This window comes from Limanda limanda, chromosome 17 (genome assembly GCF_963576545.1).
Source record: "Limanda limanda chromosome 17, fLimLim1.1, whole genome shotgun sequence".
Classification (NCBI taxonomy): domain Eukaryota; kingdom Metazoa; phylum Chordata; class Actinopteri; order Pleuronectiformes; family Pleuronectidae; genus Limanda; species Limanda limanda.
In genome coordinates, this window is record NC_083652.1 from 3,944,210 (window position 1) to 4,016,298 (window position 72,089).

General features: G+C 41.1%; 4 protein-coding genes across 4 annotated transcripts in view; 2 read left to right on the plus strand and 2 right to left on the minus strand.

The window, feature by feature from the left end:
- Positions 1 to 5,774, minus strand: part of LOC133023270 (NACHT, LRR and PYD domains-containing protein 12-like) — an 8,976-nt gene extending 3,202 nt beyond the window's left edge. Inside the window, exons 1-4 of the mRNA XM_061090260.1 lie at positions 5,722 to 5,774; positions 3,957 to 4,268; positions 1,097 to 2,966; positions 752 to 925 (exon numbers count right to left, since the gene is read on the minus strand). Of these exons, the coding sequence (XP_060946243.1) occupies positions 752 to 925; positions 1,097 to 2,966; positions 3,957 to 4,236 (2,324 nt within the window). The 5' untranslated portion in view covers positions 4,237 to 4,268; positions 5,722 to 5,774. The remainder of the gene's footprint in view (positions 1 to 751; positions 926 to 1,096; positions 2,967 to 3,956; positions 4,269 to 5,721) is intronic.
- Positions 5,775 to 16,473: 10,699 nt separating this feature from the next.
- On the plus strand, positions 16,474 to 29,465 carry LOC133023277 (oxysterol-binding protein-related protein 7-like). The gene is made up of 22 exons (XM_061090270.1): positions 16,474 to 16,638; positions 17,335 to 17,478; positions 17,582 to 17,635; positions 17,783 to 17,896; positions 18,634 to 18,801; positions 19,852 to 19,993; positions 20,125 to 20,243; positions 20,541 to 20,630; positions 20,740 to 20,896; positions 21,476 to 21,609; positions 22,471 to 22,563; positions 23,004 to 23,184; positions 24,839 to 24,913; positions 25,498 to 25,712; positions 25,814 to 25,951; positions 26,038 to 26,101; positions 26,202 to 26,280; positions 26,377 to 26,521; positions 26,631 to 26,781; positions 27,547 to 27,673; positions 28,000 to 28,122; positions 29,357 to 29,465. Exons 1-22 carry the CDS (start codon positions 16,474 to 16,476, stop codon positions 29,463 to 29,465), a joined length of 2,787 nt encoding a protein of 928 aa, XP_060946253.1.
- A 4,262-nt stretch (positions 29,466 to 33,727) lies between these two features.
- LOC133022866 (TANK-binding kinase 1-binding protein 1-like) lies at positions 33,728 to 42,083 on the minus strand. The gene is made up of 12 exons (XM_061089775.1): positions 41,850 to 42,083; positions 41,570 to 41,701; positions 40,730 to 40,834; positions 40,458 to 40,608; positions 39,261 to 39,454; positions 38,749 to 38,816; positions 38,538 to 38,644; positions 37,249 to 37,442; positions 36,875 to 37,131; positions 35,107 to 35,185; positions 34,811 to 35,029; positions 33,728 to 33,856 (listed from the first exon to the last, which is right to left on the minus strand). Exons 1-12 carry the CDS (start codon positions 42,081 to 42,083, stop codon positions 33,728 to 33,730), a joined length of 1,869 nt encoding a protein of 622 aa, XP_060945758.1.
- A 29,490-nt stretch (positions 42,084 to 71,573) lies between these two features.
- Positions 71,574 to 72,089, plus strand: part of LOC133022885 (pyruvate dehydrogenase (acetyl-transferring) kinase isozyme 2, mitochondrial-like) — a 9,373-nt gene continuing 8,857 nt past the window's right edge. The window contains exon 1 of the mRNA XM_061089793.1: positions 71,574 to 71,836. Coding sequence (XP_060945776.1) covers positions 71,707 to 71,836 — 130 coding nt within the window. The 5' untranslated portion in view covers positions 71,574 to 71,706. The remainder of the gene's footprint in view (positions 71,837 to 72,089) is intronic.

A 72,089-nucleotide genomic window follows, 5' to 3' on the forward strand; every position in this document is an offset into this window, starting at 1 on the left:
AGACAAGTCACAAACAAGATTAGCTCACAAAAGTTGAACTTGACGTCCCTCTGAGCTGACAAAGAAATACACACTTTGTGTATCATTTTCTATGTTAAGATGAAAAGCATCAGAGGGGTGACACATTCTGTTTGTGCACACTGTTTACATACCCCAATCAGACTATGCTATTTTTTTATTGTAATAATGCTGTTTTATATAGTAATAATTGGGTAATCTATATAATTATTGGCTGTAAAAGTTAATGCAATACGGCATTATATGTATATTATATGTCATTTTCTGATTTCGCTCTGACATCATGATGATGTCCTTCCTATAATATCATAAATAATTTGTAATCTACAGTATATAAGCTTCAGGTTTTTTCTTTAGACTTACAATTACCTTGAAAAATATATTTTTTAATTATCTTAATTTTCTGTCTTTCTGGTGACTTATTCTTGTTGCTTATTATTTGACACCATTTGACGGTGAATCAAATTCTGATCAATATAATCTATTGTTTCGCTATTATTTGCAGGAATGTCTTGGAGAATCAGTTTTTTCAGACTGTATTTGTTAGAGCTTGACCTACAGTCAGTCCCACCAAGTGTGGTGAAAATTCATCCATTTGTTGTGGAGTTATTTTGTTCAGACACACACATATAGACAGACAGACAGTTATCCTCTGCTGGGGTTGGGTAACTAACTGTTTGGCTATTGCTGCAAAAGTGACATTCAAGTTGTTTTAAAATTTAAGTGAGCTGACCTGAGAGTTTCCAGTCTACAGTGTGGACCCTTCAGTCCACCAGAGAGCAGCTTCACTCCTGAATCCTGCAGGTTGTTGTTACTCAGGTCCAGCTCTCTCAGACAGGAGGAGAGGGAGTTGAGGACTAAGGACAGAGCTGCGCAGCTTCTCTCTGACAGGTTACAGCCACTCAGCCTGAAGAATAGTTTGTGAAAACATAACATAACCTCAACTGACAGAAGTAAGATGGCCAATATTGACCAATAATGATTGCGCAAAGAAATGACAGGTTAAAAAACAAATACAATTATTTTTGAAACATCACTCTATATAATCAGAAATTAAAATGTAAATCATTACACCTACAAGAACACAACAGAGTTCCTGACCACTGGCAGCAGCCTCAGGAGTCCTTCCTCTGAAGCAGAGTACTTCCTGAGGTCAAACTCATCTCTATCTTCTTCTGAGCACTGAAGGATGAAGACCAGAGCTGACCACTGAGCAGGAGATAGATTTTTGCTGGAGAGCCTTCCCGAGCTCAGGTACTGTTGGATCTCCTCCACTAGAGAACGGTCATGTAGTTCATTCAGACAGTGAAACAGGTTGATGCACCTCTCTGGAGAGGGATTCTCTCCGATCTTTTCCTTAATGTACTGCACTGTTTCCTGATTGGCCTCTGAAGTACTTATTGAGTGTTTCAGCAGCTCCTGTAGGTTATTCTGATTGGCCTCCATGAAGAGACCCAGAAGGAAGCGGAGGAACAAGTCCAGGTGTCCATCTGGACTCTCTAAAGCTTTGTCAACTGCCATTTTTTGGATTGAGGCAATGGACGGTTTGCTAAAAAGCATCTGCACGTTTTGGAACTTAAGCTGTTGCTGCACCATCACATTTTTCTTCCTGTTAATGAGTGACTGCACGACATAAACTGCCGCCAAAAACTCCTGAATACTCAGATGCACAAAGCTGAACATCTTATCCCCATCCTTGTCCCTCCTCCACCGCCGCTCTTTTTTAAAGATCTCTGTGAACACCCCAGAGTAAACTGATGCTTTTTCAAAATCAATGCCGCTCTCTTTAAGATCTTTTTCATAAAAGATGAGGTTCCCCTTCTCCAGCTGGTGAAAAGCCAGTTTTGCAAGTGAATGAATGTGTGCAATGCTCTGCTCTGTGCCATACTTCTGCTTTGTCTGTCTGATCTGAAACATCAAGAACTCTGTGTACAACTCCGTCAGGGTCTTGGGCAGCTCTCCTCCCCCACTGGTTTTCAACAAGTCCTCCAGAACTGTAGCAGTGATCCAGCAGAAGACTGGAATGTGACACATGATGTGGAGGCTGCGGGATGCTTTGACGTGGGAGATGATTCTGCCACACAGCTCCTCGTCCCTGAACCTTTTCCTAAAGTACTCCTCTTTCTGTGGGTCAGTGAATCCTCTCACCTCTGTCATGATGTCCACAAAGTCCGGAGGGATCTGATTGGCTGCTGCTGGGCGTGTGGTTATCCAAAGGCGAGCTGAAGGCAGCAGTTCCCCCTTGATGAGGCTTGCCACCAGGACTTCTACTTTCACTGACTGTGTCACATCAATGCAGGGGGTTTTGTCAGCAGTGAAGTCGAGCTCAAGTCGACTTTCGTCCAGACCATCGAGTACAAAGAGAAGTTTCAATTTGCTCTTGTCGTAGTTGGTGTTTCCTGAAGCCTGTAGGGTTGTGAAGATCTCACTAAGATCGTCCTTCCTCATGTCTTTGGTTTCCCTGATACACTTGTGAATAAGCTCAGCAAAAGAAATTATCCTCCCCTTTAGCAAATTCAGCTGGCGGAATGTGAGGGGGAACATGAGGTGCACATCTTGATTTGCTCTTCTTTCAGCCCAGTCAAGAATGAACTTGTGTACAAGGAATGTTTTGCCAATTCCTGCAATCCCATTGGTCAGCACTGTTCTTACAGGTGTGGATTTTCCAGAGGGGTGTTTGAAGATATTACTGAGTTTGACTGCTTCCTCTATTTGTCCTGGTTCTCTTAATGCCATCCCAATTATCCTGACTTCATGCTGCGTGTTGATGTTCACAACCCTCCCATATGTGATATAGAGCTCTATGTAGATGTCATCTAACTGTTTTTTATCCATTCTTTGAGTCCATCCTTCTTGTGCACACATAAATCTGTTCTGGAGGTGGGATTGGAGTGAGTGCTGGTACAATGCCATGTGTTGTGGAGGTTTAGGTCGTGGCTGCAGGAAATCTATTTAACATACAGAGAAAATAAATATCAAAACAAATATCTAATTAGCAGATCATATCTAATAGTATATAAAAAAACAATCATATTCCATTATATATATATATACAGTATACATATTTAACATATAAATTGGAAGCAAAACAGATGGCCTGTTCCTCTCCAAGACCATATTTTAGAGTACCAGCTGTGGTCTAGGAGGGAAAGTGGGTTGACCATTAATTGCAGTGTTTAGTCTTATCCAGATGTTAATGTATCCCTGAACAAGAACTCATGGTTTATTGATGTAAAAAAAATGTATTTATATGTATGTAGAGTCAACTTAGCACACCCTGGTACTTGTGAGTAGCATCTCTGGCAACAAAGTGGGATGCCCCCATACCGGTGTCACCACTTCCTGACATGACTGTTATTTCCTGTTTAATATTTGAATTTGTTTGTTATTCTACCTCCAGTTTTTGTGTGTTTTTCCTACCAATTGTCTGTACCATCTGTAGTAAGTCTGTTATTTAAAACCATGACTTTCTAACTTTCAGTGGCAAACATGTTATCTTCCTGGGTACTTCTCTTCTTTACCACCGCTGTATTAACTCTGCCTCAGCACCTATATTTGTGTCCCATCTCTTGTTGCTGCCCATGCTTGCACAAGGCCTTCGTCAGGGTGCAGGCCAAAAATAGTAAAACGCTGGTTTCACAATGAAGCTTTTCTTTACATATGAGTGTAACATACAAAGAATGTTATCGATGTTGCATTGTTAATTCCTCTTTCATATGTTTAAGAGCTAAAGAAGAGAGTAGCTTTACCTCCAGTCTGACTGCTGTTGGTGGGAGAGTGAGGAAGACATGCAGCCTGTGCTCGAATTGAGGACGTTTTGTTGCTTTCTGAAATCTCCCCAACATCATGCACATGTACTAAGAGATAAAGAGACAAATAAATGCCCTTAGACCTTCATTTAAATAAAAAAAATCCCCATGATATATTTTATTACTTACATTCGGATCCTGAGCTGATGCAGGACAACCTCTGCACAAGATCGTTCCTGCTGATCTTTGTCAACACTTTCATGGTCACCTCCATAGAGTGCTCGTGATACGTGTGCATGATGAGGTCCAGTGTGTCCAGCCTGTCTGCCTTCTCTAAATGGCTCTTTGGAATGGCTGGGAAGCGTTCCAGGATTTCAGCCTGCTGCAGGAACCATTTAAAGGTTTTGAGTTCTTCATCTGTCAGATCCTCCAGTGTTTCGAGGAGCGGCTCTGTAACTGCCGCCATCATTGGCTCCTAATAAATCAGAGGATATTTTACCCCTAACAAGGACATGATAAAAAAAAAAGCATTAGATGATCATGGTTCCCTGTACAGTGGGCGCTGTCTATTGTTTAATTATTTGTAATAATCATGATAATAATAGCCTTGAGAGAGAGAGAGAGAGAGAGAGAGAGCTTTTCCAATCTCTGATTACAAAGTGGTTGACAAGGCAAACAATCAAACAAGTCATCAGAATTGAAGACATTTTTTTGTTAAAATTTGAAGATAAGAAAATAAGAATACATTTTAATTTATAGTCCAGAAATGTCAGTCTATATGTGGATCCATATCTTGAGAACCCTTTATCTTATCAGCTTCACACTTAGCATGTGCATTGTTATGGTGCCGTGGAAGTGCAGTGTTAAATTTGGTATGATATGGTCTCAAGATAAGTTCAATAATAATAAACTTTGAGGCGACAAGTGCTCTGTATAAACGATGGCTGGGACTCAACCACCTAAGTGACATTGTGGACTACGACACCAGTGCTTTCATGACAAGGACCTCGTCCTCCATGAGAATAGATTCTCCAGTTCAAGGTGATGCGCACAAGGTGTGGCAAGCTTTCTGGAACTGCTTTACTTTACTTTTTACAGTTTCAGAGAGGACTGCAACCAGCTTCACCACAGGCCAAGCTAAAAGCCTGTTCCCAACTGGGAGTTCAAGTACAAGCAGGAAAGCCTCTCTGATAACAGTATAACTGACTGTAAAGGCTTTTTGCTCTTTAGTTTTCAGACCTGATTTATTTATAATTATTACCAGGCAGCACTATGTTCCTTAAAACTGTCAGGTCTTGGTGGGCAGTTAACACAGGGATTTGTAAGTGTTTCACATAACCTGTTTGTTACAGCCCAGTTTTACAGATTGTCAGTAGAAGTTACTTAAAAGGGAAGTAAAATAACAGGAACCAAAGCCTTTGGCGTCACTCCAAGCAGATTTCACAATATGAAACACAAGCTCAGACAAGGTTTTCAATTATTAAATAAAATATTCTTCTGTGACACTTAAACTATAAGGAGAATAGATAAGAGATAAATAAAATATTCTTTCAAATATTTGACTGTTAGCTCTGATCTTATGCATTTGCTGTTGTATGTACTTTTCTGTTATGACACTGTGGAAGTTTGTTGTAATTAGATTAACTCTAAACTTTGCATAGGAGAAATTAGTTCAACCATGATTGAAATATCAGTAATGATATCAAAAATATCCTTTAGTCAAAAGAACCTGACCTGGCAGACTAGTTCTGGTATTTTGTCAAATACCACACGTTGCAACTTAAGAGTAACAAAAAGGACATGTAAAATGTTGCTAAAGAAGCTCCATTTTGGTCCCAGGGTCACTGCATTTACCTAAAGTGGACACTCAGATAGAAAGCTACCCTGGCTCACATCCTCTACGTAACTGTAGAATAAAGGTCAATGATATACTTGTCAAACATGGATAACTTACATCCAAATGAAGAGATTGTCATTGTTCCTCTGTGTAAGAAGCACACAGTAAGTGTTGACGTTTGTGCCTCAGTCCTCTGTGCCTCATTGCTCTTGATGTTTGCTTTCACATATAAGAAGCCTCCCCCGTGACAGTGTGGAGCTACTGGTGTGATCTGCGCAAGTCTGAGGTGGAGGGATTGTCTTGAAGGTAATACTTCCCCGAACTCAGTCTCCCAGGCAAAATGCCTTTACATCCAAGGCTCTCTACATTCTGTGTGAAGGCAAGTGTTCTAACACTGTCGTTATCTGAACAATCTGATTCATTAATTAGTATGTAAGTGTATATATTTTCAATCACTATCTTACTAACTGCAGTACACAGAATGGAGGGAGTGTCCCCTGGTAGACTGAGCTCAGGCAAATTCGAATCCATAGACTGTATCACGGATATGATCTAGTTTTACATTTTGTCCACCAGGTGGGAACTATCATCTACTGAAAAAAACTTGGCTAACACGCAGCATCCTGCCCTCCCCTAGATTCCTGCTCCAGAAATGTAGGACCCTGACTATAGGCTGTCAGGCAGAGATTCATTTTAGTTCAGGATAATTCATTCCCATAGTAAAAGAAAAGAGGTCATTAAATTATTTGTACAGATAGTACTGTTTATTAATTATGTTAGTGGCATCAAATGCTGCATATTGAATTATTATGAGCTGGCTTTGCTAACAATGGCTAGCTGGTTAACGTAAAACATTTTTCCTGTGCAACTGGAATGCTATCAACTCGGAAACCATCATTGAGAACTTAGATTTCCTGAGTACTATGTCCCCTCCACTAACTTGAAGAGGAAATGGTTAATGACCTGTACTGCTGCCAGCCACTAGGGGGTGATTGTAACACTTAAAAGTCAGCAGCGAAATATGAGCTCACAAAGAACTCACCTTTAACTTCAATACCAGCACCTCTTTGTCTTCATTTTTAGTGCTGACTTGGTTCTGCTCATTAATGTCCACTGGTGGAGGAAGTTGAACTGTGTATGTTCAGCTACATATGCATATTGTTGAAGAGTTGTTACACATAACAGTGAATAAGAAACATTGACATTTTAACATAAAACTACATTTTAGTTCCACGAATACATAACAGCAAAGTGGGGTTTTTCATGGTTAAACAAAAGAGGACAGTGCTTCACACAGTCTTTGTTATATCATTTTTGATTAATCTAAAGATATGTTTTATTACTCTTTTAATATAATAGTGAATTATTTTGAACAAAATAATATGACAAAAAAACAAGTATGCATTGCAAGTCATTATTCCATAACAAAAAATAGCCCAGTCTGAACTGCTAATCTGCCTTTTACAGTCCCATTCAAAATCTCTCCTAAATAAAATTAGTGCAAGAGCTTCTTCCATTCATTCATAAGGAATATATCACATATCGACATTAAGCTACAACAACAAAATATATGAAAACCAAAGTGAAATTAAAGTAACTTTCTTGAGTTATATCAAACACTGTGTAAATACAAGTTTAGCAGTCTATTAAAACACTGAATAACACTGAAACTTTGAACGGAAGTTACACTGAACTTATTTAACAGGAATATTTAATCTTTCAGTAAAAAACACCACCAAGCACCCCCCCTCCTTCTCCCTCATCCCTCTCTCCTTCTCTCCTCCGCTCTCCTTAGACATTTCTGATTTGCAGAGCTTACAGAGCACCATGTTGTTCGGTCACTGACTAAAAACTCCCACACTTTAGATCAGAGGTAGTCAGAGAGAGAATTTCCTCAAGCAAAGGCCTGAGATATCATGAAGTAATTAAGTTTGCATTTAAAAAGAAAAATATAGAGCGTATGAAAAAGACATCTTAAAATAAAGTGCTTTATTTTAGAAATCATAAATAAAAATATGTAGAGTTTCCCCTTTTCTTCTTTTTTCTCTATATATATATTAATTTCACATATGAAAAATTTCGACAAATATCAACAATTATACAGCTTTAACACTTCTTTTCTTTTTGTTCCCCACTTTCTCTAAAAGTAAATTCTACATTGTGCTGTCAGGATTTACTACCGAAAAGACGAAAAAGCGGCGCAGGTTAAAATTAAATGTAAGAAAAGTTCAAATAGAAACGCTCCTTCAAAATCTATTAATAGGTCTGAGTACGTATAGAACGGCATCTGTGTCCGGTCCGGACCGCGGTCCATCTATTGGGACCTATTCTTTGGATGATCATGGGCGATTTATTTGGCTTCACCTCACTCTGCAGGTGAATCTATTCTTTGACTGTGCGCAGCCACTTTCCTCACGACGCGTCGACACACGTTGCGCAAATCGAGGTATTTTACGTAATCGATGACGTCAATTACCTCGACGCGTCGTCCCAGCCATAGATGGTCCAAGCCCTCTTGTACATCTAGATTATTTTCTATGTAGATCCTAATTTGTTGTTAGAGTTATAAAAGTTGGTTTGACCAAAACAACTCGTTTTAATCTTTGCAATGTACAATTTTATGAATACTTAAATTTGGGAAAAGTCGTCGAACTAACGATGTTCCCATGATGCACCTGGTGCACCTGCTGAACGGCCATGTGTGGCAGCGCACGCAGAGTTAGCAGTTAGCAGCTAGCAGAGGCTTCCGGAGTTTTCGCTCCTTCAGGTGTTTGCTCCTGCCGGCCTCACGCTGCTTCACATCGGGAGCCTCTCAGGTCAGTGCTCCGTCACTCCACCACTGTTGGGAAATGTTTGTTGTGTCTGAGGCCCGTGACTTCACAGTATGTTTGGGTGGGAGAATACGTTGTTCAATGGGCGCTTTTTATTCTTCAAAGTGAATATCTTGCAAATTACGTCTTTCAATTTGCCTTATGAATTAAGCCTTTGGCGACTATTTAATTGAGTGTCGGTTATTGACAACCCGACACATCTTTATTTTCTATTACATTGTGCGTTAGGTGGTGTTTGCTCTAATTGAATGATGCTACGAGGTGAATACAACGTAAAACACGCACTTGTTTGTTCTGTTCGAACCGTCCTGAGACTGAAGTCAGGTGATCAACGTTTGTGAACACCCGAGTGGTCTTTAGGAGCAGCTGCTTGAGCAGAAACAAATATTCTTTCAAAAAATCCATATGAGGTAACTAATATATTTAAGCACTGTCTTATTCATGGTGACCCGGTCAGTAGCCTATGTGGAGATTCAGAAGATTCTACTATAGAATTCATAAGAAAGTTACAGGGAAAGTTTGCTACTTTTTAATTTTATCACTCATAACATTCTCATATTGGATTTTTTTTTAAATCCTTATGAGGTGACAAAGAATTCTCACCTTACAATTGTTCAGGATGACTCCCAGTGTCTGTGTGGAGTTTCAGAGGATGTTACCATAGAAATCATGAGGAAATTAATATTTGATTTATTCAGTCCATCCCAACTCTGCTTACTCACTTTTCTCTCTCACACTATGTAACTTAAATTGACAGTGTGCGGGTGGGAACGATTCCCCATGAGAAGTGGCTGAGTTAATTATCGGCTTCAACTACACAATACAACCCGATTTGCCAGTCACTGATGAGTTTTGCAAGTCGCCAAGAAAAGCTACCGATTAAGGCTTGATCAACAGGCGACAATCGCTATGTGCATACTCAATTTCAGAGGCCCGCTGCCACATCGTAGACTCTGTTCAGATCTCCAACCTGCTGGAAATCTAGTCAGAGTAGGTGACAACTCCAGCCACCAAGTGAAAGAGGTTTGATCCACTGCATTGAGGTCATGTTCGGATCGAAAAATGTGGCCCATGCCGTACTATATTCTATGTTTATTCAACTTTATTGTCATTGCCCAGTACAAGTACTTATACAACGAAATGCAGTTTAGCATCTTACCAGAAGTGCGAAAAAAAGCAGTAAAAGTGCAGAGTATGTGCATATTTTAAGTGGAATATGTAAATAAATAAGATATGTACAGTAAGAAACAGATATGAATATGAACAGTATTAGGAGGTATGATATAAGTACGATGAATACACTGAGCAAGATAAATATACAATACACTATTAGTGAATACACTATTGGTCTGTGTGTGAGTGGGGGGGGGGGGGTGTGTGCTGCGCTGCTATCACAGTGGTGCAGAGTTCAGCAGGGTGACAGCCGCAGGGAAGAAGCTGGTCCTGAACCTGCTGGTCCGGGAACTGAGATTTTGTCTGAAGTGTTTGCCTGCTCCTCCACCCTGATGTGTCGTTCTGAGCAAGATGTCATGGATCACTGGATTCACCTTGTCTCTTCTCTCCTGTTTATGTGATTAGAAATAGTTTGATGACCAGTAGGGAGTTTCTGATGAAAGATCACATAGTCTGAGTGACCCTCCTGTGGTTCAGACTTCAGATCACAAGACAGCAAGTCCTATTGTGTGAAATGCAAAGTGATACAAGTCTTTTAGCCTAACAGCTGTAATCAGAGCCAGCAAGTTCAAAACAAATGAGGTCTACATAAGTTAAAGACTAATTTATAAAAGTTAATTTCTCTTCAAGCTTAAGGACCTTTGAAAATATGGACAATCCTTAACTGAGTTTGTTATGGAACTTCCAGATAAAGTACTAGACTTCCCGCTCCTATCTTGCAGGACAAAACTGCAACCAGAGCTCTTCTGTTTGGTTGTGAACCTTGTTGAGAGAATTTCTATCAGTCACCTGTGGACATGTTGCTCTAGCACATTCCTGGAAGAAGGGAGGCAGAGAGGTGAGAAAACCAGTCTGTTCAGGTCTCAGGCTTGTCTTTGACATCTCACAAAGGCATGTACATGATGGCACATATTGTTCTAGACAGGACTTCTCTTTAATAACAAATCTTTGATACAGTGTTTGCATCTGACATTCAGTTACTATAGCTACCATTGCGGGTTTCATACCCAAACCATTTAAATGGGACAGAAGCATCCCTGTTTTAGATATTAGCTTGTTTTATCTTGGCCGGTCTGAGTTCTGTTTCATGCTCATTTATAACACCATGAAACTGATTTTTAAGATAACCGTGGTTTCTAAACGTCACGGTTTCACAACCGTGAGAATTGTAAAAACTAATATCTAACTATGGTGTCCTGCCTCTCGTGAGTCATGTTTTGTGTGTGCGCTTGTTTGTGTGAGACACTTTATTGACACGTTAGTTGACAAGAGGGAACTGAAGAAACAGCCTAATCTCCACCACTGCTGGAGTTGCTGACCAGCTCAGAAGGAGCAGCGCTGAGACAGAAACACACACACACACACCCCTCTGCAGTTCACCTATACCAAGAGGTAATAGTAAAATATGGAAACAGATAATGTGAGCTTGAACCAGGACAGCATGACCGTTTACTTTGTCACAACTAGTCAACACTTTGTTCCCAAAACAGAACAACTTCCATTGCTGAGCTTTCACAATAAAAGTCCCATACAGATACACCGCTTATTATGAGAGGAAACACAAATTCACTGACCAACCTTCCACAAAAAGGCAACTAAATAACATAGCTTGCATAAATAGATTTTAAATAGCCAATTGTTGCACTATATAAACTAAATTGATATAGTCGATGATAATACATTTTTCGTTAATTTGCTTTATTATTAGCTATATATTGCTTGTCGTGTACTTTTCCTTCTACTGTAGAGTATCGATAATCGTGAAACCGTGATATTTCCTCTGACAATAATCGTGGCACCAAAATTTCATATCGTGACATCCCTAGTGGACACCAATAACATTAACCAGATTAAGACAAATATGTGTAAGAAACTGCCATATAAACAGCATTTTCTGATTACCTTAACCCAGAAAAGGTATTTTACCTTAAGTCAGCAATAATCAAATTAAGATGTGGAGTTTTCTGTCCTTGGTGGCATTATGTACCCATGTATAAGTCTTAATCACAGTATAACATCCTCTAGGATTATTCACAGCATTTTGCGACATTGACATACGGCAGTTGCCTACTGCGCATGCCCTGGTTGTAAACAAGAAGGACAATATGGCGAATACCCCTTTAACGTTTGAAGGTCTACAGCACAAATTAAGTCAGGCTGTATTTGAAATATATTTATCCAGGAAGAAAAAATTGATTCATGATAAGAAATATTTTGATACTTTAGTAATCAAAGAACCAATGATACCTGTTAGACAGTCAAACTTCACAATTCAGTACCACATAGTTCTGATTCTTTTCCCATGTTTTCAATATTCACTTTCTGACATGTAGAGGTGTAACGGTACATGTATCCTGACAGTGCAGTACAGGCCTTTCGGTTCGGTATGCACGTGTACCGAACAAATGTAGCCAGTATGCATGTTGAACTTAAAAGCAAGGATGTTACGTATGACAGCACATTTAAACCTACAGTGAGCAACGAGATGCCTCCAAGACTTCATAGAAATCTTGACTGAACTGTCACCAGATTCCTTGGAATGTTAAGGTTGTGTAAATGATTCTTTCAGGTATGAATCTCACCCCTGCTTATTATCTGGTTTTCTGGTGAAACCACATACCTCATGTTCTCTGTCATACCTGGGCTACAACAACAGCTGTAAGGTATTTTTAACCAAATTATTCAATTAGTGGGCAATGTTTATTAGTTACAGCTTAAGGGGATATGGGATCGCCGAGAGGTGATTTATGAAATACCTGCCAAATAGCAGATAAGATGATCACTTGTGAGATTTGAGTTGTAGATAGCAGCCTTGTAGTTGTCTTCTATATACTGCAGGTGCATCACAATAAATTCCTACAGTCTCCCCCTGCAATTGAAATTCCTTAAAGTGGTGCATCATGTTTATGCTTTAGCATCGTAGACTCCTGAGTTCCACAGTGCATTCGGTAAACTGACCCTTCACGTCTCAAAACAGACCCATGAGACACACCACTGGGTTGCTACGTCCACTAGCCTTAAGCCGTAAAACGCAGTGTAAATAACATTGTTTCGAGTCGAATATGAGCGCCTAAGTGTCCGCGGCTTGCGGACACTTAGGTGACACCCCAGGGGCAGTATGGAGGGATGTTGTGTTATTCTGTTTACTTGCATTTTTACTGGATTTGGCTTCCATGCTGTTTACCTCCTGAGATTCCAAGTGTTTTCTGAACTCAATCACTTCGACTACCCCTCCATCTGCATCGTAAACAACATGCTCTTATATCATGTTTTGTGGACATTATGCATCACACTGCCCTATAAGGTAATTTTTCAGTCAATGCGTACAACAATACTTATACTTCCATGTTACGAAAGTTTTACATATTGACTCGTATTGTAACAAAGCATGCAGGGAATGTTGTTTCCTACAGCTCGCAGCATCCCCAGGCTGTCATGATGCACAATAATACTGCTGGAAGGTCAATTTTGGTACAATCTATACACAGTTGGCCTTGTCAATCCATTCGATATTAAAGCAAACAGGATGCTCCTTAGCATAACAAAGGATGTGAGGATAATTATAGGTAGATGTAAAAATATCATCAATAGAGCCACTGTAGATTAAGATGTTTTATTTTTTCTGAATGCCTTGTATTTTGAAATGAAGCCCGTGAGGCAGCTTGTACACCTTATTTTCCCCTCCACCTGCAGCATTACAATACCTGAATACATGTTATTGGGATTGTACATGCAGAAACCCAATGCAGAACCATAAACCAAGTGCACTTAAAAAGAGGAGTCCTTTTATTCTCTAATTTCTCATTGTCATTACCTTACTTGGGTTCCTACTGAGGAGACATTTCTTTTTTTAAATGGGGAAAAAAACTAACGTTCATTTGGAAACTGTAGTATTGAACAAACTTTACTGTATTAAATTAAAGTGTTTTTTTTGTTGAACGCAGCAATATGCAATTAGTATTTATAACAAAATACAAATTTAAGCTAAAGTTTCTAATGTACATCCAGTGTGAGAACAGATCTGCTGTACACCTCGTGATGACAGAGCTGCCTGGCCTGTCTGGTTAGGTAGAGTGCTGCTCTACTTTCAGCCCCGCCCAGATACCTGCAGGGTTTGAAATGCTCTTGTCTGACGAGACAGGCTCAGTCAGGTGTGGCAGTGCTCTGTCTAACACGGAGAAGAGCTGAGCGGAGGTTTACAAAGGACACTAAGATTCTGAAGGAGACGTAAAAGGAGAAAACAATCCCACTGGAGTATTTTCTCTTACAAGGAACTTTGAGAGGAATTTTACAGCTTCACAATTATTCTTGAGCGAAGGCTGAAGAGATCTCATGGGAACCATTGGGGAAGTGGCGTGTTGAGACATCAGGCCATCAGAGGTGTGTTTCTTTTGTTACCGTGCTACAAAGACTTAACTGAATTCAACTGCTGATGCCTTATTGTTTTGTTTCATGTGCTAGTGGTTGACTACATTGTCTTCACTATTACTACTTGCTCTTGTGCACTTTTGAATTCATACTCCGTAAGGGTGGGTTACATGGCACATGATAAGGTTGACCAGAATGACATGATTTACTTGGACACTAAATTATTTATGATGTAGTAACATTTCTGAAGGTGGACAACTGTTTCTAATTGTATTTGTATATATTTGTAATGTACACATTTGTTCAATTGTAGCTCAGGGCTGCAGTTCAGTTTCTGCACACTGGAAGACATTTGATAATGAGAACATAAGCTTACCAATTATCATCAAGTAGGAAATGAAGAACCCAGTTGGTGTTTGGTTCAGGAGTAGCAGCTAAAGGGAAGTGGACCATAGCAGTTTTCTGTGAACACAACCTGTGATTGTGTGATAACTGCCTCCTGCCATCAATATCAAACTGCTTCCACAATCTGGTCAGGCTGCTCAAACCTTTTCACTGGATTGTCAACTGCAAACTCTTCCTCTTACAGGCCATCGTCACCTGCTGAAGACACGTGAATATACCAGCAGTTTGGCGGGGGGGGAGGGAGGCTGGTGGTGGTGTGTTGCTTATTTATTTTTCCAGTGGAGCAGGAAGAGCCACTAGATTTGCAATGAGCAATGCTTATCCTATTACATCATTGTGTTGTTTGTTTGGTGACTTCCTACATCACCACGAAGATTTTAGGTCGTTTTTTACTTTACTTTTACAAATGTGTCTTTTATATTTGAAGTTAGAAGCCTTATCTTGTATGCTCAATTATCCTTTCAGTTTAACGGACTTTGTTTAAATTATAAATCCCAATACAAGCTGAATAAGGTTTAAAAGTAAAAGGGTCTCAGTTGTCTGACAAATGGAATGGTTTAATACCTTCACATTTGCATCGATTGAAATATATATTTATTTAACAGAGTTGAGCTGGGTAGGACAAGATGCAAAACATCAATTTGTTTAAAACAGAGATATGAAGGGAATATAATAAAGGTGACATTTATGGAAGAGTGCAATATGTACCGGGAAATGACAAGAAAATCCATTCTAAAAATATTTTGACTGTTACTGTATCTCCCAGCAGTCATTGCATTCAAGTGTAGTACACTGTGTACTCATCAGCACACTGCCTGAATTCCGATGGGTTAATGCTGTTCAAAAACACTTGAGCCCTCAACGGAAATGACTATCGCAACTGTGGCCGCCATTGTTGAATATCTGCCGGCTGCTTGGCTCACTTGGCCCTGAAATTTCAAGACGTATGAATTGACGTTTTACTTTCACGTGCCATGCAACATAGAAATGATGATGTATTTTCCGTTCTCTCTCACCATTTTCACAGATTTTAAAGTGTTTGTAGGTCCCATGCTTCTGCATAGCTATGACGTTGATTGTTGAGACTCAAGTGTGCCATTGAGGTGCTCTTAGTCCCACGTGTTGCCATATCTGTCAGGATGAAGGCCCTCATGCGCTGAAACGGGCCTGTGAAAATGGAAGTACAAAAAAAAAACACAACACGTGACTGTACCAACAAATTGGAACACACCAAAAAGTATTCACAAGTTGAATCTTTTTTTTTCATTATTCATTATTTAGTTTACAGTGAATTGTCCTAAATAGTGCTGCTATCGATCATTTTTTTTTTAACGATAATTTTTTTCGATTAATCTATTTGTTTTACATTTCAGAAACTCCTTGTCAAAAAATGTTAAGCCAGGTACTAAGGATGAGGTTTTGAATTGCGAGGAAAAAAATATTAGAAAAGTGAAAAAAGCCAAAGGCACAAAAACTGAAAAGTTACATTTTTTTTCAAAACTACCTATCACAAACTATTGCCAACCCACAAGATTGCCCTCAGTAACACTACTCTCCAGTATACGACTTCTGATTTTCACCCCTTTGGACTCCGTCTCTAAAAACTACAGCACGGTTGTTCTTTGGTAAACGTTATGTAATGCTGATGATCCATACATGAGGCTTTTGGGTAGTGTTGTTCTTCTCTTTGACGAATACAACACCTTTTTGTTAGAACACAGTTGATATCGTACAACTTGTGGCTTCTACAGCACTATATAAAACTGTTGTACACAATTATGCAGCTTGTACTACATGGGATGGTTAAAGCTGATAGTTGATAGTTGTTAGCTGATAATTAAAATCTCTATTCAGAAAATGGACTACATTGAACCGTTGAGCTCAGTCGTATCTTCATCTATTTATTTTTAACTCTGTATATGTACTGTTGCCCATGATGGCTAATAACATTATCAGTATAGTCTCAATAGTTACAGGTCATTATTGGATTGTTTTACTTCATGATTGATTCATCACTGTTACTGTTGTTGTTCTGTGCAGACCCATGTACTTGGCCATGAGACGCATCCTGCCCTGAAGATCCTTCGATTCGATGCAACGACTTCCTTTTCACGTTATATCAATGGACCCTCAGGTGTGCCCCCTCCGAATGGACAGTAGCCAGTCTGTGATGAGCCTCGACAAGTCCCCAGCCAGCACGTTTAAACCTGCCCACTCACGGAGCAGCAGCACTGGCTCCTCCAAACATTCAAAGCAGGTAACCAGTCTAAAGAAGGAAAACAAACATTTTATTGTATTTTGCACTATTTTGGCTACTTACACATTCATTGTTTCCTGTATTTGAGTTGTCTTTTTGTTCTTAAAATGTAAAAGATTATAATAGACTGGCTCACATTTAATATTACTTCAATATTGTTTACCCATCGATAGGGCTGCACAGTCAGTCAGGTATTTATTAATGCAGACATTGATACAACTACTAGGCTACTTAAATGCATATCACACTGAATAGTTAGACATTATGATCTTCCGGACCTTTGCTTCGAGAAATTCTCTAACTGGAGCTCTTTAAATTTTAGTTGAATACCCCTGCTGTAGATGATTGTGGGCGATATTGTTTTGCTTCAGCATGTTCTTCAGGTGAATCCATGCTTTGAATTTGCAAAACCACCTTCCTTACACGTGATTGATATATTATGTTATTGATGACGTCGATATCTGTTGATTTTTTACCGACATTGGAAAAGCATTGGAGGAAATTGAAAATAGTAAACTGTGGCTATGAAAATTCTGATAGTGTTAGGGTTTTAGTGATCACTTTGCTTGGCATTAATGTTCGTCCATACAGGTTGTCCGTCAGCCCGGCTCTGATTAGTTAAATGCCATTCATTAAGTCCTTGTCTCAGAATACGTTCACACACTTAGTTTATTTCGCGATTTCTGTCTGTGTTAGTCCCGTAACTGGGAGGTGATGGAAGATATGCAGCCCCTGGATCTGGGTCTAGTTTCCGGCTCCTCTCTGGAACTTGCTATCCCTGGGATTTGTGAGGGCTACTTGATGAAGAGGAGGAAGTTCCCGCTCAAAGGCTGGCACAAGGTGAGCATAGCATGTGCATGTTTCTGTTATGTTAAGTCAATATTGCACTGAATAGTGTCTGCTCTTTTAATTTCTAACGTTTCACTGTGATCGCCCTTTTCAGAGATACTTCCTTTTAGAGAAAGGAATTCTCAAGTACTCAAAAGCACAGCAAGATGTAAGTAAACAGAGCTGCACCTTCCTGGCCCACAAACTTGAGCTTTTGTGTTAATAAATTGATTCCAGTGTAGCCTCAGATTAATGTAAATTAGTTTGATGGGTAAAAAGGGAATGTATAAAAAAAAGCATTATTATTGTGTTTTAGATTCAAAGAGGGAAGCTCCATGGCTCCCTTGACGTCAGTCTGGCTGTTATGTCCATTAACAAGAAGTCCAAACGAATAGACCTGGATGCTGGAGACAACCTTTACCATGTCAAGGTAACCTACACACTGCAGACATGGTAACACCATGTTTAGGGACCGAAAGAAGCAGTTAAATGCATTTTCCAAAACATTGTTTGAGGATCACATGAGCCTCATCAGTTAAACAATTAAGACCTAAGTCGCCAAATATAAACGCACTCTGTTACCTAAGCAATAATACCTTGAACAGTGGAGAGAATTACAGAGTTAAAATATATATATTTTTTTTCTTATCCTCTGAGGCAGTCGTGAAGAAAATTTGATAGTTTAAACATTTAGTTTTCATTGTAAATCATTGCCTTTGCCCCAAACTAAATGAATGTCGGCAAGCTCAGTGTACGTATAGTTAACCTAACCCTCTTAAGCTTTGCTTACACAGTACAATTTAGGGCAGTTTTTGCCCCAATCTCTGAGGAGTCATATGATTTTCAGCTGCTTTGTGCACCTTTTATTGTGCAGTGTACAAGGTGGAGCGAGCAGCGGTTACTTCATCCTCTCGCACAGTTTAAGCAGAAACACAAGTCAATTCCTCAAATTCTGTGCATTTTCTTTTTTATTTCATTTTCTGCAAAACAGAAAACAGTGAAAGAAAACCGAACTGAAGAAGCCTGAAGTATTAAACAATGTGTAATTATCTCAATGCTAAAACACCAGGAACATCTTGTCACTTCAATGTCATCTGAAACCCTACTTCAAAAACTTTAGTTCATGTATAACCTCCTTTTATTCTCTCTCCCTCTCCTTTCTGTTAGGCAAAGACCCACGATATCTTCTATATCTGGTTGACCAAGCTGTGCGCCCATCGTGTATTTAGGAAAAACGAGGCGATGAGTGTCCATCATGGTGTTCTTCATGCTCTCTCCATGGGCCAGAGTACCCTCCCAGGCATGGCCACCTTTGCCCAGCAAAGCAGAGCAACAGTAAGTAGAGATTCCTGCTGCAGTTAATGCAAAATTGAACAAAACCCATTTCTGATGATTATTCCTTTTATGGTAAGATTTTAGATGTGTACGTTTAGGTACAAGATTTTCAGTTGAAAAGTCTTTTTCTAACTTACGGGAAAACAAGGATCCAGTGAAACTGTTTAAACAGAGTACATCCTAAATTGATTACAGCTCAGCGCAAGGATGTTATCTCCGCTAAGGCCCAACAGCTCCCATACATTTTATCAACTTCAATAACTTTCAGACACTCAGATATTAGTTCCCTAAAAGTACCTTCTCTTTTTGTCATCTTGGTCCATTCATTATTTTCTCAAATCGGTGAAAAGATAAAGAAAATCATATCTCACAATGTTAAAGAAAGTTAAAACAATTTCTTGGTCTGCCCACTGATCCGGATCAACCCCAAAGCTCTTCCCTGACCCACACCACGTCTTTCCAAGTTCTGTGATGATCCATCAAGTAGTTTTTGCCTAATCCTGCTAACAACCAAATCAATCAACAAAAACAAACTGGTGAAAACATTAGTTCTTCCACTGCCTATGAAGTTTCACTCTGGTTTCTTGTTTTCGAAGTTTCTCAACATGTGGTTACTAGGGGTGTAAAGGTACATGAGTCCAATCATTTCATTTGTACTCACTGTTTATTACAGTTCTGTGATGGCAGAAGATACTTTGTTTTCAGATGGCTATTTATTGATGGCTATCATGACGTGCAGAGGAATTCAACTAAAGTGTTTCAGAAACAACATACAACTTAACAAAGCTACTTTTAAGGGACTGTATTTCAATGTTCAAAGTTTATCTTCCTTGTTATTTCAATTCAAAACGTGATTTTTTTATTATCAATTATAAGATGGTACAAATTGTATCATACCTTGTACACACGTGCCAGTGTCGCAGTTCATTAGCTGAAGAGATTTGCATTCTTTATACACCAAGTAACTCAAATTCATCTCACATTGAAGAATCAAGACAGCAGTCATTGGTTTTAATCGCAGCTGAAATTGTGATGGGTTTCATTTTCCAGCCTCCTCACTATGCCAGCTCAGCCTCAGTGTACCAAACAGAGATCGGAAGCCCCGCACCCGCTATGGCCTCCCACCCAGCATTGACAAACAAGGTGTCGGCATGGCTGGAGCAGACCCACAACATTGATTCAACCACTAATGGTGAGAGCCACCAGAAATCCTGATCCTCATATGGAAGCTTTTCTTAGTGACGGATGAACGTAACAGAAGCAAATCTTTGTATGCGTTTTCGCTTGATCTCTCAGCTGACATTCTGACCTTCTCTCTGTTAGACCTGGCTCGCTGTCAGACAGAGCTGACAGAACTGGCCCAGCTAATCCAGCGACTCCATTGGCTGGAAGGAGGCCTGCCAGTCACTAACTCAGACCTGGAGATGCGAATCAGCATGCAGGTGAGTGTTGTGGTTCCTTAGACTACTTCACTGGAAAAGTAACAACGGGATCAGATTATTTGACGCATGTCTCACCCAAGATTGTTTATGAAACGGCTGACAATAATGCCCTGAATAGAATAACACATCACTGATCTTCAAGGGGGGATATTAAGCTAAGTGAACCAACTGATTGAATTCAAGATACTGTAGATTTGTAATACGTCAGTCTACGAATACATATTCAGCAACAGAATAACTGGGGTATATTTAATTTTCTTTGAAAGAGGCTTTAACAGTCTTGGCCTTTCGTTTCAGAATATTTCCCTGGAAAAACCCAAGAAGAGGACGGTTAGGGGGTTTGGTCACTCCAGGACTTTGTCCCGTGTTGAAGCCATGGGGGGAATGGTAAGACTGACTTCACTACTTTAACCTTATGTGCTCTTGTTATGATTGAGTCGTGTCAATGTTTTTTCTTAATATGTTGTGTCCACTTTTCTTCTTCTTGTGCTCTCAGTTCACTTCCAGCCACCTGAGCACCAATCCCAGCTCTGGTTTGGGAGCATCTGTTCAGTCTATCCCGAACCATGTCTACTCTCAGCTGTCCAACCCTCAGGTCACTTCACCCGAGGCCAAGAAACTCCACCAGGACATCTGCACTGTCTCCCAGAGGGGTACAGACTTCTGACTTCTAACAACTCTATTTGTCTGAATAAGTTTGAGTTAGTGTTTGATGGTCAATGCATTTCTTACTTGATTGTTCTGAAATCCAATAAAAAAGAATTTGATAAAGAGAAACATCTGTCCACTTAAGACACTGATCAGGTACGGCTCTGTCAATACCTTATTAAATCTCTATTAGTATTTGCAGGTAATTTAAGTTTTAATTTCAGTTCCAATAAAACATTTCGTCTAGATCTGTCATCCCTTTTTGGCCAAGAAAGTAGAAATGCTAGTTTTTAGTTGGAGCTACGAAATGCATACCCATGAACATTCAGTAAGATAACTTAATTCATTTTCACGACCTGTAAATGACCAATGTTTCCCACTGAATTGCATTAAGTGGCTGACAAAATCTGTTATTGGTGAAAGAATGAGCTTCATGGGCTCCACATTTCTATTTGATCTTCATAGTAATTGTTTTAAATCGTTTTAATGCACCACAACCTAAGGGAAGAGTAAAATTACAATGCAAGACTAAATCTGAGATACAGAATAAAGTTGTAATATTCTGTGTTTTATCTTTGTTGCAGTTCATTCTTCTCTCAGGACCATTCATGATGTTTTATCCTTGGAAAGAGAGAGACTGAGGCAGGCTTGGTCCAGCCCTGACCTGAGGCAGAACACCTCCCACCAGCTTGCCACACTGTGCAGCACACTGTCAGAGGTAACACAAACAAACACACAAACACGGACAAAATTGGGATACCTACAAACAAAACTCAAACCGTCCTTATTCATCTAACATCAGATGACGACAACAGAATGACATGAATTAATTAGCGTTCGTCTCTGTTCACTTACCCTGCTAGAATCCCAGAGTGGAAACACAGATTACATATTAGTATCTGACTGCAACAGACAGCGAGGGCCAAGCCCTCATGGTGTGTAGGAGAGGTGCTGTGTGAAACTGTTTAGCAGGTTTGGGCTGTATCTAGACAGGATAGACACAAGTTGTCACAGGTGTGACCTGACAGAACACACCTCAAGTCTTTCTCTCCCTCTTGCCACACACAAAGACTCAAATAGAAGAATCACTTTCACATACTGAAATTGAGCAGTTGCTCAGTCGATAGGCGTGTTAATACCTGCTGTCAAACTGATGCTTCTCGGTAACAGTTGTAGTTTGCTGTTATGTGAGGTTTCATCTCAACTGCCTGTCTCCTTTCTTTCTGTGCTTACTGTGCTGTTGTTTGTTGCTTGGCAGCAGCCTGTCGACCTGCATTCCCACTTTGAGCAACACACGTAACATTTAACAAGTCACTTAAATTCCTGTTCTCTTCTCTGCACTGAGCTTGTAGATTAAGTCATTAGTGTTTATGAGAAGGGGAGGATAAGATGAAAAAATATAATTGAATTATATAAAAGGATGTAGTTTCATCCTCGGCCGCATAAACATGTAGACAATAGTGACACGTTGCTCTACACTACGTGATGTGGAGTCTGCATGTTTTTAAATTTCTCTGCTTCCTCTTCTTGTGTCCTGCATGGCTGCTCTGTATGTGTGCATGTCCATGCTCGTCTGTAGCTTGACATACAGTCACATCTGACCAAAGTCCACTCGCTTTCCCTGTCTTCTGACTCTACTGAAGAATCCTTCTGCACAGTCCGTCCAGACCAGGTGTGTACTGCATTGTGCTTTTGTATGTGAAAGTCAGTTTGTCCCTTTTGTGTATGGCAATTGGGTCATCTGCATTCATCCTTACCTTGCATTGTCTCAAAATGATGGGTTGTTGACATGGTCCCAGAGGCTATCACAACAGAGCACAATCTGCTACAAGCCAATTCAAATGAATGAGTTGTCCTGTGGTTCGTATGATTAGGTTAACGATTTACACACTTGCACTAAAGTGTGTTGACGTTTGGCGGGTTGCACCGGTAAGAATTGAACCTCACATCTAATTGTGTTTGGGAGCTGATTGTGTCTGATGACGGGTCTCCTCGCATGCCTGTTGGCTAGTGATCTGTCTCCTCTTTGTACTTTGCACACTGCAGAAAAATAAGTGTGTTGATCCTCTTCCACTCATTGCTCTCCCCCTCCTCCTCTGCTTCCCCCAACAGAGGACACCATCTATGGGTCGTCACGTTCAACGTGCGCCCTCAGTGGCCGAATCTATGGCAGAGTATTTTGACGCCAGCGAAGTGATCGTGTGCGAGAGCTCATCAGAGGCTGAGGCTTCGGATGAGTCTGGCCTAAGTGACATCACCACCACCAGCAACTCAGAGCCGGATGAGGGACACAGTGAGTGTTAAAGTGGTAATGAATTACTTAATGTATTTAGCATAATTTTAAAGGGGGATTCCTGCTCGAAAAATCCTTACAGATTTTGACAGTAAAGCTGAAGCAACAAGAATATCTCTATATTCTGCTAGCACTGGATGAGTACTTAAAGTACCGGAAATGTACTTATTTTACAGAAAAAACCCTTTCACAATCATACTTTACTTTACTTTACTTCACTTCACTTCACCTCAATTACTATATATATACATATATTTTGATCATATGAATATAACATTTTCAATGTGGCTGAGGTATAGAGTGGTTGAGTGGTTGTCCTCCAGAAGGTTTGGTGGTTCAATCCTCAGTCTTCCCTATCTGCATGCCGAATGTCCTTGGGCAAGACACTGAACCCCTAAATGACCCCTCATAGGTTGAATGCACTAATTTTAAGTCATTTGGAAAAAATCATGTACCAAATGACATGTAATATAATGATTACCCAATAGTAAATAATGTTCTGCAGTATAAGTATTGCATACATCACAAAGGAATACATAACTACAACTCAAAATTGTTTTGAGTCTGGGCTTGTGAACATCAGGGCCTACTAGCATTAGCTTAATGTTAAACAAAGGGTACAATCACCTTAATCAGTGTCATACTCCGTGAATTCACTCGCACTACTCCGCTCCTCCGCTCCCTACACTGGCTACCAGTGGCTGCCCGCATCCGGTTCAAAACACTAGTACTCGCAAACCATGCTGTAAACAGATCAGGTCCAGTTTACATCCAGGACATGGTCAAACATTACACACCAGCACGTTCACTCTGCTCTGCTTCAGCTAAACGACTCGTTGCTCCTTCACTGCGAGCTAAACACTCATCAAAATCACGACTGTTTGCTGTCCTAGCTCCTAAATGGTGGAATGAGCTCCCACTCGCCATCCGGACATCTGAAAGTTTACACATCTTCTGCCGAAAACTAAAAACACACCTCTTCCGACTGTATCTTGAATAAAAAAAAAAAAATAAAAAAAAACTAACCACTTTTGAAACTAACACTTTGGTAGCACTAAAATGGCACTTACTTATAGCACTTTGTAGTTTTGCTTTATTTCGAAGAAATTGTACTGTCTTGATTCTTGTTGTTCTTGGTTTGTACTCTCGGGGTTGAATGCACTTATTATAAGTCGCTTTGGATAAAAGCGTCAGCTAAATGAAATGTAATGTAATGTAATTTAGCCTCCAAATCGGTGGTTTAAAGTAAATGTAAGGTGCGTGACCTGACAGTCTTAGCTGCCTAATGTGACTACTGCTAGCTAACTTTGGCGACGTTCAAACAATAGCTCTTCCATTTTACATTACGTCCTTATGCCTCCTCTCCAACCAATCAACCCTATGATGTGGTCAGTGACGTACTATCAAAATGGCGCAGAGCCAACGCACATGCCAGTAACAGCAATTTAAAAAAAAAAGTATTTTCTTTTTATAAATTACTTCACACTTAAATCTATAGAGAGCAAAAATAGACTTGTTCGACGTTCTCTTAACCACGCAAACATCCTTTAACTAGGAGCAGTCAATTAATCCTGCACAACCACAACCTTTTCTTTCCAGCAAGACATAAGATGGACATTGAATGTAATGAATGACTCTCCTCCTCCTTTTCCAGCCACTGCCACCCTCAACTACAGAGACAGTCTGAACAACGCTTCTAACGGATCCAGCCAAGCGCCCACCGATACTGGTAAGGCCAGCTCTATTGTTGACTCATTTAATTTGAGAGCAGTGATGTCTGCCTCTTCAGTACTCACACCATACTTGGACCATATCATTTACAGTTTTAGTGACTTCTAGTCTCATGTCTTAGTTAATGTAATAAAAGACTACTATTTTTGGTGAAGTTTGCAGATTCAAGTTGAAACATTAATTGGAGGAAGACAAAATGCTATTACTTTCTTAATCTGCAAGCATGACTCACTTGCTTTAACTGTGTTGGTCATGAGAGACACTGCCTCCTGATGGAAACATTAAAGTATACATCAAACTTTCCCCTACCATTCAATTGTGTATTTTCTAACATTCAACTGTGTAGCCTCAGAAACAAATTTATTTAGACATATATACTGTTTGGTGTTATATATATATATATATATATATATATATATTTCAGTTTAATAGTTTCAATATATTGGTCTTTTTTCTTTCTCAATCTTGAATTATTTTTTTTATATCTATTACAATTTATTTATTTTTATCTTTGCATTTTTGACTCATGAAGCATTTTAAGGTCTTAAATTCCCTTCAATTGTACTGGTTTGTGTTATCCAGGTCGTCGCACCACCCTCCCTGCCCCAGGAGCAGACAACAGCCAAATTGGAATCATGACCATCCTGTACAACAACATTGGCAAGGACCTGTCCAGAGTCTCCATGCCGGTCGCTCTAAATGAGCCACTGTCTCTGATGCAGCGAGTCAGTGAAGAGCTGGAGTACTCAGAGCTGCTAGACATCGCCAACAGCATTGACGATCCTTATGAGCGAATGGTGAGTTTGGTTTGCTAAGATCACTAATCAGCTGGATTAGTGAAGGAGTTGAACTCATTGCTAACTATATTAATGATTTTTTTTTATCTGTATGTTAACAGGTTTACGTGGCAACATTCTCCATCTCTGGCTACGCCTGGGCGACCTGGAGGAATCATTACAAACCCTTCAATCCTGTTCTAGGAGAAACGTATGAGAGTCACAGAGAAGAACGAGGCTTTCATTACATCAGCGAGCAGGTAACCAGCAGGAAGGGAGGAACAAATATGTTGACAAAATCTCTACCATTTGGGTTTGGAACAAACAGTATGTGTGTTGTTTACAGGTCTCCCATCACCCACCCATCTCTGCCTGCCATGCTGATTCAGAAAACTTCACTTTCTGGCAAGGTAGGAGCAGCGTGTGTGTGATAAGTGCTTGATCCACCTGTTCTGTATGACCACCGTTAAACCTAACACTATTAGTTTCTGTTTGTCTGTCTGCTCTTAGATCAGAGATGGAAGAACAAGTTTTGGGGGAAATCAATGGAAGTCATCTCTAGCGCACTGGTCAACGTTGCCCTGCCCAAGTGAGCCACTGCTTCCTTTAACAAAACCAGTCACACAATACAGGAGAGAAATGAAAATAGACATTATTGATTGATTGACCTGTTTTGTGTATGAAGGTATGGGGATCACTATGAATGGAACAAGGTGGTGACATGTATCCACAATGTGCTGAGTCAGCAGCGCTGGTTGGAACACTATGGTGAGGTGGTCATCAAAAACACAAAGAGCGACGTCTGCACCTGCAAGATCACCTTCGTCAAGGTCAGGCCAACCGCAGTCTCTCGCTGCTTAATCAGTGAAAAGTCTAAATCCTGCACATGGACTCTTCCTGTTCTTCTGTTTAACCACCCTGACCCTTTTTATATTCTAGTCTCGATACTGGAGCTCAGAAAACAGTAAGAACGAGGTGCAGGGTGTGGTTCTGGACAAGGCTGGAGAGGTGGTCCATCGCTTTGGAGGCCTCTGGCATGAAGGCATCTTCTGTGACACCCTTTCTACACCAAAGTGCATCTGGAAGCCCAGTGAGTAGAGTCCTGAGTAAACATGTAAATGTCCTGACAAATTCAGCTTTTGACTTTGTACATACTTTGTATGTAGAGTCTTAGTAAGGTGTTCGATAGGGTTGTCAGGATAACAGTTTTTACAGTGTTCAGGCGCACACCGATTACAAAATTCGCCCTCTGGCCATACCATCTACTTAATTTTTTTTGTAGGCATCAAACCCGTTTGATTTTCACGTGGTAACAACCACGTTCATCAAAAAACGTTTGAAAAAAATAACAAACGTAGTCACACGATGTGTCCAACCCATGCAGCACCAGTCACATTGGTGCAGTGAAGTCTGATCATGGGTTGAGATGAAGATTGACTGACAATGAGCAGGATTTAGTGGGAAAAAACAAACAGGCATGTATTAAGCCTAGTTCTGCCTGCTTGAAAAATACTTTTAAAAGTGAATGGACTTTCTGATTTCTCCTTAGTTATGTCATGGGAAGTGTATAAACTTATGTTATGAAACTTTTCATGATAAATTAGACTATGGGTGCTATATTGGTGATACATAATTAAAGGACAGCTTCAACTGCCAGCAATCTAACCAAATCAAATGTCAAAGATCAAAATAAGAGCTATACAGACACTGAGCTGACACATCCTTTCCTCCCTAAACTGTTCATTTTTAGAACATCTTGTCTTACAAAGATACAGAAAGAATTTACCAATACAAGTTTTCTCCACATTGTCCAGCAGTTGAGTTCTTGATATTGACAAAGTTCTTTCCTGTTTAGATGTGCAGCCTGATGATCATGCTGAGTTTTATGGCTTCTCACATTACGCCAGAGAGCTAAACGAACTGACACCTGAGTTGAAGGCTGTTCTTCCACCCACCGACACACGCTACAGACCAGACCAGAGGTACATCATTTTGTATTTGTTTAAAAAGAGAAATGTCTTGCTGTCCTCTCTTCCATGTTGCAGAGTTTAATTATGCGGAGGCTTTTGCTCCAGAGGTAGAGCGGGTACTACAATAAATTGGAATCTCCTACAGTTTGCATGTAGAAGTGTGCTTGGGCAAAGTACTGAACCCCAAATTGCCCCAATGATGTACTATATGTGTGCAAGTGTGTGTTTGTTAAGTTTTGCATGAACATGTGTGTGACTGGATGTGTAAAACTGAGTAATCGTAAGATTATAAATGAAGTCGGTCCATTCGCCATTTAACTCCTGTTTCTCTTCATCAGGCTTCTGGAGGATGGGGAAACAGCAAAGGCAGATAAAAAGAAGGATGAGGTGGAGGAGAAGCAGCGGGAGAGGAGAAAGGAAATGGAGAAAAAAGGGGAGGAGCACATCCCCAAGTTTTTCAGGTGAGCCGCTGTGCTTTTGAGACTGGTTTGTGATTTCAAACACTTCACTTGTCAGTGAGCCTGTTTATAAAAGATTAATGAGCAACCACTTGATTTATTCGCTATTTTGCTCAGATGAGATGCAATGGGGTAGTTTTTAAAGGTTTATTCCAAAGGGTTAGGCTAGATGTCTCATTTTCAGTCTTAATTCTAAGCTACCTGGCAATGGCTTTTATACAGTGTTATTCCTTTCAACCTTCCAACCCAGCCTATAACCAATAAGTCATTGAGACATCAAGAGTCGAATTCTGGGACAGCCTTTACCTTTTGCCGTGCACAGCTTTTCTAGCCTCTATGGCACTGGTTTAGCTGCCCAGGAAACTCATAGAGTCATTGAATGCGTTTTTAAATCAACTTGTGTGATGTCACTTAGCCAATCAAATCTGATGAGCATTCCAGCAAGATGTGGTGAGCGGTGCACTTTAGGAAGAAACGGGAGGAAGAATAGATGGTTAGAAGAGTCAGAAAAATGTAAGAAAAGTGACTTCACATGACCTGCTTCTTAAAAAGAGAAAAAAATTCAGTGAAAACTCAGATTTTAACCAAGACTAGACAGACTTATGTTTATTCTTCTGACATGGAGTTCAAAAACTGTAAGTCTCATATCTTCAGAGACTTTGGCAATTGATTTAAAGCAGGAAAACAACACTACACCATTCCAACTAAGATTTAAAATCCTGGTCAAGAGAAGTGTGGTCTGGACATAAGAGGAAAAGATTAAAAAAGATGTTAAGATTTTCATTTTTTTAAGATGTGTTGAAATGTTCGAAAATTGGTGGAGACTTTTTATTGAAAATTTAACAAATAAGAAAGGGAAACTTAAATCAGACCTTCACTTATTTATTGAATGCATTTTATTTTTAACATGAGGAAAGTACTTATTTGTTATAACTCCAATTCAGTAAGAAAACTGACAATAAATAATGTTGAAATATTATTTCAAGTTGTTGACGACACACCTAAGTTGATACATCTAATATTTCAATGTATTGCGATGATTCATCACGCCAGTTGGACTTTATCATGTTCTGGACGTTGCCTTCAGGGAAAGTTCTCTATCTGAGCCTCTCTGAATTTAACTGAACCCCCCCTGCTGTAGAGATTTGACTCAAACTTCTCCTTTTGGAAGGTTTAACGTTACTTTGTTCCCCAGCTGAGTAACAAATGGTAGTGATTTTCTTTTTTATGTTTTCAGGAAAACTCTTGATGAGGCCGGCAGAGAAGTGTGGCTGTACAACGATACATACTGGAAGCTCCGCAAAGACCCAGGTTTCTCCAACATGGAGAACCTGGACCTGTGGTAGGAAACTGCACCCGTTATGTGAGGCTCAGTCAAACCAGCCAGGAGCTAAAATGAGACGATGAATTTAGGAAAGATGCCCTCTATTGGTATAAACGACCATTTGTGTTCATGTTAGTCCAGTAATAAATGCCTGAATATACTGTAAAGTGAGTGGTGTAGAGGAGAGGGATGTAAGAATGCATCCGTCAACCTCTCATTGAGGTGAGGTGCCGCAGTGGAACAAATGAAGACTGATTCCGATTTTGCCGGATGTCTTTGCAGCCTTTCGCCTACCTATAGCAATAACAGTAACTATGATCATTCACAATTCAAACACAAATCTTAACTTGCAATCCACGATAAAATTGAATCACTGCCCTCCAGTTTCCCTCTCAGGACTGATGAGGCCTCTCATCATGTAAAGTTCTTGTATCATATTTGTGGGGAAAATACCATCGTTTGTTATACCATTTTATTTGTTTTTTTTTAACCTTTCTATAAAAATAGTCGGGCTCTTTTTGTATGACAGAGTTCAGAAATAAATTCAGATGCATATTTTCCTGCTGAGGACTCCAGCACACGTGGAGGACTAATCGGGTGCTTGTGGTGTATGTTATAGGTGAACTGGTGCTGTCCTGCTTCTTTTTTCAGTGAGTCTTAATGTGTAAACTCCTATTGATTTGTAAAAATGGTGCGTATTTTATTCTCTGATTAGTTCTGGCACATCGGTTACATAAATTTGACATCTTACTGTTCTTAGTTGATGCAATGAAATATGTTTTTTATTGATGTTTCAACAATGGATTTCATAAGGAAAAGAGACTACTGTTTAATCAAATATTTTTTTCTTTGGTTTTGTTTCAAATAAAAAATTCCATAATCAACATTGTTTCTTGTTCAAATAATCTTCACCTTCTGTAAATAACATTAAGCAGAATCTGGACAAATTCTATATAGTTGTAAACATGTTATTGTAGTGATTTACATTTAGAACTGCAGTCTGATTATTATTATGTACAGGAGAATAGTGTCTAAGTTCCACAGATACTGCCTTCTCTCTAAACAGTACCCACATTGTATGTCTACGCTTGGGGACTTTCATATCTAATTCAGATACCCATAGAGAGAGGTACCAACTTTAACTCTTGTGCTATTTCACCAGCAGCAAGACGTAAGACACAATGGGATTAAGTTATGCATACTTTAGACTTGACTATCCAATAGGAGGCGAACACCTACATGTAACAGAGTGACAGCAATTCTAGCCATTCATGGATGTGCTGTTAGAATGGGTGATGCAAGATATATGGAGACTGGGGGAGACATCTTCAGACTTGGAGGTGACAATTGGTCATGATAGTGTGTTATGTATATTTTTTCACCTTCTGGTCTCATTGATGCATCAAGTCTACATTAAAATCTCTGTAAGACATCAGCTGCTGCCTGAGTTCTGCTTTCACCAGCTTCCAGAAAACCTCAATAACACTGTCCTTTATTCCTTCTGCATTATTGAAAGTGTAAGAAATCAAAGTGTACCCACAAGCCTAGGTAGCCAAACCTAGATCGTCTGTACAATAAATGTGAGCAGTCGCACAATAGGAAAAGTTGAAAACCCACCATAGTCTAGTCAAACTTAAACGGAAGTAAAAATGAAATAAAATGGAGACTGACCATACTTCCTAGCAGCAGGCTGTAGGGGTGGAGATGTAGGTCTGATGTTAAGGACACCACTTTTTTGACAAAAACCTTAACACCAATTAAGTTCAGTACAATAATAACATGGCTAAGAATCCACTGGGACAGTAGAAGCAAACTAACACAAAAGTAATGAAGAGGCTAAAGTGACATCTCTCTGTAAAACGTATTTTAGCCCTACCTAGCATTTCTGTATATATTTATTCAATTAATGTAATATTGCACATTATGTTACTATGTACAACAGTGTATCTGCAGTTAAAATCAAAAGTGTCAAGTCCATATTTTCAGAACAACTCGTACTTGGTCATTAAATGTCTACTCATGTAACAGAAAAGACTAAATGCAAGGTTTTCCAGTATGTTTTCTCATTAATATACTGAATTTTAGAATTGAAATGAACCGCAGATGTGATTTGAGTGCAACACAGAAAATCAGTGCTTCATGGGCCGAGTCCTCAGGCTGGCTGCATCCAGAAGGTTGTAGATCAGCACTCAAACAGAGCAGAGAATCTGAGATCATGCAAGTTTACACAGCTACATTTTCTCACCAACCTCTAGTAGCATCTAGTCACATTTATAATGGAGCAGAGGAAAAATATGACAGATAAGTCAAAACAAGTTAAACCAACGTGAAAGTTTATTCTTGATGTTCAGTAGACATCTGACAAAATCCATCCTTGCTGAAGTCCACCTACCAGCGGTTTCTGGGGCTTTCAGCTGTATCACATTGTTTTCATTAGCACAATTAGCTAGCATTAGCTAGAGCCATTCACTGAATGCTATGTGATGCAGGTACAAGCTCAGGTACAAGCTGGAAAACAAACTTTCAAGTTGGACTGTTTGATTATATAAACCAAAACTACTGTATCTTCATGGCTTAATACCACCAGGGGTTTATTTATTCTTTGGATGAACCAAACCTGACAGACTCAGGTCGAGCATCTTGAAGGATTGATCCCTTGTTTGAAAATGGGAGAGTGGCCAGCAGTTTGAGCTTTGCATGTGACGGTGTCGAATAACGCCGAGTTTGATATTATCTGAGCTACACAGGTTGTGAAAGTGTATTACATGTAAGCTAACAACACAACACACACAGAGATCAACATGGCAGCTTGATGTTGATGATTTCCGAGCTATGGTAAGGATAAAATGAGGAGGTTGTATTCCTTCAGAGTCTGATCTGGAGTCAGCTCTGTTCTCCCATAGCTCTCTGTTAGCTTTGAAAATCTCAGCGAGCGAGGGAGAACTCAGAATCCCTCCAGCTTGATTTCCCAGCAGCCAGTGGACGTCCACCCACGGATTAGAGCTCTGGTGAAGTACCCTGAAGCAAGGCAGTGAACCCTTGCTTGATGACAATGTAAATCCACCAAGAGCCAGATGTAAAATCTCTGCTGTACCAGGATTGACTCACTGTGTCAAAATGAAGAGATAATGATTTTTTTTTATTGTTTTGCTTCATTTAGATTTGATAAATATTTTTTGCAGTCGAAATATGTCTTTCCAATGCAGCAGCCCGCATGTGATGATACGTGATGACATGTTCAGTCACTCATCGTTGCTTTGTTCTGCAGCTTCAGTACATCAGGAACCCTGTGGGTAAAGTCACGTATGTGGAATATTTCTAGTGTAAAAATGTGATTAAAAACAGGAAACCACGCCTATTTTTTTCCCTTTGCTATTGTAGAAATGTAAACAAGAATTGTTCTTACTTGTACTATACTATTATAAATATGAAGTCTGGACAGTTGGTTATAATCATGAAAAACTTTACAGGCCTTGTCTCATCCATCATTTAACACATAATTGTGAGTTAGAATTGATCTTTGAGCAAGGCACTTTCATCACCACACCAGACCAGAGGATGGCAGTACATGATGTTTTTTCTATGAATCACATTTTTACCTTTGGAGCATTTCACACAGTTAACTTTACATATACTTTGCTTTGGAACTCCAGCCAATAGCCCCATGAACTGTCTATCAGCGTCCAGACTTATTTAGCTGTTTAAACTGCCCTTAAACTATGTCTTTTCCAGATCACATGGTGCTTCAATTTTGTTATCCCATCTTTAACTAACTCAAATAACTTTCTCTTATCTAACTCTTTACCTAAAATAGTTGGTCAAGGTCAAGAAACCTTCACTCAATCTTCATTTTAATCCTCCGAGACAACGTGAGAGGCGACATCCAGGTGCTCTGAGACCACCATACAGTTTTTCTTTCACACCATCAGCAGCTTTTGTCTGCGTCGCTGAATCTGAGATAGAAAGTACTGTCTTTTCTATGTCTGCTATTTCCTCAGCACTCAGTTATGTACAAATGCAGAGTTTGGTTATGAAAGGAGAAACAAAACACCATTTGATAAAGAATTGTTGATATGGTGCTTTGTGAGAGATTAGGCAAAACAGGTATGTCAGGTGAACAAAGATGAAGAGTCTGAAGTGTAAAAAAACAGACTTGCTCTGTCTCCATGTAGACTTTTGACTGGGAGCCCTGAAAGAAGCATGCAGGCTCGCTAAATCTTTACCGTGTTCAAATCAGTCAAGATTGGCTCTGAGGAAATCGGGTGGAGGCAAAAAAACAACAAGTCAGATCTTGCTGTTCTCCAAGTGTGAGTCGATGTGTTTTATGAGGGCGTCATCAGGGTAACCAGTTGGGAAGGTCAGCTGACACAGAGGACAGCTGCGAACAGCGCTCTCCTCCGACTCCATCCATAACTGCAGACAGAGGAAGACACAGGTGTGAAACCACTGATCGTGAAGAGAGAGTGTAATCCCCGAATCGAACCAACAAATATGGAGAATGTGACTCTGCTTAGTTTGATCTGTCTGTTAAAGCGACGGCTCAACGTGACCTCCACATTAACTTGTGCAGTGCCCGTTCTAAACCTGCCTGTTTTTCTTGGTTTGTGGTAAAGCTCCGGAGCTACTAAAGAAATATTCCTGGTCATTAGTGAGTTTGCCTCCAACTGTTCTTTACTGTCACGTCTTATTGTTTGTGTGCTAAGGTGCCAAGAGAAGACAGTCTAAGGTGCAGAGAGAAGTCCTAAAACTTTGTGTTAATGCTTTCCTGTTCATTTGCTTTATAGCTGGACACCTGTGTGTCATATCTATAAGTTTGAATGATTAACTGAACTGCTTTTATTTTTTAATACATTTCATGTGGGACATCTCAGAGGTCTGTTGAGCCACCGACACAATCATCAGACCTGAGTTTACAACTTTTCAAAATAAAAGCTATGTAATTCAGCTTTTATCTGAAGACGAGAGAAGAGGACAGGTTCAACTCGATCTGGGAATTTTTGTATTAATATTGAATCTACCCCATGTCTAAATTTCTCTGGATCACTATGAACAAACATTGGGGACACATTGGAGACCATGTGGACATAACTCTTCTTACTCCCCATATTTTGTATCATTGAAGCGATTACTGAGCATGCACACGTAGGTGTTGCTTAAATGCTTAAGCTTTCTTGACACTTGACTGGCCTCTCGAAGCATAGTAACATTATGGGAGCGAATGCTACAGGGTGGTGGTCTTAGATAATGATAATGAAGTTCTAATGATTTGTGTTGTGTATCCTTTTTTTGATTGATCCTCTTTTGGCTGCGGCAATGACCCATTTTCCCCACAAGGTGCTGCTAAATGTAATCCTTGCTTCTACTCACGTTAATAGAAGGCCATGACTGAGCATGTTCTGTGTTCATGTAGGGAGGCAGATGGCAGGAGAGGGTGGCAGGGCCCTCGGGGGCAGGGAAGGAGGGATGGTGGGGCTGTTTCCTTGGAGACGGGAACGAGGGGTGTAGGGGCTGTTCTCTTGGTGAAGATGAGAGAATCCCAAGAGTCCGAGGTGGGCTGCAAGCCGGCGACAGATATGCACAAACATCCTGTGATGGTACACAACACAAACAGTTTTAACAATAAATAACCCAGCTTAAAAGTCACAAACATCCTTGGTTGTCACCTCTTCATCATCAGAGGACTGTGGAGGTGTCACCAGTGGGGTGGGTTCAGGTGGGTCATCAAGGCGACAGAAGTGATGACCCTGAATGAAAGAAGAAGTAAAGGAGAGCAGCATGATTACTCTAATTTTTTATTGTATTACAGAAATTTGTGTGATGCTTTCAACAGCCCCGAAAATGAATCACGTATTGTATTGTACATGCAAGGTTAAATAGTTTTACAGAAAGGTAATTAGTTATCAGAAAATAGGACATGTTGAAAGTGAACTTCAGCTTCTGTACTGGTGCTTTGCTTTTCTTACTCTATGAGATTCAAATCTATACACCACATGTAGGACTGAGGAGAATCAAACTGTGTATCTACATAGGAGGTGTTATCAAATTTTATATTTTATTTGCCATCCTCAGTGTATTTGTATGCTCTGGATTTATTTTCCTCTGTATTACCATCGTCACTCTAATAACTTTGTATTGGGCTATGGACACCTTGTAGATGTGGATAAACTTCATTCAGTACTGTGCCCAAACCCATCCTAACCACGTTGTAGTGGGTGGATCCCTGACACCAGACCAACAAGACCCTACAGGGCACGATGGAAACCAATGTGTCGTACCAGGTTCAGACAAATCATTAAAAAAACAACAGGCACCAAACGTTTGAAAGGCTGTTTGGGTGATAGGCCATCTACCCAGCAACTTTCTAAAACAATGGCCAAATGGTAACTGCGTGACAAGGTAACAGGACATGCTTCAGCTTACATCTACTGTGTCCGACTTTAGTTAGGTTCAAACCTAATTAAGAAAATGCCTGTTGGCTTCTGGTCAGTCTCTGGGACTCTGGTTGGGTTCAGTCTGAAACATGGAGCCTGACCTGCACCATGAACAAGGGCGGCTTCTGTTCTGCTAACACGCTGACTTCAGTATAAACATACTGTTTGCCATTTTCACCATCTTAATATGTCATGTTAGCATGCTGACATATGCTAATCTTTAAAGAGCAGATTGAAGTGAATTAAACTCTTAACCAAATCACAACATACATTATCTTAAAGCACTTAAATCAGGTCAAGAGCTTAGAATATTACAAAAGAAACGCACTAGTTCCCACAAAGAGCAAGGAATTACTTTCAGGGTATTTTGTTACAGACCAAAATCATCCACCTATCCATTATCTATACTGCTAATCCTTTAAGGGTTGTAGTAGTCCTTGGGCCAATCCCAGCGGACAGGCCACAGAGCCAACATACAGAAACAAACTACCACTCACATTCATACATTCACTCAAATTAGTGTCTGCAGTCAACCTAACCTCAATCTGCATGTCTTTGGAGTGTGGGAGGACAGAATATCCAGAGAAAACACACACAGACACTTGGAGAACATGCAAACACCACACAAAACGACCTGACCGAGCCAAGATCATTTTTGAAGACATTAGTATATCACCGTGCTGCCCCAGTAGACTAAAGTATTGGACAGATTGAACATTTGAGTGAAGGGTAGTGCTCAAGGAAATATTGAGGAGCACCAAATTTAGTAGAATTAGTCCTGACAGGAACCTCAACATCTGTACCACATTTCCTGGCAATCAATCTATTTGTCTGAATTTTTCACTCTGAACCCTGTCAACTTCATCGAAGTCTTTCCTTCTTGTAGTAAGTAATTTTCTAAAAGTAAGGATGGGGGCCGTATAAGGTTGGTAACAATAAGGGTGTCACTCACTCACTCAATCAAGCCAAATGTCTCACCTCAGCAGCCCTTGGAAATCCCATGTCCATTGCGCAGTGATGAGGACTGCTGGTCAAACTGCTGCCCCCAGCTCTCTCTCCTCCTCCTCCTCCTCCCCCCCTCTCCCCTCCATGAGCCGAGGCTGGTCTGACGAGGCCCAGTAAGGCGGTGCGGAGCTGATGTTTGTTCTGGCTGTAGCCTCGTGTCTCGCCCAGCAGGGGCCTGGGCTTGGGGAGAGTGGAAACCGGGTCCCTCATCAAGCGTGCTGAGGGCCTGTGGATGGCTGATGGGTCGGACACCTGGGAACAGGAGATTGTCAAATGTTCAAAGGGACTGCAATAATCCACGATGCAATAATCCATTTCATTACAAAGTTATTATAAATCCAAGTCCAATTACCCCCACAAATGACTCACCTCCGAGTAACTGCGGCGACCTTGGAACTTTGCTCGTAGGCGGCTGCTGGTTGGCTGCTGCTGAGAGTAAGAGGCAGGGCTGTCGCATAGGGAGAGCGGAGGAGAGGGGGTGGGCAGAAGCCTCTCGGGGGAGAGTGAGGGGCGCTGGGGGGAGGTGGGGGAGAGACGCTGAGGAGTCGCGGGAGGACGAGAGCCTGAAGGATTAAGAGAGAAAGAGAGAACAGGAAACACATTAAGCTTTCATCTCATTACCACACCCCTGCCCCCCCACTCCCTGTTTCAGTTGCCCTCAGTTTTAAGAGATCTCTCCAAAGCAAAGCTGGGAGGGAAAGACTCAATGAGAGATCCCTTGCAACATGAACACTTTGTTAGAAGTGGAAAGATGCATCGCTTCATTTCCACAATATCTTACAACACATGGCAACGAGTGACTAATGTAAGTCTGCATAACTCTAATCTTGTCAGTGATGTGTGTGCAGGTGAAAGAGTGCCTCAGTTGTGTGTGTGTTTGTGACGTTGAACATGACTGACTGGGGAAAAAACTGAGAGGACAACTCCTCTACGATGGCAAAGGAGTCAATCGCCGAGTTTCACTGCATTTCAATAACCCACATGGATCTGCTTGGTGTAAAAGAGGTTTAACAGCCATCACATTGGTTGATCACTGTATTTACCTTCCTCATGTATGAAATGGCTGTAGTCTCAATTGACTTTATAACTGTCAGCTATGATCAACTGGTCATGGGCTACATCTCTCTCGTCCCCGTCCGCTGTCTCCTTCCATCCATTCAGTTTTTATACTTGACTTCAGTGCTGTCCCCTGTGCAGCAGCTGCTGTCCTTTCTCTGTTTTGACTGAAATCTTCTCTGTTTTAGTTTAAAATGTTGTTGATATCTATTAGATCATCATAAATCATCATGACCATTTCAATATACCGCAAAAATTATGAATTTTGCATAGTAGCAGCACTTAGTATGTTAGTATTTCCTGTCAGTAGGCTACCCCTCTGACTGACATCCAGCATCCTAGAGACGATGTGACACTTGACTTTGACGACGCTTCGCTGGCTGCATGCTGTGGTGAAGCTAATCCAAACAGAAATACACACTTATTCCAAACTCCCTCCATGTGTTTATCATTTGACACAACCCGTTTTGACATTAGTTTGTTTTAACCAGCAACACCAACAGTTGAATATGTGACATTTCTGGTTTGATTTTGACCCACTTGAACTGTATGCAAGATGCACAGTGAAGTCCCTGAACCTGTATCCTAGTCAGGTGACCTACCAGGCTCCTGGGAGACGTGTCGTAGAATGTCACTCTGTTTTGCAGCCAGGTTGCGAACCCGACCCAACTCCTCTGTTAGCTCAGTGTAGGCTAACGCCAGGTTCACCCTGCAGCACACAGAGAGAGGGACTGAATGAATACAGTAAATACATGTAAATGACAAACTGACAAGCACTTCCAAAAATAAGTTTTGGTCAGAAACAAGACTCACTGTTCATCTCCAGCTTTCTTTATCCATTCTACGTCACAGTGCTCACAGTGTGGGGCCAACTCCTGTGACTGAGAGGGACAGACCCAGAGCTGTGGTTAGGGCGGCAGCACTGAACAATACATGGAAGATATTCTTATTTGTCTCTTACATGTGGGCCAGCTTTAAATTCTCCATAGAGCTATTAGATTAATTGTTATATCTGTATCTTGGAGCCCAAACGTGACAATTAGCACACTGATGGCCAACCAGCTCATCCACCTCTATGACAACTGTGCATCTATCTACTGATAACAGCTTTGTCTTCTTGTAAAATGTATCTAAAATGTGGTTAATGTGACTAAAATATATCCAACATTAAACCCTAAGTGTTAAATCAAAGAACAACATTACTTCCATGATCAAGAACCTATATGCTAAACAAATTGGATATCAGTCAAATTATGCAGACAAGGAAATTCCATTTGCAGAGAGTTTGAAAACAGTGACTCGTGTATCACGCCTATCAGCTGTACCTGTCTTTGTGCCTCCTGCAGCTGAGATGCCTCCTGCTGCAGCCTCTGAAGCTCAACCCTCAGCCCCTTCTCCCTCTGACAGGCTCCCTCGGCATGGTGCCGTGCCCCGTCCAGCTCGGCCTCCAGTCGCTGCAGTTTCAGGTCGGACAGAGCGTCCAGACTGCGGGAGCTCTGCAGCGTCGGCCCGCGGCCCTCTGAGGAAAAACAAACAGCTCTCAAGTACAATGCCACCAGTGAGCGAGAGACCTTCAATACCTAAATCATGAGTACAGTATTTTTATATATGAGGAGTTTGCAATCAATATAATTAGTAGTTATGACTGAACTGTAGCTAGTGGTAACTTTTACCACGTTTAGGGCCATATCTTATTTTATTTACTTAATGTCAGGGTAACTGTAAACTTGGCAAATGTATAAACCAGTGATGGAATTTGAACCACCTCATTGAGATTTTAGCTAAATTTGCAAGCTGGTTGTAATTGATAACATCTGCCAGTGACAGCAGACTCAATCAGTGAGAGCCTGAAGACTTTACAGGGGCTGGGCGGAGAAAGTCTGGAGGAGCTAATGTTAGAACACAGCAGGAGATCCTCCACAGGATTCACCGTGAGCAGGTGGGAGGGTTGATGACGCTTCTTACACGCAAGGAATGCAAAAATGAAGAAAACGAATATGTCTGCATGTCAAAGTGCAGCCAAACATGTAGAAGACGAAAATACAAAGAAAGCTTTAGGTGATAAGAGGCGATATTTGTGCGGATGTGCTGTTAACACAAACAAGTGATCGTCACAGCAGAATTGATATGTTACACCCTGTCTCTGCCTGCTGCACCACCCCAGTTCTGTGTTGTTGTGAAAGCGGCTCGGAGGAGAATCTCCTGCTGCGTTATTCATGCGTGAAAGGAAACCTCTGGAGAAAGTCTGGACACAATTCTCCGGAGTTGTCTCAAAACAGCTTCAGTGGTGAAATCAAGGCACCAGTTGAATCAAGTCTTGTGGTAGAAAGAGGTTAGTTTCATCCTGCTTTTTTAACTAGTGATATGAGCACCTAATAATTGTCTGGTATACGCCAACTTTTATGACTGGCTCTCTAATACTTATACTTACATATAGGAGTAGTACTACTTTATTGCATTATTCCTCCTACTATTCCTTATCTGATTGGGTGTAGTGTTCCCTCTGTCCAGATAGAACTCACCTCTGGGTACGTCCAGGCTGGCGTGGAGTTGAGACTGACGTGCCTCTTTGCTGCGGATTTGAGTGCCGAGTTTCTGAAGGGACGTCTGTCTCTGTCTGAGAGCCGACTCCAAGCTGCAGATCCGCTCTACATGCTGCTCCGCTAGAGTCGTCTGAGGGACACACACACACACACAAACACTTATGCACATGTGGAAAAACAACTGCTATACAATGGCATAAAATCCTCTATCTAACAAATAACATGACTGTATTGAGTGGGTGTGTTTGTACCATTTTGTCTAGGTCTCTCTGGACATTGCTCTTCTCCAAGTGAATCTTCTCGTATGCCTGGATGACTTCCTCCAGCCTCTCCTCTCTCTCCTTACTCTTCTGAAGCTTAGAGAGGTAAACAGTCACCATAGACACATTATTTCAGACTCAAATCATAACAACACCAAGGAAAACATCAGCGTCAAACATCAGAAAGGACAAGAAAGTCAGATGAGGAGATACTGTAGTTTCTAAACCAACCTCAACTTTGGTTTACCCTGTTATAAAGGAAAAAAGTGGATGCACACTAAAATTACCACTATCTTTGGAAAAAATCCACCCTTTAGTAAAAGACTTACAGAAATTGTGAAATTGAGTTCTCACAACGATCAGCTGGCTGCTTGTGTTTCTTCTGGGACTATCGGGATTCACGTTTATCCGTGTCTTTCCTTTGACCCTGTATGTAATGTCATCGCTCTGCTTTTGGTATGAGCACAGCGACATTTGAGGGAACTTTTTTCACAACTGGCATGTGATTTCTTGAGTTATTTTCAAAAATGGGGTTTGTGAGTGACTTGAACCTTTATGTTTCAACCACCAAGATTTAATCAGTTTGTCTTTGAGTCCAAGAGAACGTTTGTGCCAGATGTAATGAAATTTCCTTTAGCCGCCCCTGATACATCACATTCACAAGAATGGCATGGATGTTAGGTCACAGTGACCTTTGACCTTTAACCTACTACATATCTCTATTGAGCAACTGTCACTGAACTAAGGGTATTAATATAACTTGTGCAATTTATGACACATACTATGACATCCACTATAACTAGTGGTTGCAGTGATATTATTAATTCGTACCTCCTGAGTGAGAGAGTTGATCCTTTGTTGCAGGTTAGTGGTCTCTGATTGAATGTCACTGGCCTCCTTGATGATGGGCTCACGGGAATAACACACTATCCTCTCCTCTCCAAATCCACTGATCATTGGGAACTGGAAGAGATAAGAGGAGAAGAAGAGTTTCAGGAAAGAATTCATTCAAACTGTAAAAAATTCTTCATGCTCCTAATTTGTATTCTATGTTTTTAATTTAAATCTGTGTGCAAGCTCTGTGTGTGTGTTCTCTGCGGCCGCTCTCCACCTTCACCTCATAGTGTTTGAGCTTCCTCTTGATGCTGCTGTTCTCCCTCTCCAGACTGGCCAGCCGGGTCTTAATGTCATGATAGGCTGCGGCCAAGGCCAATCCTGATGATGGGTACATGTCCTCTGACAGTCGATTAGCCGACCAGCTGATCCCAGATCCGCCCATGTCATCTCTCAGGCTCTCCCCTCCTCCCAGCAGCCCCAGCTCTCCTCTGCCGTATAGATCCATCATCAGTTAGCTGTAAGGGAGGAAAAGAAGGAGGTCTAGTTGGAAAAATCCAGTGAAGAATTGGACTGGACTTTGGACAGACTCATCACAAGCTCACTCTGTCAATCCGCATGTCCTGACCAGAGCTGACAGCTAGAAAGTGTGTATGTGCGTGTGTGTGTTTGTTGTCCAGAGAACATCTGTGATGATTAAAAGGTTAATAAGTTATTCTAGGTCCATTTGAGTTACTATTGTGCACTAACAATAATAATCCTAATGAGCAGCGACGAGTGATGTAATTTTGTCCAGAGTTGATTGTAGGCGATGTTTGTATGACATTGTTCTGGGTTGAAACAATACCTGGTTATATATCAGGGTGGTCTCTCTGTGCTCAGTGGGTAGACTGGTCTTGGATATGATTAAGGTGCAGATTAGTTGGCAGATTCTACCAAAATATTAACCACAGCCCAGGTGGCGATTCGTTAATTTTGACTAAGGGAGGTGGTCACCAGGTACGGCCACATATGTCTAAATTTAGCAGTCACATCTCTCTTAATGGGAGAGATGATCTAGTAAAGGACTATGACTAATTTGAGTGATAACTGATAACAGTTGTGTGACACTTTACTTAACACTCCACTTTTAATAGTGTTAGCGTTTTGACTGGCTTTCAGCAACATTTCTGAATACTGAAAATGTGCACAATAAGCTGTCTTAACAAAGAGGCAATGTGATTTTTACAAGTCTGACGTGTGCACATTGTGGTGTGTTCGTAAGCAGGAAACCGGTCGGTGATACAATGCCATAAAAAAGGAAAAAACCTTTGAAATGAACTGAAACATCCTGACAGACACCCAAGGTTCTAGGTAAGAACACAGCGTGGTCCAACATAAACGAATAGAAAAGATGATGTGATTCAACTGCAGCAACTCTCCCTTTCTAGTGTCTTTGTGTGTGTGTGTGTGTGTGTGTGTGTGTGTGTGTGTGTGTGTGCGCGCATGTGTGTGTGTGTGTGTGCGCATGTGTGTGTGTGTGTGTGCGCATGTGTGCAGAGCCTAAAGACATGTGCAGTGGCAGAGAGGAAGAGAGGTCTCACATCTCTCCACAGTTACTTAACTCCCCCTCTTACAGCCCACACACTGTCTCCCACACATGCAAGCACACACACACAAAAGCATACACAGACACACACACACACACACATACAAGCACACACACACTCACACATTCAGCCCACATACTACTTGTGTCTATTGTCAATGTGTCCACATCATAGCCTACATCTCCCTCATACTTTTCGACTGGGTTCACTCAAACTCGCTCGATTGCCTTTTCCTTGCACACACTGCGTGTCAGCCAAGGGCAGATCAGAGCGGGGCCATATGTCTTTATCATATGGTTGTTTCATTTATTAATGGACTGACGGTTCGCATTACACACAATCCCTGGCAGTCAAACTCAAAACCCAGTGATTTGCCTCATCATCAGCATGTGAAGTGATGACATCTTTGTTGATGCACAATGCAACATTTAGCATTTGGTTTAATTTACTGTGTTCGTCATTAAGATTGTGTTTCAATACTTAGTTAGATAGTTTACCACTTCTAACAAAAAGGTTCTAGTTGATCGTGATTCATAATTATCTCCAACAGCAGAAATTCTCAAAATCCATCAAAGGGATTCAGGTAAAAAATAGAAATGGAGGAAGATTCTACTCAGGGGAAAAAACAACAATTTGTTCCTGAATTAAAGGGGCACTCCACCAATTAATACTCATTAATTGAAAGCTAACTCATCACGAGGAGTAATACTCAGCTTGTTTTATAAAATATTTTCTTTACAGCTAAGGGGGATTTGCTACATAAAATATTAAAAATCAAATAAAGCCTGGATAACAGACCACAGGTGAGGTTTGGAGTTAGATGTTTAGAGATGGTCTGATGAAAGACACAATTCAGATGCATTGTGGGACATGTAAAATCCAACAATTTACAGCGTTAACTATATGTCGAACGTATACTGTATGTACATATGCAGACCTAATGTGTTTGTCTGCACCTCAAGCTGCTAGTACAGCATCTGCTGTCAGCTTGGGTTTCTTAAGCCACATTCAATTTAACATTCATTTGCTGTTTCTGCACAAATTATGGAAATCAAGACCACACATGAGCTCAGCAAAATTCCTCTTAGAGCATGAATGAAAAATGCATTACGCCCAGAATTTGCCAACTCACATTACTCTACAATGAGTATATGTTTTTAAACCTTGTGACACAGTCAGCACAACAGCAGTCAGTGTGGACTAAACTATGCATCTAGAAAACAGGAAAAATCAGGAAAGGACAAACACAGCAGATTCCCAGTAAAGCTGATTTTAATTCCATCCATATTGGAAGTAGTTTTTCTATTTAAACATGGTCAGGCACAGAGAGTTGACTGGAAGAGGACGAAGAGTGACCAGTAAAAGGACTGGTATATGTCTAAGAGGAGCAAGACTCAGAGTGGTATAGTCCCTGATGAGAGAGGAACTATAACTGATCATGTTGGTCATCATATGGTTTATCAGTGAGAGAGGCTGGTCTGCAGCCAAAACCAACATTCTACAGGATTATCAGTTGCCAGAAATTTCTAGATATTCAATAGTTATACTACTTATTTTAGTAGTAGCTTACTATACATGGAACAATTGTGTGCAATTTCGTGTTTGTGCTTCAGGAGGTAGCACTTCCCTCCCACTCAGGGAAATGGAAGGATTTCAACTGCTGAAAAGGAAACTGATATGGACATAATCAACAATAGAATAAAACTCAGAAATGTAGTGTTTGCAGATGAATCCGGACAACCACTGAACAAACATTGAATCAGGTTATATCCTGATAGCCTGTCCTCTCTGAAACAAACTCTGAAAGTGTTGAGGAGTTCAGTACCAGTTTGTCCAGGTAAGAGGACCTGCTTCACCAAACCACGCTCAGGAATTACACATCTCCTCCTGTAGTGGTTTATTTATTATGTTTTATTATGATATATTTTATACCTCTGAGCCAGGACAACAGCTCACATAATCATTTATGTGTATTAGGCTGATTTTAACTGGCCCGAAACATGAGAAACAAACCTCACTGGAAACAACAATAGCGAGTTCAGAGTGCTGTCACATCCTCTGATGGTCTGCTGTTACATAAACTGTCAGCTGCACCATACCACACTGAGACAGGGCCGGGTCTAGGCAGGGGCAAGAGGGGGCCTGGCCCTCTCAAATAAATGTTGTGCCCCCTCAAACTAAATCCCAATTTATAATAATAATAATATAATAAAGCACAATGCCCCCTCAAGATTTGTGGCTGCCCCCTCATACATGCCTGTCTAGACCCGGCCCTGCACTGAGAGCCTCATTTTATTCCTTCATGACCTCTGTTACGCCCCCTGGTGGCTCGTAGCTGGACATAACATAAATGCAACAGGTCTGAATAAGTGAGGGTGCAATCACACAAAACACAAGACCAGATATAAGCTAAAGACAGTATTTATTTAGACAAAGCAACACAGGGATCAACAAGGACTAACAGTGGCACCAAAGAAAAAGAACACAAAGAAATCCCCCCCCCCCCTTTACAGGTGCTTAGCACCCAAAAGTACAGCGGGTGGTGCTCACTCTAACCTGAGGTATTAACAAACAGTAAACCTACGTGAGAGTGATATGTAAACCCCGGAGTATCTTACCTATCCTTGTAGTCCCTGTGCGCACAACAAACAAAGTAAACAAAGACAAAAGACAAAACAAAAGTAGGCTGCTACAACTTAAACTACTGGTAAAAACTCACTCAAGACACCAGCAAACATCAGGACCAAACAAAACAATCAGCGCTCTGACACAGCTCACCACAAAAGCCTCCTCTCGCCAACAAAACAAACACAGGACTATTTAAAGGGGAAGGGTTGACGAGAGATCTGTCACAGGTGGGGTGATTGGAAGATTGGATGCAGGTGAGATGAGCGGCCATGATACTTCTTCTTCTGGCCACTTCACTGGCACGTCCTGCCCAAGAGCTCCCCCTTCCAGTCACTGGAGGCATCACCAGTCTATAAGGACTTGGGAACAAAACAACAACACAAGACAGAACACAACACATGTATACATACAGGACATACAGAACACTGTCCGTAACACTCCCCCCCATAAAGAGTCAGCCCAGGGCTGACGATACCTTAAACCATCCCGTAAACCCCAAAATCAATATCAATTTCCCACAGAGGTTTTGAGGACTACTGACCAACAATATTTACACGCGAGACAGAGCGTCTGCAAACACATTCTCGGTGCCCTTTTTGTGGTGGATCACCAGGTTGTAATTCTCAATAAACAAAGACCAACGCATCAGTCGTTGGTTGTGGTTGTGCATGCGATGCAGAAACACTAGCGGATTGTGGTCCGTGTAAATCACCACAGGCTCCGCACTAGACCCAACATACACCTCAAAAAATTGAAGCGCAAGCAGCAAAGCCAACGTCTCCTGTTCTATGGTAGAGTAGTGCATTTGGCTACTATTAAACTTCTTCGAAAAGAATCCTACAGGGTGGACCAAACCCTCAGAATCCATCTGAGTTAAAACTGCACCTGCACCAATACCGCTCGCATCGACTTCCATGGAAAACGGTTTACTAAAATCAGGAGCACTGAGTACTGGCGCATTACACAAGAGTGCTTTACAACACTCAAAGGCAGTTTGACACCTGTCTGACCAGACAAACTTTACCAATGGACTGATCAAGTCAGTCATTGGGGCTGCAACAGAAGAGAAGTTCCTACAGAACCCTCGGTAGTAACCAGTCATTCCGAGGAATCGGTGTAACTCTCGCCGAGTGGTGGGCACTGGGAAAGATGTGATTGCTGCGATTTTGGCCTCCAAGGGACGCACTTGGCCTCCGCCCACCTGTTTACCCAAGTAGGTCACAGTTGCCTTCCCAAACTCACACTTTGCCAGGTTCAGTGTCAGGGATGCATCAGCCAGTCGCTGAAACACAGTTCTTAGCGAGTCCACATGAGCAGTCCACTCTGATGAGTGTATTACAACATCATCCAAATATGCAGTACAGTTAGGTACACCACTAAACACAATATTCACCAACCTTTGGAAAGTGGCCGGAGCGTTTCTCATTCCGAAAGCCATCACGGAATATTGTAAAAAATTGTCAGGAGTCACAAAAGCACTGATAGCAGAAGCACGTGGTGAAAGGGGAACTTGCCAATAACCTTTCAATAGATCTAACTTTGTGACAAATCGAGCTGACCCTATGGTATCCACGCAATCATCTACTCGGGGCATAGGAAACGAGTCAGGCACAGTAACATGGTTTACCTTTCGATAATCTGTACAGAATCTGACAGTAGCGTCAGGCTTTGGAACCAATAAGCACGGAGAACTCCATGGACTGGAACTGGGCTGAGCTAAATTATGTTCAAGTAAATAGTCAACCTCTTTTCTCATCAAAGCTCTCTTATGTGCATTTACCCTGTATGGGTGCTGTTTAATAGGCCGGGACTCACCCACCTCTATGTCATGCTCTAGCACCGTAGTGCGGGTAGGCACATCTCCAAACAGACAGGGGAACTCTGACATAAGGCAGAGTAGGTCACCTTCCTGCTCCCTGCTTAAATGATGCATCAAGGATGGAAGTTTCACCAACATCTCTGAATTGGACAACCGAGGGGTCTGTTGCTGGGCATTGCGTAAACTCAGGCCATCCTCATCACTCACTGCATTAGGGCTCACTGCTAGTGACACCGCAGCCGCAACAGTGGCTACAAGAGGCGCACTGCGTGTCTCCGGCTGGACCTCGTCTCTGTTGTAATAATTTTTCAACATATTTATATGACACACTCTGGTTTTCCGTCTTCTATCAGGGGTCCTGACCACATAGTCAGTGGCACTCAACCTCCTGTCAATAGTATAAGGTCCTGAAAACCGAGCACTCATTGAATTACTCAGAATGGGCAGTAACACTAAAACCAAGTCACCTGGCTGTAGAGAACGTGGAAGTGCTTTTTTATCAAACTGCCGCTTCATACCCTGTTGTGCAGCATAGAGACTCTCCCTAGCGATACTACAAGCCTCGTGCAGTCGTTCTCGGAAGCGACTCACGTAGGTCAGCACGTTTCGCTGGGTGGACGAACTCTTGTCTGTTAGCTGATCCTTTAACACCCTTAAAGGGCCTCTCACGGTGTGACCAAATACCAGCTCTGCTGGACTAAAACCTAGTGACTCTTGCACTATTTCCCTAACGGCAAATAGAGCCAAAGGGACGCCTTCATCCCATTCCCTACCGCTCTCCATGATATATTTGCGCAACACTGACTTAAACGTCTGATGCCATCTTTCGAGTGCCCCCTGCGACTCAGGGTGATAAGCACTCGAGATCCGATGTGATATCGAGAGGGATGTTAACACCTGTTCAAAAATACCCGAAAGGAAGTTGGTACCCTGATCGGTTTGCACGATCTTAGGAAGGCCGAAAGTAGAAAAGAACTTGATCAGGGCCCTTACTACTGACTGAGCTGTTATACTCCTAAGAGGGATAGCCTCTGGATACCGGGTAGCTACACACATGATTGTTAACAGGAACTGGTTACCGGATTTTGTTTTTGGCAGAGGACCAACACAATCAACCAACACGTGCTCAAAGGGTTCCCCTATAGCCGGGATCGGGTGAAGAGGAGCAGGCTTGATAACCTGATTAGGCTTCCCCGTAATCTGACATACGTGGCACGTACGGCAAAACGAAGACACATCTCGCTTCAAACCTGGCCAGAAGAAATGTCGCAACACTCGGTCATAGGTTTTCGTAACACCTAGATGACCAGACCAGAGATGTTCATGAGCCAGAGATAACACGGACTGTCTGTACTGTGTAGGCACAACAATCTGAAAAACATTACTCCACTCATTATCAAAATCAGCGCGAGATTTCCATCTCCGCATCAGTAGATCATTTTCCATAAAATAATCAATTTCTTTATTTTTAGCGATCTCTGGAGCAAGAGCCGCAGCAAAACACTTTGCTAAAGTAACGTCCTCCTTCTGAGCAGCAATAAGACTGCTTCGTACCATAGGCAACCTAGTTGTCTCTGTGGTGGAAGTATCGCCCTGAACCTTAAGCTGGACACTCGGCTCAGCAGTAGACTGAATAATCACAGATGGGGAAAGAGTCGGGCCAGACACCTCAGTAGCGAACAGGGTATCCGACAAATCAACTGCTTCACCCAGACTACGTGCTTGAGCACGGGTGACCACACACACAGGGAACACTTCAGGGAAGTCCTCAGCCAACACATCAGGCTGCAAAATCTCAGGTCTTTCTAGAACTTCTAAAAGTGGCATAACTTTGCCACCAGCGATGTCATTCCCTAGCAGAAATGTGACGCCTCTAACGGGCAAAGACGGGCGCACGCCCACTTTAAACACTCCATTTGCTAGGTCACAGGATAAATGTATCTTATGGAGAGGCACAGACACAAAGCCCATTTCAATGCCTTGCACAAGCACGCTGGAGCCACTTAAAGTGTCATTGCAAAAAGGTAACACATCTGACAATATAAAAGACTGTGCTGCGCCAGTATCTCTTAATATGCGCACTGGATGCTGGTTCAACGCATTCGCACTAAGGGAAACCAGGCCGTCCAACACAAATGGTGTGTAACAGGGTTCCAGAGTATTGTCCTCCATCTCCGGGACTAGTGACACTGGACCCAACAATGTTTGCACCAAACCAACCTCTTTTGGTCGTTTGCTTGGCTGTGACAGCTTGCGTTTTAACCTAAAACAGTCAGCCTTTATGTGACCTGTTTCGTGACAATAGTAACACTCCCGTTCCCGGAGAGGCAAGGGACGTGGCGGACTAGACTGCATTCTAGCCGAGGCAGAAGGAGTAAAAGACCTACTCTCATATCGGGGAATCCCAAATGTTTGCTTGTGCGATAACACAAACTCATCAGCAAGCACCGCAGCTTGCCCTACTGTCCCAACCTTTTGCTCATTGAGATACGTCACTATACGATCAGGCAGACAGTTCTTGAACTCTTCAATGAGAACCAATTGAGATAGGGTGTCAAAATCAGTCGCGTTGCTTGCCTTGCACCAGCGATTAAACAAAGTCTCTTTCTCACGGGCGAACTCCACGTAGGTTTTACTTGACAATTTCTTAAAATGTCCTGAACTTTTGTCTATATGCCTCCGGCACGAGTTCGTATGCACGAAGCACAGCTGCCTTGATAGTGTCATATGACAAACTGTCTTCTAGAGAGAGGGAAGCTAAAATCTCCTGGGCTTTACCTGTGAGTTTACATTGAAGCATTATAGACCATACCTCTTTTGGCCATTGCAGGGAGGTAGCCACTCGCTCAAAGGCAGTAAAATATGAGTCTACTTCCGCCTCACGAAACTGAGGTACTAGCACGATATTTCGGCTCACTTCAAAACCTCTCGCCGGCGCGGAGGATTCAGCAGATACGGACCGAGTTTGAGCTGAACTCGCAGCAGCAGCTTCTATTTCTAGGCGCTTTAACTTCACCTCTTTATCTGCGGTTATTTCTATTCTGCGGTAATCCGCCTCTATTTCTAATCTGCGGCTATCCGCCTCTATTTCTAATTCCATTTTACGAATAGCCAACTTGTGACTATACTCTGCTTCTTTCTCTTTCTCCTGCGCCTCCATCTGCAAGCGCGCTAAGCGTAGCCTATAGCGGGCATCATCACTTGCTCTAGGTGAGGAAAATGGAGACAGTCGGGGCAGAGTTAGCGGAGGCTTAATCTCCAGATCAGAGGCCGCAGCTACCTCTTCCTCCCTGATGTCCTTCTCTGAGTTAGAAGACAAAGATGAGGATGGAATAGTGGGCGCACGAGTAGCGGCACTGCTGCCCGTACCAAGCACTTTATTGTGAACCAACATACGTACGACCGCTACTTTCAATTCAGCTTTTAGCTGATTTGGGGGGACTGAAAATTCAAAATGTGCCGCAATGGCATACAAATCTTTTTTTTTACAGCGATCAATCTGTTCCACAGAAGGATCACTAAGAAAACACGCAAGATCAAACGTGTCCATGATGTTTCAACCAGCCTTAACACAAACCTTAACTAATCTAACCAATATCAACAGCCTACTTGACGTGTGCACTGCACACCAACACTCAACAAACCTGTTGCTTAATTAGGATCAAAGATCCCGGACGAGCCCCCAATTTATGTTACGCCCCCTGGTGGCTCGTAGCTGGACATAACATAAATGCAACAGGTCTGAATAAGTGAGGGTGCAATCACACAAAACACAAGACCAGATATAAGATAAAGACAGTATTTATTTAGACAAAGCAACACAGGGATCAACAAGGACTAACAGTGGCACCAAAGAAAAAGAACACAAAGAAATCCCCCCCCCCCCTTTACAGGTGCTTAGCACCCAAAAGTACAGCGGGTGGTGCTCACTCTAACCTGAGGTATTAACAAACAGTAAACCTACGTGAGAGTGATATGTAAACCCCGGAGTATCTTACCTATCCTTGTAGTCCCTGTGCGCACAACAAACAAAGTAAACAAAGACAAAAGACAAAACAAAAGTAGGCTGCTACAACTTAAACTACTGGTAAAAACTCACTCAAGACACCAGCAAACATCAGGACCAAACAAAACAATCAGCGCTCTGACACAGCTCACCACAAAAGCCTCCTCTCGCCAACAAAACAAACACAGGACTATTTAAAGGGGAAGGGTTGACGAGAGATCTGTCACAGGTGGGGTGATTGGAAGATTGGATGCAGGTGAGATGAGCGGCCATGATACTTCTTCTTCTGGCCACTTCACTGGCACGTCCTGCCCAAGAGCTCCCCCTTCCAGTCACTGGAGGCATCACCAGTCTATAAGGACTTGGGAACAAAACAACAACACAAGACAGAACACAACACATGTATACATACAGGACATACAGAACACTGTCCGTAACAACCTCCATTGGGGATTTGTGTCAGGTGAGGGAAAGAGAGGAGTGAGGCTGAATCCAGACCTGTTCGTTATCGTGGGAGAATCTGATGATTCACCACTGTCTCCCAGTCACAGAGTGACAATAAGCGTCCACCTACACCAAGGTCAGATTAAGTTAAAAAAAGAAAGCTGCCTTGTTATGATAAAAGCTAAGTGAGAAGAGATGACAAAACAGAGAGTCCTGAAAGATATGGCACCATATCTGTGAGCACAGCTAAAGGCTAATTCAGTGTGTGGAGGACACACACACACATACACATACGCACACAGTAGAGTAAGTACATTAAATCAAACTCTCCTGATGGGTTCAAAGCGGCAAAAAAATATAAAATGTTACATGGTTAGGGTATTAAAGTCATTGATTATATAGTAATATCATTAATTATGTTGCTCTGAATGTCCCTTCAGCTTTGATATGATATGACGTGCAACATGAGGTCAATTAGAATGAGCCATTTAGATTGATGCAATTATACAAACTTCTTCATCAAGGGATTATCCTGCTCCTGAACATCCGGACATCAGTAACCACAGCACATGAACTTCAACCAAGCAGAAGCACAGGGAAATCACTCAGCTTCCTAGTGTGCTCATGGACTGTATACTGACCCCGCCACACCTCTGGTGTCCACGTAATGCAGCAGGACCAACCCTCCACTTCTTTTCAATTTTACTATTTCTATCTATTTCCATTCTTTTTAACTTTTAGGTTTTTTAAAATCCCCTATTCACAATTTCAGATAGTCATTTTACAATAATCATTCCAATATCCTTAGTCTTAGTTTTTACATTAATCTATTGGCTCATTATCCTGAGGAATAAATACAATAATAATTTCTGTTTTCTTTTTTTTTTTTATCATGGAGTAAACATACCATCCACAAAGAGAGAGACAAAGAGGACAACATAAAATAAGAGGCTCAGACACAGAGAGATATGAGAGAGGGCATTAGGATGATGACATAATATGACATGAAAGACTGAGAGAGCGAGAGAGAGAGAGAGAGAGAGAGAGAGAGAGAGAGAGAGAGAGGTGGAGGGCGATAGAGAGAAAAGAGTGGGAGAGTCAATGGAAATGAGGTCGCTAGGAGAACTTTCTGTCCTACTACTCTGATCACGTGACATTTCCTACATGTACAAAATGTGCACACATATTTATCCTGAGAATGCTTACTGTATTAATTTTCCCTTGCGATACAAGTCCATGTCAAACATCTGACATGTGTTTGTTGATGGTAAACCTCTTAAATAGTATTCTTTTTGAACAGATTATTTTGTCTTAGAACCATCTCATGCAGGAACCATGAGCCATCGGTTGTACTAGTGCAGAGCCTGTTGTAAACCTGTCAGTTTCCTTGTCCTGTCTTAATGCTCAGCAGCTACATCAGAATTATTCATCAAACATTTGTACAATATACTGTAACTTTTTTTGACTGTGTGCTGGATGTTGTGTGCAGAGCTTTTAATAAACAGTCTATAGTTCAAAGTGAAGTTAGACAACTTTGAGGTCATCCTACCTGGTTTATCTGTAATAAATATTTATAGTAATTGTTTTTCATAAAATGCAACAGAATTTCTTTTAATTCCTGTTAATGTGTTTGGCTTATATTTTAGTTTGAGTGACTGACTCAACTGCTGTTATTTTTTCTCATACATCGCATGCAAAGATCAGCACCTCAGTCTGTTCAGGTAATTATTCGTCTGTTCATTGAACGGTTTGTGAGATATATGTTACACATGGACAGAGATATACAGACATTTGTGGAATTAGGAGGAAGTTATTGTGGCTGATGTTAGCAAACTTCAAATACATATATAGGCTAAGTGACATGAAACAGAAGCTGCTGTTGGATTTGAGTTGAAATGTTTCCATTCAACTTTTAGTTTGTACAAACATTAAGAAAGTTGACAGAAGTTGATTAAATGCTTTCTGCGAGAATGAGCCAAACTATAACACGGCTAACAAACATATTTTTGTTCCTTACTTTACTTTCTGTATTTGTAGTCAGGTACTGGATACAAACAGTGTAGGGCATCCTCTGCCCTCTCCTCCCACACATGTGCACACAAATACCAGCTTGAAGCATTTGCTCTTCAAGCCCCTTGATCTCCCTCTACCTTCTGAAACAAAAAGCATCGCTGTTACAGCCAACCACATGTGAAGCAAAGCCCTGTGATACTCGTGGCCCTGTTGGACCTTATCCAGCTGCTGTAGAGAATGACTGAGCCGACCACCCACCACCAGCTAGTTTTAGGTTTTCAGATGCAGTGTGCAGAGAAGAAACAGCAGGTAAGGCCAAATAAGTTTCAGTCACCCTCTTGAAAACCAAAGGAATTGCTGATGCAGTTGGGGGAGAGGACATCATCTGGTGAAATGTGCCCCTGCGAAACAGGGACGCTGGCAGTCAGAGTCGGAGGTGCTGAGAGAAAGTCTATACAATTCATATTAAATGCAGCGTAGCACCAAAACAAGATTTTAGTTTGAGGTTAAATTGCATGAACAACATTAGTCCTTGACTTTTGAGCAACTATAGAAATGTATTTCTGAGACATTCCTAACCAACTATTCCCTCTGCTAAAATCTCTGTTCCTTCCCTACACTATTTGTAGGCTACACAGAAAATACACTGGGTTCCAAGAAAATATCACATATTGTAAAAAATAAAATGGGTGGCCTACTAACCCTAATACAACACTGGTGGAGGAAAATTCCAGGCGTCAAATTATCTAGCATACAAGACTTTGCGTCAGCCACCCAATATGCAATGCATGAGTTGATATTGTAAATCAATAACTACACATTAAATATGAATACAACTTTAACCATTCCATTGTTTTTTGAGGCTGGATAGACTAAAGACTAACCTGAAGGTCTGTAGTTCCATTCCCAGCACCTCAAGTCTGCATTCTGAAGTGTCTGGGCATGATACGAATCCCCAAATTGCCACTGACAGTCTATGAATGGGGAAAATCCATCTATATACTTAAAACGTTGTATTAGACTATTTGAGAGCAGAGCAGTATAGGTTAAATTGTTCATATTATTGATCCGAGCACTTGGGTGTGTAACATATAAACAAATAAATAAATCTAATATTGTTGATATATTAATTATTGATTATGTTCTACATGTTACAGCCTGGGTGATAAGGTGTTAATAGATTAGTGGGTCAGCTGGAACTCAAGTAAATAAGATTGACTGGGTTTACCACTAGAGGGCACTGGGACATACAGCTCTTTCTCTGTGTAAGAGCATTGTGGATGTATCCCGTCACCTTTAAGCACAGTGCACACAGCAGACTGTGCATGGCTGTTTTATTTTATTTCCCTAGCAACCCAGCATATAAACCAGTATGTGAAGATCATTTAACATGCCAGTTACTATTATCTTCACACATGCCTTTAACCCACAAAATGAAAATGATATTCTGTTTCTAACAAAGGTGTTTTTGTGGAATAAACAAGGAGTTATAATGGCTCCAGAAAATCACTGTATTGCTCAGACGTGTTCAAAAAATCCGACAACACCTGAACTGAACACGTGCATCCATGCTTCCTGTCGATCCACTGAGGGAAAACAACATGTCCTCATTCTGCATGTTCCAGTCAGGTCCCCAAGCCGGACCACGCAAACCGAGACCAGGCTGCGCATCATCCATCTCTCCCTGGCATGTCCCCACACAGCGCGTCTGTGGGACTGACCAGTTCGGAGGGATTTGTCCTCAGTGCAGTGTCCCTGTCGGTTCTGTCTGTGGTCTCCTGCTCACAGGCCAGTCCTGACTGTAATGATTTAACAGCTCATTACAGCGTCACTGCCGAGCCCCCCCCCCCCCTCCCCCCCGTCACCATCCATCCCTGCGCAAACGGTCCCATCCTGACCCGCTTAATAGAAACACTGACATCTGATTCTCACCGGTAAACCTGCCTGTAATGTGGCAGAGAGCATGCGAACACACAGACACGCACACACACGCTCACACGCACACAGTCCGAAGTTGATGGAAAGGACACACACGACGGATGAAGCCGGTTTACTTACGTCTCAGTAGAAAAACCATGGAGATGATGGTGCTGACGAGGGTCGACATGACTGGAGTCTGACATCAGCAGTGGATGCTGCCGTGAATGTGTGTGTGCGTGTGTGTGAGTGCGCCCCCTCCCCTCGTTTGACCATAAGGGGAGGGGGGAGGAGAGGATTGTCATCAGAAGGAAAGCAGCTCACATTGGTTCTGTTCTCCATTGAGCGCTGTTATACAATCACTGAGGATATATCTTTTCACACATCTATTTTAAACTCGGGTCTATAGCATGCTGACACAATTATTAGGGCCCGAGCATCAACGGTAGGAGGCCCTATTGTATTTCGAAGGATTTTTATTTCCCTTTTGGGGTTTTTCAGGCCTAGACATGCTCAAATTCTTACCTAAGTTTACAAGAAATTCAAAACCCCAAAAAGTAATTGTATTCTGGAGTCATTTGAAATGGGTGTGGCAAAATGGCTCAACAGCGCCATCTAAGGTAAAGCCCGTCAGTTAGCTTTCACCGATCTTCACAATAATCGTAGCCCAGGTGTATGTATGACTAAACAAAAAAAAAAGTCTAGAGGTGCCATGGGAAAAAACGCAACAGGAAGCCCGCCATTTTGGATGCAGTGGCCATTTTGGCCGTTTTCTTAATTTTTTCTTTGACGTACTTGTCCCAGGGTTTTCATCAGATCAACTTCACAAAAAGATGGAGATATAAACTACGTCAAATTTCGAGTTTTCATCACACGGTGTGATCGAGGCATGGCGTAAAAGTTGGATTACACGCCATCAAAACACGATGTTCTGTATCTCAGACAGAGATGGTGCAATCGACTCCAAACTAGACATGTAAGACAAGGGTCCCGGCCTGATGACATCTACTCAGAAATTATGAATAAAAATCACAGCGCCCCCTGGTGGCAACAGGAAATGTTTTGTTTTTGGAACATTGTCGACTTGGAAGTATTCCTCCTCATCACTGACTGCAACCATGTCAAACTGTGTCAAAAGTGTCTCAAGACATTGATAATGGCATAAGATTACTGGGACTTTTCGTCAAACGCCATATTAGTGGCGTGGCGTCAAAGTTCATCAATTCGCAGTTAAAAACAAAATTGCTGTAACTTCAGTATTCATGCTTCAGTCTCCCTCAAAATACATTTGTGTAACAACAGCACCCCCCTGAAGATATTTATACGGTTTTAAGGACTGGGCGTGACAAAATAACTGACAAGCTCACCCTAAAGTGAGGCCTCGGCACTAAGATTGGCCGACATGTACAAAAATCGATAGGGACATTTGTCTTTTCAATACAAACAAATAAGTCTAATGAACTTGTCCTTGGGCTTTCATTAGATCAACTTCAACTTCTGTGAATGTCATCTCAACAAGATGGAGATATAAACTACCTCGGTATTTATGATTTCATCACACGGTGTGACCTGCACAGATCTATTAGTCTAGTATAGTGATAGCGATAGCACCACCTACTGCCAAAAGGAGGTAAGCCTCGTTTTAAAACTAAATTGGATTTAGATAAAGTTTTCACTATAGGGTCTAACTTGATGGGGTGGACCGTAAAGCGTGATTAATGACTGTGCTCCAGCGTTGCATGACAGACGCAGGAAGTGAGGTGTCTATCCTTGCCGAAGTGCGCAAAACGCATGCAATGCGGAGACGTGCGCTTGGTCATCTCCACTCACCGCAACATGCTTCAAAATGTGTGTGCTCGGGCCCGTCAGTGCTACAACGTAGCCCCAGTTTCCATTAATATTGTTAACTACCCAATTTGTTGCAGAGTTCAAATTAATTCGTCAATTGCTGTGTTTCATCCAAACCAAGAAACTGAGACAATTAGGATGCATATGTGAAAGTGAAGCTAATATCGTGGGTCAAAATTCACCGAGGTCGAACTCTAGGCAAAGACACGCTGCGATTTGTTTTGTTTGCATCCTGGCTCTCACAGATGGAAGGACACGGAAGGCGAACTGCAACATTTGGCTACATGTGACTGGGCCCTAAGAACTTAAGAAGCCAAAGACTCAAGCTATGAATTTGTTTCTGAAACGTGCACTGAATGTCTTATTTTTTGAAATCCTATTTACTTCCCGATAGCAATCAATAATTAAAGGGAAAAAGCCGGTGTCTGTGGCGCTCGCAGGACATTAATAAATGAAATGATTGATTGGCATACGTCACTTACTGACCTCACTGCTTGTGCACACCCTGACCGTGCTCTCAAAGCACATGACCAGAGTCTACACAAGCCGGAGAGACATACACCGCTGAATATGGATTTAAAAATTAAGATAATAACTGTAATATCTTAGTTTAATATCATTTCAATGTATTATGGTCACTTTTACGATAATCCCGTATTTACATCGACCACTGATGACGTGTCGCACGTGTTTTTGGTCTCTGTGGTTTTGAGTGAGAGTGGGAGACGATCATGCTGTTGACAGCAGCACGTGGTGGTTTACAGTGACTGTGACCCAACCGGTTCTGTTACAACAGAGGCTTTTGTATGAACATGGAGGAGGTAAATCTTGTACCTGGCGCCACCCTGAGGACCAACTGGCATTACACTCAATTTTTATGTTATATAACAGATCCACCATAGATTTTAACACTGTTTTAAGTGTGAAGGTAATTTCCTGCCAAAACATGGGTGGAAAGCAAAATAGTTTTTACTCCTTTTGTTTAACGTCCAAAATAAGTGACAATAAACTTGTTTCCGCTTCAACCACCTTCACCTTAACACAAACAGAGGCCCATAAATTATCACGCTGCTACTGGCTTGACCAGGTTTTCACTAAAGACAGAACACATGAACGCGGTAGCTATCAGAGATATCACTTCATTAAGATGTCATATTCTTCCAGGTGATAAAGTAAACCCTTAGATTTTAAAATTGTTCTCATTTTAACCAAAGGAGGTCTATCCAGCTGGTCAATGTATTATGTTATACCAGGAGAAGAATCTCGTGTCATCAAGCCCTTTTGAAATTCACTCTGTCATTGTTGTCTGTTCTTTTGATAGATGATAACATTCCTTCTGAAAGATGGAATTTGTGTTGCATATCCGCTGCTGCCAATTTTTCTATCTCTGCCAAGAGATAGAGGTGAAAAATTTGCTCAATGTTTGCAATCCAGGCAGATCTATATTTTATTCTTGACTATTTATCTTGATTACCTGCTGTGTAGTATTACCTCTCACAAGCTCAGTCTTTTCTGTCTTCCTCGAGCCCAAATTAGACAACATTGCCCCAGGCACACTATGTGATGCAACTCGGCTGCTTGGTTTCTGCTTCAAGTGGCAGGAACAGACTCTGTGCCTGCCAAACTCAAATCTGCCCAAAGACTACTGAGTCCAGACCAGGAGCTGTCTATGCAAGCTAATATTCTTTCTCTTACATGTGAACTTATCTTTCACTCTTCAGTCTGTGCACCTGTCACATGAATCTGTTGCGTTTGATTGACCTTCATGCATGCACACCTGCACCCACGTTACCGCCAATGATTGAATGAATTCTATGGGAAACAATTGGGGATGAACACTTGACCTTAATCCGCTTGTCAGTTGTGCCTCCTCTGCCGCCTCACTTGGGTGGAAAGCAAACAGGTGAGCCCACAGATTAAATATTACAAAGTACACAAACAGACATAACCTAAGATCTGTACTTCACTGTCTACAGGTTAGAAACCAAAATACCTCCAGACACGGCTTCTCAGATGCTTTTCAGTTGTAATTGTCCACTCAGGGCGTCTTTGCTTTCTAGCGTCCTCCATTTTCATATCAAAACAACGCAACATTACTGGCTTACTTCACTGAGAGGTCAAGAGGGCAAGCAAGAGGTCAAGCTTGAGGCAAACTACTTGAGACAGTCTGATGCGCTTGTAGAGTGAATATTTTTGAATTCGAGACGGCCATTACAGTTCGTATGTGAACTTGTCCTCCCCACGTTTTAATGAATGTTCATATTACAAATAAAGAGTGAGGGTGGGTGTGGAGGTGGCTCAGGAGAGCACCCCCAGCTGTGCCTAAGGAGTGATTCCTGCAGCAGTTAGTGAATCACTCAGTGTTCAAAGGTGGCGGCACGGCTGGACGTGGAGACGAGAGCCACAACACACAGAACAAAGATCATAAACCATAGAGATCAAATACATGCATGAAGAGAAGTGTGCGCCAAGGGAGCCAGACGGGAAGGCGCACAGAGATGAGTAGTTTTTGTGTTGTATTCTGTGTGCAGCAATACAATCTGAGATCAAAGCTCTGTGTTGTGTGCTTAGTGCTGAGTTAACCCACCACAGCAACCACCTGTGTTACACCATGTAAAATAAATAGTGAATAAATAACTGGAGAAATGCAGAATGTTGTGAGTACTGTCATGTCGGGTTGATTAGAGCCGAGCTTCTAGAAGCTGTGGATCGATATGGTTCCCACACAAGTCAAGAAATTATTAATCGGCTAGATTGAAGAAAAAGCTCTAGTAGTTTATGGTTTGTATTTATATATAGCACTTTTCTAGTCCTGATGACCACTCAAAGCACTTGCCATTCACCCATTCACACACACATACACATTCATACAGTGCATCTATAGGCAGCACTTTTTTTTCCTATGGTTCAGCATCTTGCCCAAGGACACTTCGGCAGGCAAATGGGGAAGACTGAGATTGAAGGACGACCACTCTACCCCTCAGCCACCACGCCCCGGTTCATGTGTAATGCTGCTAACTAACAGACAAACAAACGCAGATGAGCACATAACCTCTTTGGCGCAGTTTTAGTATTGTAGTAGTTCTGAGAGTACCCTGTATGGTCATTTTCACACGAGTTGTTGCACAGGAGATGTCTGAGACAATATCTAAGAAGTTGCTCTGCTCAGCTGCACATTGAAATGATCCGTGTAGTTCGTAGTACAGTATACAAGTGTTATTAGTTTGATTTTTAAACTCCAGAACAACCGTGAGCCATGTTAGATACAGAAACTCTGCTTGATACTTACCTTAAGCTGTGTTTTAATCTCTATCTCTGATGTGAAGATTTGTAGTGTATGTAGTTATATCTTATTGTGTGTGGTCTATATCACTTATGTTGTGGGAACTTAGATCCATTTACAGAGTCACATTATGGGGACTTGTCTTACCATCATTACGGTAAATTAAATCATTACATTTTAAGATGAGTATAATATTGTAATATTGCCCTAAAGTGGTAGGTTTGGTTCATGTTAAGGTTAGGAGAATGGTTTGTGTTTGGCAAGTACACACTATGGTTAAGTCTCCAGGAAATTAATGTAATTCAATGAATTGTCCTCAGAAGTCACACAGACGTATGAGTGTATGTGTGTGTGTGTGGCCTGCAGCACATGCTTTTACTGTTCTTCAGCATAATTGTGTGCCTGCATACCTGTGTGTTTATTACATAACATTACATGTCATTTGGCACATGCTTTTATCCAAAGTGACTTGCATTTAGTGCATTCAACATCTACAATCTATTTATCTCTAGGATTATATCTGTGTGTGTTTATGGGTGTGTTTGCTGTGTTTTGTCTGTGTCTATGTGGGTGCTGTTTTGTGTTATCAGTTCTCTGTTGTGACATTCTGTGAATGCATAAGTCCTTTGATAAATATCTTTGCCATCCATTGTGTTCAGTGCAGAGACAAATATTTTCAGAAGAAAAACAATATTTTTTATTTCTGCATTTCAGTGAGCGGCTGCCTCCTGTATGTCTGTGTGTGTGTGTGTGTGTGTGTGTGTGTGTGTGTGTGTGTGTGTGTGTGTGTTGTGTGTGTGTGTGTGTGTGTGTGTGTGAGCACATGTATTAATTAAACAAGAATTTTATGCAATGTAAGAGCAAAGGTCACCAGCATAGCGCTGATGCTGACACTCCATGGTGCTCCACATGTGATACTGGGCAAATTAGCAATCATGGCCAAGATAGCAGCCTCTGGGCTGCAGAGGTATCTGGTTACACAGCCGAGCAGCAGCATGTTCGATGTAGCTGCAGAGAAAGGACATGAAAAAGGAAGAAATAAACACATATAAGAATGAATGATAAGCGCATTAGATCAAAACAAGTATGTCAATGTACCATGACAGCATGCAAGCTGATAAAGGGCCTACAGTCCTGTAACTATTAACATTGTTTGGTGTTGCATTGCATCACAATAATCGTTGGAACGATATAGAAGCATATAGTTTAAACTTTTCTCTGTTATCTGCATTTCTCCCTTCATCAGAAGTCGCAGTGTAGAAACGTGGAGAGAAAAGAATATTATGACATTTTAAAAGTGTTTCTGCCATTAGGCACAGTCATTTCAAGACATTTAAACCACTAGTGTGCACTTACTGCTCACATTTAGATATCACTGAAATTACAGCGTGGCAAAATTCTGCATGGAAAATAATGGTCTGGATTTGTTTAGAATTTTCCTCTCTGCAATTTGCACATGGTCATTACGAGGTGTGTGATTTCCCGAAATGTGCTTTTAAGATGCTAGCCAGGAGGCGATTATACATTTGTTTCGTGTGGCGAGGCAAATTGCAGCGTGGCTTCGCGTGAAGATCAACTTTAGTGAACTTTGAGGTGCTATTGAAAACCTCAAAAGCGTATATGTCACAGCCCTACTTTGATTTAAGTTACTTTCCTGTCAATACTTTTGTTTTGGTTATATTTTGAAACTCACATTCTCCCATATTAATAGTTTTTTTTTTGGGAAGTTTTCCTTACTCTTGTTGAGGGTTAAGGACAATGGATTTTTAAGCCCCATGAGACATTTTGTAAATTAAATTAGTTAATTATCATTATTATTATTTTAAATGTTTTATTTTACACTTAGTATTAACCCTTTTAAGTGAAAAGTAATAGTTTGAATGACATTGACCTTGGCCTCCTTTCGGTGCAGTGGTGTTTAAATGTCATTATCGAGTATGAGATTTTCAGTAGTTATTATGGATTTCCTCTATTTCTGTTTTCACACAGAAATAGAGGAAGTTATTGTCCTGTGTTTGTATAACAGAGAGACCAATTCGAATGTGTGTATTCCCCATACACTGTTATGTGAAGTCATGGTCAATCATAGAATCTAATATTCAATTTGCTAGCTACTTTAGTTGCTTGTCTATTACAAGTTTTATCGCGGTAGGCTCAAGTTTGCTGTTCTAGCTTGGACAAAAGTGGCCACTTTACCAACTGCATCACTGTACCATCATTTTACTGCAGGAACTCACTGTTGCCACTGAAGCATCTGTCTTCAGCTCCCACACAGTTCAATGTTGTGTTGCAGGTCCCCGCCGAGCTGTTAGCTGAGCTTGCACAGGCCGGACACACCTTCCCATTCATCAAAGAACTGGGAGCTGGAAATTTGTAAGAGGAGGAGAAAAAGTGGAGACATGTTCATGTTTCAAACTCAGTTGATATCGTACATCGTTGGATACTTACATTATTATGGCTAATAATCAAAACCTGTATTCAGAAAAATAACGTTTCTTTTTACATCCTTAACCACATTGTTGAGCTTTATAAAATCCAGACTCCGGTCCCTGTAAAGCTCCAGGAAGTAGTAACTTCCTGTAGTACTCACCAATAAGAAACATAAGAAGACACTGGTCTAGCACACAATGAGTTTTGTACAGATTAAACAAATGCAATATAAAGTGTTAGTTACTGAGCTTTAGAGGAGTTGATATGTAGATTTTGTCATCTTTGGAAAGAGACAGGCAACTGTTCCACTTTATTTTTTATGAAGAAAGGTGATTGGTTGGGATTAGTGAAGATTAGACTAAACCAATAAGAGGCAGGGTAGGGGAAGGTCTCTGCCCAGCTCAGGTCCAAATAATGAAATGTTGCTTTTACCCTGTTTACAGTCTTTATGCTAAACTAGACCAAATGGCTATAAATAATAGTTTCATAACCTTCACATCTAACTCTTGTGAAAGATTATTCCAAACAATGTTTAACTGTTGCTTAAAAGCTCACTGAAAGAATGATTGTGATATCCATGTCAAGTCTGTGTGTTAAACACAACTGAGTTTCTAAGCCTAGCTTGGCATAATAATAGGGAGCAGGTGGAGGCAGACTCAAAACACACCCCAACAACAAGGTAGACAAAACAAGGGTGTGAGTTGTGTGTCGAAACATTTTTCAGCATATGAGACACATGATAGCGTTTTCCCCCTCCTTAAAGTATTTGTGCTAAGCTAGGCTAACCACACCCTGTCACCTGCTCCATAGGCAACAATACTGGTATCAGTCTTCTCTCAATCACAGACAGATATCAAACAAGTGCATTCTTAGACACATTTAACCTTGCCCTGGGCTTGGAAATGCAGGTGATAAAGGTTTTACAGAATTGCTTATGACCTTTGATAAGAGTTGGATTAAATCTTACTGGGCAGCGTCTGGAAGTTGCAGTTGTCGGTGAAGCAGCAAATCTGAGTGTGGGCCTCCCGTGAGTAGCCGAGGTTCACTGACCATTCAGTCTCAATGCTGAGCGGAGTGAAGCAGGACAGCAGGGAAGAACATTCTTTATTCACTGTCACAGTAGAGGAGGAACCGGTCCCCCTCACTGGAGGGAAGGAAATACAAAATATGGGAATGGTAAATAAACAAAATGTTAATGGTTAACTGATTCAGACACTCCTGTAACAATAACCTACTTTATCTCATCACAAGAAGATTGAATTATTGATTCGGTTTGACTGATACTTCATGAAATGCTTGTTGTGTAGGATATAGTGACAGATGCAGCCAACTCATTACCCCTCCACTCACCACTCACCTAAGGTGGGTCTCGGGTCAGAAAAACCTGCAAGGCCCTTCCCTTCGGCAAGTAATTTGGTTTTCTGTTGGAGGCTATTGGAGAAACATGGTGGTGCCACATGGCAGACTATACACCTTTAACTATGCTCATGTAAAAACACTTGACTCACAGTACTATAGATTACTGGCACCTACCTGAAGTGATAGTTTTGCACATTAACCTTGTGGCAGGACACTGGACAGAGGTTGTGTTGGAACACATTTCATTTGTACACACATGGCAGTGCAGTGACTCAGCTGGAATGCAAAGAAAACAACATTTCTGTTTCATTTCAGCACAGAAAGAGAATAATACGTTTCAGCTTCCACCATGCATGTACCAAGTACTTTTTTTTGCAACATACAACCAGGGAAACACAACAACCTTTTGTAAAAGGCCTGCATCAAAAAATGTCGACTTATCATCAAAAATTTAAAATGGTAATGAAAAGTCATGTATCTAAACCTGATTCAAATTATCACGGGCAAACACTTGTAGAAGGGCTGCTAATAATTATCACTAACAAATAAAACATCCCCAAAGACCCTCCACTGTGTTCAAATTACAGAAAATATATATAAACATCATAAAATAGAACTAAACATCAACATTTGAATTTGGAGATGCTGATTGTATCGTTTTGTGAGTCAAATCATAAACAAGGTACATGAGGTGATAGAGGTACAGTAGAGTAGTGTTACTGTAGCAAAGTAGTACTGTGTTTATCATATTTTCACAGATGTTTAATCTATTGCCTTTTGGAGTAGACGGTAGTGAAATTCCTTAATAGTTGATGTGATGCAGATGGAAAAAAGATGCACGATTGAAACAGTGAAAGGCTGTTGCTAACAAATTACCACTCCTATGACACTTCAAACATATTATTCTGTGTGGATACAGACAACAGCTTAGGACTAATCATTTGCCCAGAGAAAGTCACTTGCCTGTGTAGAGCAGAGCCCAGGTCAGACAGACAGTCAGCAGCAGCTTCATGTTTAGTGGAGGTTGGTAGGTGTTTGGAAGCGGAAAACACCGAAGCATATATATAAGTCCCTGAACATAACTTGATGACAAATCATTCAGCTGTGGAACCAGTTCATCTGCTGTTTATCTGATCATTCACTTTGATATTCTCTCTACGTAGCTCCAGCTACTCTACTTTGTAGTGCAGGGGCAGCTCCAGTATTCAACTACATGTAAGGTTGCTGTATGTAAAAAGGTAAATAGACAGACATGGTGTTCCTGGATATATTAATTTCTTAAGTTATGCTTGATATTCCTACTGAAGCACCGTGGAAGTAGATGGACCTGTCTGAGGGAGAGCTGTCGGCAGGAATGTTTTACTTGTGCTCTGCGCATACCCATCATGCCGTAGACTGTGTGTTCCCGTATCGTAGGATTATTATCTCACAATGAATCTAAATTTTAATCAGGAGTCCTTGATATGGTTGATAAACCATCTTTTACCTGTTTCCTCATTGCACATAGTGAGCACCTGACCCCTGTTCTTATTAAAAATCATGGAAAAAAACAAATGACCCTGTGTAGAACTGATTTGATCTGAGAGAGAGACAAAGAAAGAGAGAGAGAGAGAGAGAAAGAGAGAGAGAGATAGAGAGAGAGAGAGAGAGAGAGAGAGAGAGAGAGAGAGAGAGAGAGAGAGAGAGAGAGATTTTGCCCCATTATTATACCAGACACCTGAAGATAAAATACATATGGTGCTGGAGTCAAAATCAACAATTGTTGCTGATCTATAATAATCTATCCTGAGTTGGTGACCCTCAGCAGGTTAGACATTTACAATGTAAAATACAACACTGCCATCTATGGGAGAAACACAGCAATGATCACACTAAAGCGGCTTCTGGGACGTTTACACATTTTTTGTGTAACATATCCAGGGAATAAAGAGCCGCTAAAGCCCCCTCACAGGGGATATTTATTTATCTTGTACACACAAGATATCCACTTGTTCACAAAATAAAACCCCCTTGTTGGAACAAGTTAAGGCATGTGAAGCAAATTATTTCTGCTGATTACAATTGCATGTGTTTCATAATATGACATTAAAAAAAACTTAGTTCTCTCCGTCCAAAGTTGTTAGAGGTGCATGTGAATTTTTACTAAATCATCTTTTGTGCACAATATATTTATTCATGTAAACTAGTTGTGTGCTAAAGTTATCTTGTGCGAACAGAAATGAAAAATAGCATCTGTAGGGACTTAAGGGGCTCCATGAATTCAAATGTTCAAGTTAGTCCTTGTACTATTTCAGCAGAACAGTAGGAAGAAAAGGAGATGTGGCTTGTTGTGAGCACTCAATGTCCCTTCTCCAAACATCTTCAGACACACTTTGATGAGTAGTTTAATTTACGTCATTGTATCGTATCCCGTACTAACTCACACATTGTATCTGTATCTCTAAAAGTTGACGTTCCATGATCTCGGAAAAAGCCCCAAAGGAGCAGTCACACCTGCTGCTGTCTAGCGATGCAGAGAAGTGACCTTAGTAAAGAGGATAGTACATTGAAAACCAAGGTTGAGAGGTTGAGATCTCTGAAGTGACAGTTCACACTTGTGCACAGTCCAGACACAGGCAAGGAATCTATCATCTTTGCTCTGTATTTCACTACATTGAATCCAAAAAAAAAAATGTGTTACCCATTTTCAGATGTATCAAGTTAAGCATGTAATCACAGTCGTTTGACAGACTGCCAATTTGAGAGGAGAAAAATGTGTGAACCAAGTGCCATCCATCCATCCAGTATCTACACTGCTTGTACCGGGTCACAGGGCTCAGAGACATATATTATAGTCTTTATTTAACCTAAATCTAATCTGCATGTCTTTGAATTGAGGGATTGAGTCTAAGGACAGTTTTACCATGAGGTAACAGGTCTAACCACTGCATCACCATGCTGTGCACTTAAAAATAATCTAAAGTTGAATGTCTGCACTTAAAGCTCAAATCATAACTTCATATCCACAAGCTGAAGGGCAGAACCAAAATAGGCAAAACTTGTGCCAGTGTTTATGAATTCCAAATCAAACTTACAACTGTAGGCGAGACCAACAATGGAACTCGTTCCTCCAACGAGGGTTGGGACAGCCCTGTTGTCCTGTAGTAGTTCTTCTGTACCCAAACTTATTTGTAGTTAATGTAGTGTTCAGGTACATTAGTATAAATAACTACCTCCGCCAAGGAACTCGTGTTTTCATCAGATTTACACAAAAACTACTGAAGTGATCCAGATGAATGAGGATATCAACGATTTTGTTTGGATAGGGTGTTAGCAGTAGGTGTGCAATCTCAGAGTGGCCAATTGAAAAGAACTGTAGTTAATGTTGCAGGCATAAAAAAACAGATGCCTTTAAACTTCAGTAGAAGTGTATTTAGCTGAGGGCAGTAAACAGTAAATATACCACATTAGCCGTCTAAACCGGGGTTTGACAACAACTGTTAATAACATATGAAGCTATCCTGTCTGTCTCCACTGCAGCTGTCACCTGAACTGACCTCGCCGCCTGAGAGGAAGATCAACTATCTGGGCGCGGAAACAGTCCTTCAATGACTCCTGCTTTTCCTGGAGAGGAGTGTCTGCCCTCTGTGCCTGGAAACAGTCCTGCTGTGACCGATGGCCTACTGTTGCTCTCTGCCACAAGTGTATACTGCATGCGTCGTTCTAATTGCAGCTCTGAGTGTAAAATATCATCAGGATAACATCAGCGTCATACAATTAATTTCAGTTTATGTGGATCACCATTTGATAAATATTTGCTCTCTTTCTGAAAACAGGTTGACTCATCATCTTGATTATTATTTGGGAAACACATTGGACAACTAAGTAAAGTTCTGTTATATTTGATGAGGATACCAGGTTACAAGAAGAAGTGAATTTCAGTGATTTGTGGTTTTAGGTGATTTGGAACTTTTCCCCTCTGAGTAAAACAATTTCCTCCACAGCTGTAGCTACTATAGAAGGTATTAATCTGCCTGTTTGTGACTCCGGACTCGTTCCTTTGTCTGACAGCCAACCTTACCCTGTCCCTTCATCATCCCCAAATATAGTCTGTTTACAGTGTGGAAGCCTAAGAAGGTCACAAGGGGAAGGAATGCATTACAGTTTGGATCACTGCCAGGGACTCCACACACACACCCACACACACACACACACACACACACACACACACACACAGACACTTTCCACTGGGTGAGTTGAAGTTCCATGAAGTGACTCAACTGTTGATCCAAAGAGATCAGTTACAATTTTGAAAATATGTCCAATTCACACAATAATATATGTTTCCGTATGTTATGTCCTCAGCACCCTGTTGTTCACATCAGTATATATTGATATATATATATATTTCTGAAAATATAAAAAAATAATAAACAAACATGAAACACTTCTCTTCATCTTGTGAGAGCATACATGTGTAGCATAAACGGTACTGACACAAGCAAAGATTATATTTAAGATTGGGGTGAATGTACTTTTGGTTCCTGGGACATTCACTTAATGTAATTCACAGATGTATAATAACAGTTGTGAAAATAGTTGTAGCTTGATATAGGGTGATACATGTCATGTTATTTTTAAAACATACTTGAGATTTTGAGGAAATGTGGTTTAATTGATTCAGGGTCACATAATAATGTAAAAAAAAAAAGAAGACCAAATCACTTCTGATGGCAGTGCGTCCTTGCTGTGACCTTATTAGATTAATTAGATTAGATAACTAATATTATCAACTAATTCTGGAAAGATGTAATAACACAAGCAAATCCAATACAATCTAACTCCTACAATAAGATCAGAATGTAAGAAAAAACCTGTACAATCAGAAGGAAGCCTTCACAGTAACTTCTCCCCGTATAATGTTCTGATTTGTAAGAACTGTGACGGAAAGATGATGATTTTGTTCTGTTGTGCCATTTGCTAGTGGGAGATTGTGTTGCACAATCACTCTCTGCTGCCTCACGATAGTTTATTCATCAACATTTTTCACTGGATGGGAAAATGACTTCACGTGCGTATAGCGAAGACACTGTCGGACTTCTGTTTGTAGGATGCACAATTTCAGCATCTTTGGTCCGGGCTCTGAACCCCAAGTTCCCCCTGATGGCTCTGTGTGAATGATGTAGGATAGAAAAGTGCAGTATATAGAAATGCTAAATATATGTGTAATTGGATGCATGCAATTCAAGTGCTTTGAGTGGTCTTTAAGAATAGAAACGTTGCTACTAAATCCAGGTTATTTGTGATTACCACTTAGCCTGGTATACTGTATATTGGTAATGCTCCCAAATATGCAATATTTTCTAGGGTTGTAAAATAAATATTGATTATGAAACATTAAACTGTTGAATCCGTCCCTTTCTGTTACATCTTATACTGTAAACTAAAGCTGCACTATAAAATCATGATGGTAGATTTATTTTAAGAACCCAGGTAGCAGGTCAGAGGAAATAAGTCAACCCAAGTACGGCTGCTGACCTTGTGCCTAACCCAGTTTTCATGATGCCCAACAATCAGCCTAGGTACACGGATCTGTGTGAACAGACATCGCCAGCATAGGTCCACAATCAGCAAGAATGATACATTTGAAATATACTGGTTGGAGTCTTGTTGCCAAACCCTAACTGTCACTGCCACCAATTTGCAGCAATCAGCCCAGAACAAAATAGCCCATAAGGTCTAGAGTGGCATCTAGTGGTGGAGTTGCATGCTGCAGCTGACTACCCCTCAGCAAACCCTCCCCTTCCAAACATGAAAGAGAACATGTCGCCTTCAGTCGTCATAAAAACTCAAAACGTGTTTAGATTGTCCAGTTTTGGTTAGCGAATAATATAGATATAGTATAAGGGGCCCATTCTAGAGTAAATAAAACAAAAATTCGTACAATTTAGATGATTACTAGTCAAAATATGACACAAACTACTTCATATTCATTTTCTAAACAATAGATCCTTTACCCCTAAATCTTACACACTGAACCTTTGTGCATAATCCTTAATAGATTAACAGAACAACACTGTTGCTAGTTTTCAAATATTATATTATATATATTATTACTATAAATTGACATACAAAGTCTTGATGATTTAACATAAGGAACTTAAATATATTCAACATTGAAACATTAAATAAAATCTTTAAATGATCATAAATGATCCACATCTGTTGACAAATAAACATTGTGTGTATATAACATAAGTCAAATATTTTTAATATGTGCAACAATGCGTCTACACCATGGACTTTCTTCAGTCTATTTTTGATCCAGTAGTTTTACATCACAGATGAAAGCCAGATGCACAGCTCTGTTGTGTGGTCCCTTCAGCCATCGGACACAGTGTTGTTGTTATGTGAGTCGTGTACGTGTAGTAAGTAGCAACAGAGTCACTTCCAGTGTTTGTGCTTCTACACTTATTAGGTGTCGATGTGATGACAGCACACATGGCGACATGTCATTGACTGAGCTGTTTATCTCTCAGAATGGACGTTATGTAAAAAATCTGTGTGACGGCGTCACGTCTTGTTTACTATCTTCCTACAGTTAGCACGGACGGGAGTGCTCGAATCCCATTGGACGGCGGCCGCCCCCCGCGCCCCGCCATTGGCTGAAGTCGTGTGTTAAATAAGAGTCTTGTGCGGAACAGCAGCAGCTCGTAACGGATCGTCTCAGAAACTGTCAACGAAGTCGTCTCACTCTAGAGGATTTTACATTCTGTTTTATTTTGTTCCTGTTGTTTCTGATAATCCATCTGTTTGAGGATGGCCAGCAGGATGAAGCTGCTGCGGTCTGTGGTGAAGGCTGCAGCTCTGGCCAACGTGCCAAAACACATAGACCACTTCTCAAAGTTCTCCCCATCTCCTCTGTCAATGAAGCAGTTCTTGGACTTTGGTGAGTGTGACCCATCTTTCATCCACCTATCTTCATTTTATTGCTTATACTCGAGTTGAAATGCTGATATAATAGTGCATTTAATATAAAAGAGATACATTAAAGTGCAGGATTGAAGCCTAATCGGGATATTCAGAGTCCTTGTTACAATTTAAAACAAAATGATAATATGATTGAGGAAAGATTTGTTGAGAAACTCTGAAGTTCAGTTACATCTTTATGCTACAATCTCAGTGGTGCAGTAGGGGCCACA

Bases quoted from the DNA above. Each gene is read 5' to 3' on its own strand.
- LOC133022866 (XM_061089775.1), bottom strand. From the start codon at position 42,083: ATGATGGATCTATACGGCAGAGGAGAGCTGGGGCTGCTGGGAGGAGGG. The intron at 39,455-40,457 runs GTGAGTTCTATC...GTTTTTCCTCAG, and splicing joins CAGCCTGGACGTACCCAGAG to AGGGCCGCGGGCCGACGCTG. The intron at 33,857-34,810 runs GTGAGTAGAAGC...CTCTGTCTGCAG, and splicing joins AGTCATGGCCTTCTATTAAC to TTATGGATGGAGTCGGAGGA.
- LOC133023277 (XM_061090270.1), top strand. From the start codon at position 16,474: ATGCAACGACTTCCTTTTCACGTTATATCAATGGACCCTCAGGTGTGC. The intron at 20,631-20,739 runs GTAAGACTGACT...TTGTGCTCTCAG, and splicing joins TTGAAGCCATGGGGGGAATG to TTCACTTCCAGCCACCTGAG. The intron at 25,952-26,037 runs GTAACCAGCAGG...TGTTGTTTACAG, and splicing joins TTCATTACATCAGCGAGCAG to GTCTCCCATCACCCACCCAT.